This window comes from Grampus griseus (assembly GCF_964374135.1).
Source record: "Grampus griseus genome assembly, chromosome: 17".
Lineage (NCBI taxonomy): Eukaryota > Metazoa > Chordata > Mammalia > Artiodactyla > Delphinidae > Grampus > Grampus griseus.
Window position 1 is genome coordinate 48,123,543 of NC_139011.1, and position 72,089 is coordinate 48,195,631.

General features: G+C 39.6%; 1 protein-coding gene and 1 pseudogene across 2 annotated transcripts in view; both read left to right on the forward strand.

Annotated features, from left to right (window-relative positions):
- Positions 1-8,819: 8,819 nt before the first annotated feature.
- On the forward strand, positions 8,820-56,857 carry LOC309835245 (uncharacterized protein; the record flags this gene model as incomplete). Its single annotated transcript, XM_082674661.1, has 7 exons — positions 8,820-8,924; positions 12,115-12,407; positions 12,453-12,618; positions 19,152-19,242; positions 26,275-26,317; positions 41,507-41,796; positions 56,626-56,857. The coding sequence occupies 6 exons, from the start codon at positions 8,820-8,822 to the stop codon at positions 41,769-41,771; spliced, it is 963 nt and encodes a 320-aa protein (XP_082530787.1). The 3' UTR covers positions 41,772-41,796; positions 56,626-56,857.
- A 4,427-nt stretch (positions 56,858-61,284) lies between these two features.
- LOC309835246 (ferritin light chain-like) overlaps positions 61,285-72,089 on the forward strand; it is a 12,505-nt pseudogene continuing 1,700 nt past the window's right edge. The window contains exon 1 of the transcript in view: positions 61,285-61,313. The product of the transcript in view is annotated as a ferritin light chain-like (transcript). The remainder of the gene's footprint in view (positions 61,314-72,089) is intronic.

The following is a 72,089-nucleotide window of genomic DNA, read 5'->3' on the forward strand; positions in this document are numbered from 1 at the left end:
GGGGTCTCTTTTATGAGGGCACTAATTTTGTTCATGAGGGCTCTACCCTCATGACCTTATCACCTCCCAAATGCCACACCTCCTGATACCATCACTTTGGGGGTTAGGATTTCAACATATGAATTTTGGGGGAGGCAAATGTTAAATCTATAGCAGAGGTACTTTCCCCATAGGATGGGGGAGAGGGAAAGTATGTAAGCACCTGTCATAGGGCCTGGTGTGGAGCAGGTGCCCCATACAGATGTTATTACAAAATATTGAGTATAGTTCCCTGTGCCATAGAGGAGATCCTTCTATCTATTCTATGCCTTCTTTGAATGACCGTAGCACTTGTTGTCTGTATCATTTTTATGTCTGTTGTTGCTTTGTGACTGAAAATGAAAAATTTCTATTTGTCCATGTCCTGGCCCTTACATAAAAATGTGTTCATTTATCTATTTCATATTTATTGACTACATCTTAGACACCGTGTTAACTGCTGGTTCTAGATGTTAGTAAAATATAGACCTTACTGCTCAAAGGGTCACAGTATTTGTGGGAAAGCAAAAAATGAACAACCTATGTCTCTAAGAGCTTTGTACTTCCCAAAGAGAACACACCTCGTAGCTACAATAAATCCATGTATCATACGTAAATGTATAAATAGTTAATGGGATTATTTATACACCTGAGATAACTGCTTTTCGATTCTGAGGAAATGATGATTATATTTCACCAGGAGCTCAATACCACTCTGAGAATGAGGGCTTAACCCCCGACTTGACTCACTGCATCACTTTCCTATATAAAAATACACAAGTCTGTACATACGCTCTAGAAAAAGGCTTATCTGGCATGAATTTCAGATAGCAAGAAGAAAACTTCAAGAGGTTCAGAGAAGCATCCAGAAGCTCAGATGACTGTCTGGCACTAATACAACTTGCTTTACAGGAAAATAGAGCTGTAAATCTCACAAAATTCGATGATCTTTTAAGAATTTCAAAACCTCCTGCTATTAACTGGAAATCCTAGAAGAATAGCTTCTTTTAAAATGTACCGATAATATGCTTTACAGCTTAATATTCAGAAGCCTATGTTTTGGCTAAGTGAGCTTCAGGAAGGAAGGAAATTTGTGGTTTACCTCCACTTACTTTGGAACCGCTGGTTCCAAACATCTACTTCTATGCACAGTCATCTTATCATCTGTAAAATGGAGGCAACTCTAAGACAACAGAGTTACAGAGATGTTGCACAGCACCATGTGTCATTGTCTTCAGTTGTTTCAGAATACCAATAACATCTAAGCTACTACTGAAAGAGGGCTATATTATTTGGGGTCATCTAGTGCAGCTCTGTCAAAGTAAAGTAAAGGGACCTAGAATGACTATAATTTTCCCAAGAGGACACAATTATTTTATGGTAAACCTGGGACAAGAACCCTGATCTCTTGGATCCCATTCCATTGTTCTTTCATTGGGTTCTGAACAACCCAGAGAAATAAAGAGAAATAAAACTCCTGTGTGCTGTGTCACTGGTACAGGACATGGCAAGATTGGAATTGGAGCACTACATATTAAGAGGTATCTGAGAAATTCTTCAAACTAATTGAGATATATACCAGGTACATAGAAAACAGTATGTTTTATGAAGATGATTCTGTGCAATGAACAGAACTGGTAACACACACTGGAAGGTGAATTCTCATTTTCTGGCACCTTGGAAACGCCACCTCAACATACACGTTAAAATAAACATTTGAACTGGGTCATATTTAATTCTGCATGCTCTTGTAAGTCAGCAAAATATTCCATATATCATTTAAGTTGTCACTCACTTTTTAACTTGACTTTCAATTTCTAAAAGTCTTTCCAAACATAAAACAGAGGTGGGAAAATGGTATATGGGAAGCTGCAGAGATGAAATAAGCTTATTTCATTAGGCATAAAGATGAATATCCAAACAACTTCATGGCTGAAAGTGTCCAAATCTACTGTCTTCGTTTTGTAGTCAAGGCTTCCGGAAAAATATGCTAATGGATTCCTTATTACCCAAATGCCCCATATCAGTTTCAGTAGGTATCATTATATATTATGGAAATTTTTCTCAGTGACAGTGAAAGACATCCTGGCTGAACATCCCCCTGCCCATGACACAGAGATGATGATCTCAAGCTATCTTGAAGGCATTGGAGCCCACACTATCCGTTACTAATATTAATGGAGGATAAAACTTCATATTCTGTTTGCTCTATATTTGTTCAATCACTTCTTCCCTTCATTAAACTGGATGGCCCATAATTGAGTCTGTAGTGTCTATCATTGGAAACTGAACAAAGTTTTGTTGGTTTTATTAATGTCATACGTTTCTAGGGAGGGTCTATTCAATAACTAAGTCTAGTTTCACAGTTACAAATAAATTATGATGTAACTTTGAATAAATTAAGCTCATCATAAAGGAAGGATACTGAGAGTTGCTACTACCCCTTCCTCGAGGGGCTCTCGTAAAGCGCTGAGTAAAGTAACAGAGGTGTATATGTATGCATATATTTTCAATGATATTTGTACAGACTTAAAAAGAACTCTACAGAATGCATTATAAAAACCTTAATGCTGTGTGTCCCTAGTTCCCAGCTCTCTCATTAGAACTACTTAAATGAACACAATCTTATCTTTTAGGATAGCTATCAGAGTACTCCAAATACTACTTCTTGCAGTACCCTGTCCCAACCATTTGCCATCCTCTTCCCATTAGTCCTCAAGTCAGAAGCCCCGAAGATCTGTTCATTAATTTATGAACACATTTCTTCATCAAGCCAAGAAAATTGATTGATCCCTTACCAAATTTCAGGCACCATTCTTCAGTATGATTTATAGTCATGTTCAGGAAACACAGCAGTGATTAACACAGATGAATATAGTCTCTCTTGAGCTGAGGGGGGAGACAAAAGTAAATAAGCAAATATAAAATCATAAGTATAGGGCTTCCCTGGTGGCGCAGTGGTTGAAAGTCCCCCTGCCGATGCAGGGGACACGGGTTCGTGCCCCGGTCCGGGAAGATGCCACATGCCGCGGAGCGGCTGGGCCCGTGAGCCATGGCCGCTGAGCCTGTGCGTCCGGAGCCTGTGCTCCGCATTGGGAGAGGCCAAAACAGGGAGAGGCCCGCGTACCGCCAAAAAAAAAAAAGCTATGAAAACAAAACCTATGGATGGAGACCTCCATGAAAGATGGAAGAGTATAATAATGGCCAGAGTACATTACTGTGGCAGAAGCAGCAGCCCTTAAGGAGGACAACTTTATAAATTACAAATTGGATTTAAATAGACAGGGAATTGGAAGTGGAGACATTATTTTCTGCAGAAGATGATGGACAGGGGAGAACAAAGAAAATAAAACTGAGATTGTTAGCAAAATACAATGCTAAGCATATAAGTTAGGACTGAGTCCTTAACTTTCATTTTTAGTAATGAGTGGGTGAGTATAGATTACTGACTACACAGAATCAAACCTGGGAACACATTTTATATTTATGATCTTTGTGCCTAAAACTAGATTCTCCTGCAATTTAATATGACACTAGGACAATGACTGGCCAAGTTTTAGATTAATCACTCTTACACAAAGATTTTTCATTCATATAATCTCAAACAAATACTGCGTCACCAATTAAGTTCCAGATCCTATGCACTCTGGCTGAAGATATAAATATCTTGCAAGCCCAGCGTCACTTTCCTCTTTCTCTGGTAACAAATCACATTTTCTATTATGACAATGGCCCCAGTTATCGGCCCAGGAATAAACACTTGACTCAGGAAGAGCCAATTAAAGCCCTCCTTTAGAGTTGATCGAGAGCTTTAAGGTTAGAGTATTTCAATCTTACGAAATTTTTATAAAACAAAATTATTTCAAAATCTACTAATTATTCTTTAAGTTCTAGAAACTGCATTCTGTGACTAAGAGGACAATTTATTTGCCGTCGGTTCTGCTCTGCCCACTTAATGTTTCTGTTATTGTGAGATAAAGGCAGTGGGGAATGGCAAACCAATTCTGATTCATTCAACACATGAGTGCTTCTTAGGTACAAAACACCATTCTGAACATTGTCCGAGGTAAAAAGATAAATAATACCTAGCCCTTTATAATACCTAGCCCCTTACCCTCAAGTATCTTCCAGCTTAGCAAGGGAAATAAAACATGCACACAGATGACTGCAACAAAAAGAAGATAATGATTGCTGCCAGATGTTTGGGGAGAATGAGTAGAGCAAAGAGAGAACACAGAATAAGGCAACATTCAACAGTCAGCCAAGAACTATTTGTTGAGCAATTGCAAGCTGTGACCTGGAAATGGAAGAGGAGAACATAGATCTTCACATGGGCAGGTGAAAAATCAAGTGTTCTTACTTGTAACACAGCTCTTCAAATATATTTTTTGGCACCAAGTGCCTACTAAATAGCCTTAAATTAAAAACTAAATAAGGATACAGTCTCTATCAAATATAGCCTCAGGTACTGATGCCTAAATACTAGGATCACAGTATTTGTGTTCCCAAGGATGCCTTTCTATTGCTTTGCTTCTTTCCCCCTTTCCAAATTAGCTAATGCTGCCTTACCAGGATATCTATTTCACTTGTTCCAGCCTTTTTGATCCAATGTATTGAATAGCAGAATAGGTGAGTTACAAGAGGATATTTTGATTTCAAACAACAGAAATAAAATACTATATAATTGAAAAGAAAGAGGCAATCTTTCAGGCACATGTGGATCCAGGAGTTCACATGTTTTAACCAGGTCCCTTTCTCTCTTCCCCACCCCTTCTTCTCTCTGCCTTTTCTCCTCTCTGGTATTTCTCATTATGGGATTCAAATATTTCCCTGTTTATGTGGGAGCTTCTGGCACAGCTGCGGGCTTATACCCTCGCAGCTCCAGGGCTGGCTAGAAGGGGCGGGCGCATCACAGCATAAGGTTGCACAAGGTGTGCACTTATATAGCAGGGCATCACATCTATGAGTGATGGATGATCACATTGTATACAGGGGTAGCTTCTCATAGTTTTTACATCACTTTTCTTGAAGATGGCAGTAAAATGGTATGTTTTTACAGAATCAAATAGTGTAACATTGTCCAAAAGATATACATAAAGCATTTAGAGGAAGGAGGCTCCTTTTTCTTTTAACTCCGGCATGGATTGTCTATTGGACAGTGGTAACCCTATGTCATCAACCTCGTTACCCCAGCAGAAGTCCAGGGATTAGCCCTGCATAACTCTTGTTAGCCTCTATTCCCTTCCTTGAACACTGTAGCCAGAAGGTTTTTTTCCGCCTCAAACCTTAAGTATTGAAACCTGGAGGAGGGGCATGTCTGAAAAGAAAATGATGGACTGGACTCTCCCTAGAAGGAAGATAAATGGGTGGTCAACAAGAAAAAAAATAAAATCCTCTGTACCAGGAAATGTTTGAAGTGTTGTTTGGGTATCAAAAAGCGGGTGCCCTACACATAAAGCAACAAAGGATATTGGTCTAAAAAGAACACCATGGCCAAAGGTGCATCACCTATTTCAACAGAGGATTTGAAAGTTAGAAGTTAACGTGTAAAACATTCAATTCAATTTCATCATTTTACAGATGGGCAAAGTAAAACTCAGGCACAGGAACAGAAGTGCCAAGGTCAGACAGGTGGTTGGTGGAAGAGACAACCAACTTCCCAACTTCTGACTTTTTAGGGGTGTGTGTGTGTGTGTTGTTTTGTTTATGTGCAAGGACATTTTTCTTTAGTACACTAACATTACAACAGAAAGTATAGTCTTGTTTTTGTTTTCTCTGCGCCCTCAATTCTGTATAAGGCAGTTTCGCTGCACTCCAACAGAAAGGCTCAGCAAGAGTAGAGACCACCATAAGCAGTACACGTGGGCACCAAGGGCAGATACATTGCCCTTCCTTGTGTAGGAACTAGGGCCACTTGTTGCTTTAATGGGCCAAGTTTGGGCTGGACCTGCAGGAGGGGACACCTTTGAAAAACAGCTTCCTAACTGCACTACAACCTGCTCTGGCATCCTGATTCCACTCCCCAAACCCCCCAAAATCTTCAGCCAGAAAAAAAAAAAAGAAGAATGGATCACTGGATCACTGGATCGATGGGGAGATTTCTGTCTGCTCCTCCTACTGCCACCTCTTTCTTGCTATTTCCTGCCCGAGGAAACCTGACATCAGCCCAAAAGCATCTCTGGAAATGGGTAGGAGGGAGCCTTACACCTGTCAGCGCCAGAGAAGAAAGTGCGCTCTGCAGAGTTCTCAGTTGTTCCATCTCTTGCGATGAAAGGAAGAAAAGGAGCGAATCCGCCACAGATTTACTGAAGACCAGGGTTACTTCATCCGGCTCCGGCCACAGTAACCCCTGAAGACCAAAGATGCATTTCCATTCCCAGCATTTCTTGTTGGCGTCTTTCCCTACAGGCTAGCCCAGTGCCTGGCCCCGAAGAAGTCTCTGCGTAAAGGTTCTTTAGGTCATAAATCAGCCTCCTGTGTGTATGTGTGTTTTTCTTAGGAAAAACTGGCACAGACGAATTAGCAGTACAGACTGGGGTCTCCCTACTACCCTTCATGCTTGGCGGCATCACCTTCGACTACCTCGCATTCTCCCGGCGCTGACAGTCCCGGCTCCGGACCTCAGGGTTGGAAGCAGTCAGCCCCAGCTAGAACAGCCCTGTCCGGGGCTGATGCCACCCTGTGCCTAGAATGTGCGTGTGGGTGCAGGCGGGCGAGCGAGCAGCTTCTACAGTGAGACCGAAGCAGGAGCTCAGCCTTCGCCTGCGACCTGCAATCCCCAGATTCCCTGGGGACCTCGAAACTCCCAATCGGAGGTACACCGCCCCCCCCACAGCCGCCCACCCATTCCCTCCCCCCTTACCTCAGCACGCAGCCCCTCCCTGCGTGATGATGCAAAACCCTGGGGAGGGTGGGCGCTGGGAAGGGTGGGGAGAGCCTGAGAGCGAGCGAGGGTGGGAGGGAGTGGGCGGAGGAGGAGACGGAGCCGAACGCGCATTTAAAGCGATAGCCATCCTCGCTCTCTCCCCAGTGCTGGGCTGTTGGAGAGCTCGAGCTGCAAGCCACCGAGCGCGAGCTCGAGCGCGGCGCGCTGGCCGGGGAACCCAAGAGCGCACGGCGCCCCAAGCTGGCAGGCGCCGCGGGACCCCCCACCCTCGCCGGCTGCCCTTCCCTGGGCGCCCCTACCCTCCTCGCCCGCAGGAGACCCTGGGCTTCCCCGGAGGAGCTCACCCCAAGGGGCCAGGACTCCGGCGAGCCCGCCACCGTCCCCTCGAGTGCCGCCGCCACCACCGCAGCCGCGGCAGCAGCATGGTCCAGCTGGGGAAGCTGCTCCGCGCCCTGACTTTGATGAAGTTTCCCTGCTGCGTGCTGGAGGTGCTTCTGTGCGCGCTGGCGGCGGCGGCGCGCGGCCAGGAGATGTACGCCCCGCACTCCATTCGGATCGAGGGGGACGTCACCCTCGGGGGGCTGTTCCCGGTGCACGCGAAGGGTCCCAGCGGAGTGCCCTGCGGCGACATCAAGAGGGAGAACGGGATCCACAGGCTGGAAGCGATGCTCTACGCCCTGGACCAGATCAACAGCGATCCCAACCTGCTGCCCAACGTGACGCTGGGAGCGCGGATCCTGGACACTTGTTCCAGGGACACTTATGCGCTCGAACAGTCGCTCACTTTCGTCCAGGCGCTCATCCAGAAGGACACCTCCGAAGTGCGCTGCACCAACGGCGAGCCTCCGGTTTTCGTCAAGCCCGAGAAAGTAGTTGGAGTGATTGGGGCTTCGGGGAGTTCGGTCTCCATCATGGTAGCCAACATCCTGAGGCTTTTCCAGGTAGGGGGGCGCTCCCTCCGGGGCAGAGCGCGCCGTAGCTCCCCGCGCTCTTTATCCTGAAGGCTGGCTTGGACTCCAGGGGTGCGGGGTCTGGTCAGCCTTCGCTCATTTCCACCCTGGAGATCCTGCCGAATCCCTCCCACCTCACCCGAAGAGGTACTTTCCCTGCTTGATTCATTTCCCTTCCATCTCTCCCCTGTCCGCGCTCCACTCCATCCGGCTTGACATTCTGGATTTATGGCCCCATTGACAAGAAACAGTCTCCGAAAAACAAGGCGATGATTTAAATGGGTTTGCATTCGAGTGAAATATGGTTCCAAAACAGGCTTGTAAAAGTGCCGGGCTCCTGTGAGAGCCACTTAGGCGCAAGGAATATGAAAGATGAGAAGACGCCTAGAAACTAGGCATTTCTCAACTCCCCAGCTTCCCTGCCCCAAGCCGCCCGACAAGCTGCAGCTGCCTTGGAAAATTTCGAGAAGAGCTTAGGGAGGCAGTTCTTAAACCGAAGGCTAGGTCTTCACCTACATTTGGACGTGAATTGCCCATTTCGCTCGGGTTGGATTTCCCGACCTGTCACCTATCTCTGCGAGGGCATGGGGCGGAAGGCGTGGGGACTGTCCTCAAGCGGGGAGAAGCCACCCACAGACGTGCCCCCGGGTGATTTGCTCTGGGCAGTTGTTTGCACCGTCTAAACTGCCTTTGCGATCCGGCCACTGGCAGGAGCCGGGCGATCAGCTTTCTACTCCTGCCAGCTCAGAGCCCGGAGGTGAGCTCATGCTAACTGCGAGACACAGTCGCTTTTTCTGCACTCACCCTGTGCCCATCCTTTCCCACGACCTCCCTAACGCAGCCCCCAACCCCAGTCCTGGGTTTTGAGGACGATTCTCAGAGCCAGACAAGAAGGCGCCTGGAGGGTGCGCTGAGCAAGGCCGGGCGGTCCTCTAGCTCCGGGTGCAGGCGGGCAACGGCGGAAGATGCGAGGACGGCGGATCGGGCCCGCTGAGCGGTGGGCGGTGCTGCAGTGCTCTCTCACCGCCTGCTCCCGCAGCCTCGGCCCCACGGCTCCTGTGCCGCCCTGGGTATAGATGGACGGCTTCTGGATGAAGAAATTGAGTTTCAGGGTCTGCGTGACTATGGGTTCTCTTGTTTCTCTGTCTTTCTTCCTGTGTGTCTCTCTCCTTGTGTCTCTTTCTCCGTGCTTTTTTTTTTTGTCTCTCTGTTTTTATGTTCTCCCTGTCAATTTCTGCCTCTCTTTTCCTTCTCTACCCCTATCTCCAAGTTTTTTGTTCATCTCTGTCTTGAAGTGATCCTTTCCTAATGCACAGCTCTCTCCCTGCCTGGTAGGACCCAAGCTCAGTTAGTCCCTTCTCCAGATGTTCTGGCTGACCCTTATGCTCCCCGTAGCTAAAAAGTCGGCTCCCTCTCAAGTGCCTTTCCTGAAGCATGTTGGGTTTCTGGAGGGGACTCCTTGTGAGATTCAAGCTGTCACTACATCAGCACCCAGGGGTATGAAGTTTGTGTTTGTGCCAGAAGGAGGGGTGCCTGTCTAAAGCTGCAGCCTGGTATGGCCCCTCTGAGCCTCTGAGCATCCCTAGCACCTGTTGAGTATGCCACCTCTAGATGTTTGCAAGGCCAAAAGTGCTTCTGGGCAGCCTTCACTTTGAGGTAATGCTTTCAGGAAGAGCCTGGGTTGTCATAAGCAAAACCCAGAAGCACTTCCTTTACCTCTGAGCTTAAACTAGAGAACCTGAGGAGGCAGCGCTGCAGGGAGGATGAGGCCAGAGGTCACCTGAGAACCACAGGGGCAACTCACAGTATTTTTACTGGAGCTCTGGGGGTTGAAGGCACATTTGCTGTTTGACATTTTAAAAATTATTTTGGTGCCTTCACTTGGAGCTTGGGAGCTTGCAGACGGGCCTGCCTGTCAAAAAAAGAGTGAAATCTTAAAGTCAAGAGAGAGCTTGCAGACTAGGTGAAGGATTGTGTTTGCTGAAAAAGATTCCAGGGGGAGCTGATTCCTTCTCTGGTGTGTGGATCTGAGGCACTTGCAAGAAAAGAGAACGCTTGCCTTATGCTTAGTTCCCCCGTTCCCTGGGCTGGGAAGGAAAGGAACTGAATGCCAGCATTAGCAGTGCGCGTTGGGACCAAAACCATTCAGAGAAAACACTGTCATTTTCCTCTAATTTGCAAATTGCAGCTATTCATTTGGATTGAACAGCTGAGGGAAAAGAGCCCCCAGTTTTCACCTGCATTTATTGAGAAGAGGCTGGTAGTAGGAGGGATGCACCAACTTGTAGCTTGTGCTGCAAGCTGGATATAAGCTTGGTGTGAGTATCCTGGTTAACCACTGCCCATGTTCAAATATACAGAGATAGATTCCAACAATCTCTTCCAGTAGCCTTATTTTTGCGTGTGATCTTAGAAGCTCCTGGCATGTAAGTCCAGTCCCCAGTTTCCCAGCCTCTGTAAACCTGCAAAATGAATAGAGAGAATAGTGGAACACAGACCCCTTGTTCAAAGACACAGTCACTCTAGGGAAAGAGGAAAAGAACGGGTAGGTGAATCTTCTCTGGGATTGCAGGGTTCAGCTCAATGAAGACTGTCCTGTATAAAAGAAACTCCTCTAAATGGTTGAATTCTTAGCTCTCCAGAGATTTGAGTTTTCCTTTCCCCAGTCCCTGTGGGTTGCTGTGGGGAATGTGCCAAACCTATCATTTGAGATAAAAATTTATGGTGAGGTAAGCTTCTAGGCTGGGGGAAGGAAGACTTAGTGACTGAAATGGGGGATGCTAAGCACTGGGGGGCAGGAAGGGACAAGGAGCTAGTAATGGATGTAACAAATGCTGCAGCTGCCAGCAAAGCCTGGATGGAACTTCCTTCCTGAAAATGAGGACCCGGGCAAGAATGACCACTCAGATGTAAACAGTGTCTCTGACTGGGAATTCTCATCTGCCTGCCGGTGGGCCAGAGCTGAGCAAGTCCTTTCTCTCCTCTGTATGCACACTGAATTGGTTAGTAAGTGACATGTCAGAGGAGAGGAATCATATTCAGTGGATCTTTCAAATCCAGGAGTTTGAGGCTAATGAAATTAGTGTGTGGCCAGGGCTCTGCCAACTAGAATTAAGTCACTGCAGCCACCCTGCAATGCATTTTCAGCCTGAAGGGAGCATCAGGGAGGAATTTCGGGAGATTTGTTTCTGAGCCTGTACAAAATAATACTCTCCTAATGCTAAGAAAGATTAAATGTAAATTAATATTGACTACGAGTAACATATTTAAAAAATAATCGCCGAGTGGGGGATGGCTTAAAGTGGAGAGATTATATAATATGGTGTGCAAAGAATAAATCTCCTCTGACCATTGTTTCATGCGCTATAAGTAAGATCTATTACAATGGAAAGTAATGGGAACGTTTTTATTCAAGGCTTCTCTGCTATTGACTTGAGAGCAAACACTCTGAGAGTATAAATTACTCTTGCTATGTGCTGACTCTGAATGAACAATATTTCATGTGCAGTGACATGGTCTAAGCTATAGACTTGGAATTGAATGGCATCTGTTTCAATTGTTTTGTTCTCTCAAGAGCAACTAGATAGAAAAAAGTGGTCAATTTGACCCTTGTGGGAGCGTGTTGCAAATCTAAACCTGTGTCCCTCATACCATAAATGAAATACATTTGTAAATTTGTAAGTGTTTTCCTTCTGTTCATTGATGCTTGAGTATAATCTCAAACTTCGGCAGCAACATTTTATACATAAGTACTTGGTTTTCTTCCTTTCTTCTTTCTCTTTCTCCTCTCTCTCTCTCTCTCTCTCTTTCTCCATCTTATGTAATTGGATAGAACTGGGCACCTAGGATGATGTGGTGTTACTATAGTGGGATTTTTTTTTTAAAAAAACAACTCTAACTTACCCTTTTAAAAATTTCATAAATACAGGTGTCAGTGCCATTTGGAATAGTCTCTATAACAATTTCTGTCTCCACATTTACTGTGTTTCAGCAAATTTACCTAACAGATGGTGAGTGGGCAATTTTTAAAGGGGCATTTTTTAAAAGAGCGGAGAGGGAAGGAATAGAGACAGGCACATACTATATTTGAAGTTACCTCCACGTGTATTTTATGTATGTATACCCATACAATTAAGAAGTCTTTAGATGTTTTATCTTCAAGAATAATTCAGATAATGGATTACTTGAATATCATAAACATTTAGGGTTTAACAGATTTGTTACATATAGACGTTGTATCATGGATTTAAAAGACCGTAGCCAGCGGGCAGCGGCGGGCGGAGCGACCGAGGGGCGGTGCGGGCTGGTCGGCGGGTGCGGGGGTCCGTGCTTCCTCGCGATAGAGGCCTGGGGTTCGCCAGAGACGCCGGGTTGCTCCGCGTTGCCAGGTTACCGAGCGCGTGCCCCGCGCCCGCTCTTCCGCCCGGGCCGCCCTCGGCGCCGCCTGAGCCGCGGTGCGGGCTGCGCGGGGCGCCGGTTCCGCGGAAGCCTGGGTCGGGCGCTGCGTGCGGGACTCTCGTCGCTCGTGGACGGGGCGCGAGCGCGCGGGGGACGTAGGGCGCCGACCTGGGGCTCCCCGGCGCTCCGGCTCCGCTCAGGGCGCCCGCTCAGGGGCCTCCGGCGCGAGGCCCCCTTCGTGGTCAAGATGGCGGCGCCCAGGCAGGCCGCGCCGAGGTGAGCTGGAGCCGGGCCCGGAGAGGGGCGAGTGTGCCACGCCCAGGACTTGGACCCCGGGCTGGTCTCCCGTCTCCCGGGGAGCGGCGGGTGAGTGGGCGCGGCCGCGCGTAGGTCCCTCTCGTGGGGTGGTCAGCTCTCCGTGCGTCCGCAGACTTCTGTCGTCTGATAGTCAGATCTGGGGTGGCCCAGGTTGGAGGCGAGGGTGCTTGATTGGGGAAACCTGAGGGGTTTAAGGACTCTATTGGGATCGTTTCAGACCCCAGCAAAAAGCTGAGCAAGTTTCCTCCTGACTCTCTTCCCGGCTAAGTTTTCTCTCTTCTCTGAAGACGCCAGCTTTTTTGAATCACCTTGTTCCCCGGGGGGATACAGTTGGTGTTTCTGACCGTGGAACGTAGGACCCGGCGCGGGGAAGCCTGAGCTGGTTCTAGTTACTTTGTTTGCAAAGCACTTGTCTTGTCTTTGGAATCTTTGTGTATGTAACCAACGTTGGGAAGAGCCAGTGTTTTCTTCTCCAAAACACTGCGAGGGGTAACTTTATACGTAAGAAACAAGTGGGCGTTCACATCCATCTCTTTTCCAACCACTGAGTTTTGGTTGTGTTTCCTTTCTTTAAGTTTGTCTCGTTCTGAAGTGATAACAAAGAAAAAAAAAACAAAAAAAAGGCCATAGCCAATTACACAAAGTATACTCTAGTCTCAGTCCTGCCATTAATTAACTTAAGTCATTTAATTTTTCAAGGCCTCATTTTTCTCATGTGATGTTTTTTCTTTGAAAAATAGAGTTTCTAGAAGTCTCTAATCTCTGTGTCATAGTTCAGCTTGGAGAAAACCTGTTCTTATCCAAACTCCATGACATTATATTTCCAGCTCCAACTTTGGACTTTGAGTGAGTTGGGGGCAACTTTTTAAGGATATTTTCACACAGCTTTTTTAGTTAATATCAGTCTAGCTGACTTGTCATACTCAGACTTTCTCCCTTATTCTTTTACCAGTGTGTTCCTTAGTCATATATATAAAGACTGTTGTGGGGAAAATGACCTCCTGGGTCAGCTTACTGCATGGTCATCGACACAGGGCAGGGAGTAAGATTCTGTGGATTTTACAGAAGCAGATACAGGTTTCATTAACCATGTCCTCTCCCCTTTCATCTTACAAAAACAGCAGGCTTTTCTTGGAGAACTGCCAGATAATGCCATCCTGCCTCCTGACGGCCCCGGGGATGAGTCGCCCAGGGACTGAACTCCAGTAAAGCAGGTGATTGGCTCATGGGTAGGCATCTGACTTCGGCTAAGTCTATCAGACTGCTCCCCAGGACTTTTGTCTCAGAGCAAAATGGAAGAATTGTCTTTTCTCTCTGGAATTTCTAAGCTGGGGAGATATGACTCTGGGACTCCCAGTGACCATCCAGCACAAGGAGAGAACTTTCTGTAAAATAAAGTCTTGCAGAGGTAAGCAGGGCTTAGCGATGGAGAGAGAGCTGGAACCCTGCTGATACTCTGGAACTTCCAGATCCAACTGTATCTTGCTGCATCCCTGAATTTCTAGGACTTGTTTGTTGAGGTTGTTGTTGTTGTTTGGTTTTTGTTTTTAAATTTCCTTTGACTATTTTGAATTTGTTTTCAGCCATGTGCATTTGAAAGCATTATAGCTAAAAGAGCTAATTTCCTACATTAATGTCAGGTTTGCTTCCTTAAGTGAAAAATCATATCCGCTATTTTCTTTAAATAAAATCCTTCTAGCTCAGGTTTGAGATATTCAACACTCTGCCTCCTACCCCCCTCTTTTCCAACATTTACTATATCACCTTGAAGCATTTGTGACCACATCTTTCCCATCTAGATGCAGTTGAGAGAGAGAGCAAAGACTTCTGATATAAACTGCAACCTATACGCCTCCTACCTGGAAGCTTTAGAACATACTTGATTCTTGTCATTAAAGCAAATCTTTTGTTGTTGTCTCCAGGGCACAGAAGCATTTTCATGGCATAATGGAGTACAAAGTACATTAAGCCTAACTCTACTTCTCACCCTCTTTTACTTTAAATAGGCAGAAAAGAACAATCTCAAACACATTTTCCCAACAAATAAAATACATATACGATTATGTTTAGAAGACATTTATGCAACATATAGTTAGACTGATTAATTAATGGACCTTTCGCCAACTGGCACAGTAAATATATATGTTCAATGTGCTCAATTAAAAAGACAATAACATATTTTTACAGGTTAATTATCTGAGAAGAGTATTGTGCCAGCACACTTGATACTACAGTATTTCATGCTTGACAGGTAATCTTCTTTCAGTTATATTTACTGCTAAATGTTTCTTGGATCAAGCTATTAAATTATAAGGTCAAAAGTAAAATGATATGAAATTACAATGATAAAGGGACAGATATCCCACTTTATGAGAATAGAAGTTCTAATTTCTTCTCAGTACTACTAGTAGTGACCACAGTACTAATTTGAGCCCTTACTATGAGCCACTGTGCCCATATACATTTAGTTCTTATAGTAGTTCTGCAAAGGGCATATAATAATCCACACTGTAAAGCTGAAGAAAGTGATTCTCATAGCTGAAAGTCACATAGCTGGTGAGTGGCAAAGTCTAGATTCAAACTTAGAGTCGTCTGACAATGCCCAGGTTGTTGACCACTATGTACACTGCTCAGTTGTTGCACCAATAAAGAAGTGCTTGAAATAATTATAGATTTGCCTACCCTGAAACTGCAGTGATTTAAAGACATCAAAGTTGCCAGTTGCTTAACCACATCTACTTACAGTAAGAAATTACATTTTATTTCATTTCTAAAACAAGATTAGTTCTGCAGGCCCATCGAAACTTGAGCACACAAATCCTACCTCCAAATGAAAGATGCTTGTTTTCCATTATTCAACAGATGGCCCTGTACAGAGACAATAAATATATAGTAGAATTTTCATTCAAATAAATGAGAAGAGAGGTTTCTTCTTGTCCTGATTCAGTGCCCATCATTATGGATTATGATGGCTCTTCCCAAACTTTACTTCATTCACTCCACTCTTTCTACAAAACTCCAGTAATGGAATCCATCATTCAGATATATGTGCAAAGCGAAAGGACTGTATTAATACAGTTGCTGAAAGTCAAGTTGATAGAGCACAGGAAATACATCCTAATAAATGCAACATTAATGTTTGTGTGGGCCTTGGAGTGAGGGGTAGAAGGATTTTCAGTTTAATGGAATATTTTGCCTCTTGTTATGAAAGTGTGGCTTAATAGTCTTGTAATTGGTCATTTACAGAATCCTCCATCTCTGGGTTTCACGCTTTCTTTACTCTGCAGCTGTTGATTCCTTCTCTTGTTCTGGATGGAAGATAGCAACGAAGCCACTTCAAAGGGCTCAGCCTGCCTTTTTGTGTTATTGTTTAGATGAAGATATTTCCATTTATTAAAGCACACTATTTAAACGTTTTTATCATGTTTCAAACTCGACTGTGTCCTGAAGGTATGAGCACAGGCAGACATAATGGGGGATGTTTTCCAGGAGAGAACATACCCTTATCAAAGGAATTATCAGAATTTTCATGTATGGATTGAGAATCAAATTCTGGAGTTAGACCTGAATTTAAATTCATACTCACAACTTATTACCAGTCTCATCTTGATCAAACGGTTACCACACTTCTCATCAATTTCCTTATCTTTGAAAGCGGAATAAGAGAAGTATGCCTGGTGGAGTTACACATAAAGCTTATCTGATAGAATATTCATAAGGATTTTGCACAAAATATACATGGAAATATTTTAGCACCGAGTTTAGCATGCGATTCATCTTCAATACATTTAAGAGCTATTATTTTATTATTATTATGCTATCATTAAATATCACTGTTACTTAAATGTCATTATTGCTAAAAGTGCTGTAAAACTACCGCAGTAACCCATGATGAATTCCCCTCTTCTGTATCCTTTGTTTAAATGGAAAATATATATATAAATGTAGACAGAGAACACTTTAGTGATCCTATTCAGTGGAGTGAGAATTTCCATGGCACTGATTAAAACAAATCCTGAATTGCATGGACTTAAGATAGCAGAGAGGGGCTTCCCTGGTGGCGCAGTGGTTGAGAGTTCGTGACCCGATCCGGGAAGATCCCACATGCCGCGGAGCGGCTGGGCCTGTGAGCCATGGCTGCTGAGCCTGCGCGTCCGGAGCCTGTGCTCCGCAACGGGAGAGGCTGCAACAGTGAGAAGCCCGCGTACCGCAAAGAAGAAAAAAAAAGAAAAAGATAGCAGAGAGGCTAAGAGATTTGAAGTTCGACATCCCCAAGTGTGAATTCTACTGTGACCCTCTTCTAGCTCTAGAACCTTGAGGAAGTTACTTAAACTTTCTGAGCTTTACTACTAGTTTCCTCATCTGTATCTTTTTCAGGACTATTTATCAAGCATCTTCCTGTTTTCTATGCTTGGACGTATCAATGAATAAATAGACAAGAGCCTTTGCCTTGCGTGCTCCTTCTTGCATGCTTTCTCCCTCCTTACACTCTCGTGTGGAAACGGATGTTATAAATAAATTCTATGCTTTGTCACAGGTTGATGGGCGCTACGGGATAAGGAAAAGGATGTGAAGCTCACTGAAGAGGCTTGGGTTGGGAGTGCTGGAGGAGTGTACAGGTAGGTTCTGATTTTAAATAGGGTAGTCAGGGTGGATTTTATAAGTTGACATTTGAGCAAAGACTTGAAGTGAGGGAGTTGTCAGAATGTATGAGGGGGAGACCACTCCCTGGGAGCAAGAATAACCAGTCCCAAAACTCTAAGGCAGAAATATGCCGGGCAGCTTGGAGGAATATCAAGGAGGCCACCCTGGCTGACTTAGTCAGTGGGGAGGAAGGGACAGCAGGAGGGCTGGAGGTCGGATATGTGATGGGATGGATTGGGTAAGTCCTGGGAGGCCATCGCATGCATTGTGTCTTTTACTCTAAATGTAGGCAGCCAGGGGCAGGATTTTAGCCGAGGTGTGGCATGAACTGTCTCTTGTTTGAAAAGCATAACTCTTATCTGTGGTCTTGAGGATGTGGGGAGAGAGTGGAGTCAGGGAGAATCTCGGGAGGCGACTACAGGATCCTCGAGGTCTATGTTGGTGGCCTGCACCAGGCTGCTAGTGGCTGGTAATTCTCAGAAGTGGCACATTGGGAAGGTTGTGACAGCATTTCGTGGTAGATTGAATGCAAGAATGGAAAGGAAGAGGGGGTCAAGGGTGAATTCGAGATTTAGGGCCTGGGGAACTGGAAAGGTGTGGTTACTGTCACCTAAGATGGAAAAAGTTTGGGGTAGAGCATGTTTGGGGGATTAAAGACCAGTTTTGGAGGTATAAGATTTGAGATGTTTTCGTGACGTCCAAGTAGAGATGCTGAGTACACAGTTGGATACACAAGTCTGCAGTTCTGAAGAAAGGTCTAAACTAGAGATACACTTTAATACAATGGAGATATTAAGAATAATTACATGGAAGCGCTATTTTAAAGGTAAAATGAAGTAATGCAATTAGCACTCTGTCTTCTCAAAACATTTAATAACTGTTAGCTAAAATAATTACCTGAAATTAAAAAATACCTATAGTTTGTTTTGTTGTTTGCAGTAAAAGTGAATAAAATGCCACAATTATTTTAATATTATTTGTGACACAGTAGTTTTAGTTAAGACACCATGACTACAAACATTTACACTAAACCTTTCAGTCTCCTGCTTTTCACTCTGATACGGTACTTGGAACCATATTTTGTAAGGTTTAAGTTAGTTGTCATAGGGTACCTCTTTAATTAGAAGTAATTCTGAACTGTCTAGTTCCATGCCGTTTTATATACATATATGTATAATTATTATTTTATGATTTATCAAACTCAGTTGAAAATTTGCATCACTGATATACATTAGAATTTAAGCATTTACCCAGGTACTCAAGGAAAAAAATGTACTTGTCTTGTAATTTCCATAGGGGTACTTACTTTCACATCTTCCCTTCACTTTGCACTTGCAGACATGGCAGGGGAAATATTATCTTACTGGTCTTTGAGTTCCCCTTAGCTATCTGCAAGTCCTTAAACAGCCTTTGTGGCTTAACCAAAATTCTCTTCCATCTTCATTCCGCTAACAGATATTGGTCTAAGCATGTACTTATACTAAGAAATGCATGACCACGTTGTCTCTACACATCTATAATTTTATGTTAACACTATCATTATGTAAGCTATACTTGAATTGTAATTATAACAGATTTTATGTCAACACACATCCATTTCTAGCGTTCATCTGGTGTTCAAGGGGAGAGCAGCATGTCGTAAATTTTATCAAAATATAACATCTGAAGACTAGAACAGAGGGTAATTGTGTAATTCTGTATTCACTCTAATTAAGTTCAGTGGAGTTGGCATAATAGAATTAAGATGAAAAAAAAAGACATCGAGGTACCATGGCTCCCTCTCCTAACACACCCTTTTCGTATCCGAGAGCAGAGACTCAGCACCTTTCTGTACAGAAATGGAGACAGGAAGAGGCCAGAGGATGAATGACAGGCACGAATGAGGTGGAACTTTGAAGAGCAACATGGAAATGAAATACTTCTTTTGTATTTGGTAGGTGGGGAAAATGTACCAGCGTGTATGCCTACTGGGACCACGTTTTGCAGAACAGTTAAGCCCAGTGTCAACTGTGCTGTCCCACCTTCCTCGTAAGTAGGAACATACTGTTACTTGAATCTTTGCTTCCTGTTTCTTGATAGCTGGTTGAGAAGATTATCACAGGAACTGCATCTTGTTAGCAAATACAGTGTTTTGAAATGATTGACACTCACTGAAGGGTGGCAACTCCAAGCTTGCTCTCTCTTGATCTTGGACTATTTAAGTCTGGAGTGCAGGAGTGGGTTATGGGGAAAGACCATTGGAATTCTTATGTCTTCAGCATAATGGTTATAGCATAATGGTTAGGAGTGTAGGTGCTGGTTCAAATCTCTGCTTTCCACTTGCTAACCATATGAGCTTGGGCAATTTACCTGATTACCTGAACCTCAATACTCCTGCCTATAAAATGATGTTAATAATATTTCATCCCCATAGACTTGTTTTCAATGTTAAAATGAAGTCACTTACACCAAGCACTTAATACAATGCCAAGAGCATAGTAAAGTCTATTATTATTACTATTACTACTACTACTACTACTATTATTATTATTACTGTCACAATGCCAGGTGCTATTTTTCCTATGCCTTATTCCATTATCTTCTGCCCTGTCCCCCCATTTCTGTCTTGTTTCTGTACAAGGGTAGGTTTGTCACAGAGCATTTTCTTTCCCTAGTGTCTGACTCTTAGTCATCAAGGTGACTGGTCCACGACCCGGCATTCATTGCTGCTCGTTGAAGCAACCCATTTTGAGAAGGGGAGTTGGATATTGATGCCAAGTTGGGTCAAGGAGAGAGAATTTTCTCTCTTCTGCACTCAGAGAGCTAAGTGAAATATTCAGGCCTCAGAAGGAGAATCAGGCAAAGGGCAACATGCTTAATTTCATACCTTAGTGATTAAGAACAAGTCAGACAGGCTGGATTTGAACTCATTTCCGTCATGTACTGACAAGGGGATCTTAGGTGCTTTTGTAACCCGTCTGAGGCTCAGTCAACATCTGAAAGAGACGAATAACATTATCAGGACCTAGCGTATAGCCTCGTTGTAATAAGTGAGTAAATCCTTTTAAAACGTTCAGCACGTTGTTTGGCATATAAACACTTAATAAAATTTAGCTTCTTTGACTACTACCGCTGCTAATATTATTAAGTAGCTGAGCAGATCCGAGGCCTATTTTTTTCTTAGATTGCACATAATCATTTGGACAGCCAGCTCACATTGATCAACCGTTGCTTATATATAAACCCCCATGAACCCAAAGGTGCTTTAACTGTCTCCCAGTCAGAGCCTGTTCTGGGGGCAGAAGCAACACCGGCACTACCCCCGTCATCTTTGCCTTTATTGTCACTATACTCGCCTGCCGTACTGAGCACTTTCTGTTTGCCAGGCACCAAATTTAGCCCTGCGTATGCACTATATCATGTAGTTCTCACACTCAGGTGGGAGACATTATCATCGTCCCCAATTTTCAGATAAAGATGCCGAGGTGTTGGAAAGGTAAGAAACTTGACCCACAGCAAGAGATGGAGCCGGAGTATTCAAACCCTTCTCTCTGACCTCAAGAACCCTTAAATATTAGCATACTGCTACATCCTGGTAAGAAAATCTGCTTCCAGCCACTCTGGTGAGAGTAGAAATGATTCTCAGTCCCCACATTCCTCTATTGCCCATGCCACCCTAGCCTCAGGACTAGGTGGGAAAGGAAGTGATCTCTTCAAAGAGCAGCCAAAGGGAACCTACTCCCTTCTGCCTTTTCGTAATCAACTAACCAATGTTTTATTTCCTTCTTAAGAGTCTCCACATGTTCCTTTTGGTACTTAGCTTGGCCTTTTAGAATTCTGACATTCTGTACATGACTCATCCACTGTATTTCATGTTAATTTATTGAGGTCAAGTATAGGGTCTTACTCATCCTGAAGTCCAGTTATCCCCTGTCACATCTAACTCTGTTGTTTTCTTCTTGTAGGACATCTGCAGATATTTATTTGAATTTTGTTGAATTGTTCTCATCAATAGTACATTAAAAGTTATACAGAAAGTGCTTTCTTATAAGGAAAACCATCTAAATAGATTTCTAGCTCTTTACTTTTTATAGCACTATTGTAGAGATTATAGATCTCCAGGTAATATTTTTTAGATTGAGTTCTTCATATCATCTTATTTTTACATATAATGATAAATCTGAATTTTCTCTATCAAAGCTCTGAGACTTCACTGGCTTGTAACTTAGCTTGTTGATTATGTGTTGTTGACTTTTCCATTTACAATGATATTTGATCCTGGTAAGGATGGGGCTGGGTGGGAAGGTACATCTTAGGGCCATAAATTGGTTTTGTAGAGAACTAACATAAAGATCTAAAGTCTCATCATATTTCTGCAGAACTCATGAATCATTTTATTATAATTCCATTCATTCAGGGAGTATAAAACTATTTTCAAATTGTTATTCCTAATTTGTTCATCTTCTCTTCCTTAGTCTTAGTGAGAAGAGAGCAGGGTGAATGGAAGAAAGTCATTATGACCACTGGGGCCACTAGGGTAGGCATCAGTCCCAGAGTTTTGTTTTCATCTCTCTGCTATTAATATTGGCTAATGTCTTGAGTGCTTACTTGGTGCAAATTACTTAGCCGACCATGGCAAATGGATTGTGTCATTTCATCCCCTGATAGTCATACAATTAATGTATGTATTATTATGATATCCCATAATGCATATATGGAACAGAGCCTCAGAAGTAGTTATTTGCTCACCAAAATATGGTAGATGTGGAATTTGGACTCAGGTCTGATAGACTCCTAAATCACTCCTAGTGATTTTTACCACGAAATTAAAGTTGTATACCTCTGGAGAGTAGATAGTTTCTAAAATTTCCTCAGCTCTAACGTTTTATAATTAAATTTTTGTCTGATGGCAAGCTTAACAGTTAAGATGGGTAGGAAGGAATGCCAGCCTGTTGAATGGAATTTCCCTGAAATGAGCCAGTTCACTCATTCATTCACTCAGCATGTATTGAATGTTTGCTCTGTGCAAAGGCATTTTAGGCATCACAGTGGAGTGAGCGCCCCTTCCATAGACTCTCCTGCAGCACTCAGAGAAGTCTTGGACTGGTTTGCCTGTTATGGAATGGGGCTTGGTGATAGAAGCCTGGTTTGTCCTCCACTGATAAAACTAAGACATACTCATATGAGTTTATAGGCATCTTGAAGCCGTGGGATAGTAACACACATGAATCTTACCATTTTTGCCTGGGATTAATGATATAAAGGCTTTGGATTTGGGTATGGAAAATGGATGCAATTATGGGTGTGTTGGTTCTACATATATACGGACATCACGTGTCATCAGCCTGCAGCTACCTGCCATTCCTCACTACTCCTTCTTTTCACAAACAAGTACCTTCTTATCTCTCCTGTGGATAAGCTCTTGACAGTGGCACTAGGGCCTCCCTCAATAAGTACATCATTGGCTAAACCAATGGTTTCTCAGATATGCTCATTGAACAACCCTTAAGGTGGATTGACATTCCACTGCCTAGAATAGAATATGGTGTTCTTTAGAAATCGGGGGGAAAAAATAGGCCACCAGGTGTACTTTCTTTAATTTAAATTGTTTATATATATGAACAATTGTTATGTATACTTGTTCATATATATGAATGATTTAAAATTGAAGCGATAGATATATACACACATATATATATATATGTATATTTAAATTTTGGCTTCTGTTAGCAAGTAGTAAATTAAATTATTAGCAGATCCATACTGCAGGGAAATAACCAATCATATTTCATTCAATAGCTTGCTTTTTTGTAGATTTATGGTTGTGATTTTATATCTACAGGTATGTTTGCTGAAGAAAATATTTCTGCCACTTTACACAAAATTAAATTCATTTAATACCAATGCGGCATGTCTCAAATGTCTTAATACAGTTTTAATCTTGAATCGCATCAGAAGTATGAAATTAGAAACATACCCCAAAATCATTTGAAGATATAATTACTTTCATTTCCCTTATACTTTTGAGACTTTTGAAAAACAAGTATTTAGTTGTACTTATCTGTTTCTGTCTCTCTAAGGATAGCAAACACTGAAACACAATTCTTTTTAAAAGTCAGTATTAAAACTATATTGTCCAAGATGATCAAAACTAAGGAAGTGGCAAAGAAATTCAAAAATTTAAACTTTCAAAGGGTGCTTTTTTTGTGAATGTGTAGTACTTGTTCTTCTGAAGGAATTAATCTTTTTAAAAATTTAATTAACTTATTTTTTATTGAAGTATACTTGGTTTACAGCGTTGTGTTAATCACTGCTGTACAGCAAAGTGACTCTGTTATACATATGTATATACATTCTTTTTCATATTCTTTTCCATTATGGTTTATCACAGGATATTGAATATAGTTCCCTGTGCTATATAGTAGGACCTTGTTGTTTAGCCAATCTATATATACCAGTTTGCATCTGCTAATCCCAAACTCCCAGTTCATCCCTCTCCCACCTGCTTCCCCCTTGGCAGCCACCAGTCTATTGTCTATGTCTCTGATTCTGTTTCTGTTTCATAGATAGGTTCATTTGTGTCATATTTTAGATTCCACATATAAGTGGTATCATGGTATTTGTCTTTCTCTTTCTGACTTACTTCACTTAGTATGATAATCTCTAGTTGCATCCATGTTGCTGCTGCAAATGGCATTATTTCATTCTTTTTTTTATGGCTGAGTAGTATTTCATTGTATATATGTACCACATCGTCTTTATGCATTCATCTGTTGATGGACATTTAGGTTGTTTCCATGTCTTGCCTATTGTGAATATTGCTGCTGTGAAGATCAGGGTGAATGTGTCTTTTTGAATTATAGTTTGGTCTGGATATACGCCCAGGAGTGGGATTGCTGGATCATATGGTAGGTCTATTTTTAGTTTTCTGAGGAACCTCCATACTGTTTTCCACAGTGGCTGCACCAACTTACATTCCCACCAACAGTGTTGTAGGAGGGTTCCCTTTTCTCCACATCCTCTCCAGCATATGTTATTTGTAGACTTTTTAATGATGGCCATTCTGACTGGTGTGAGGTGGTACCTCATGGTAGTTTTGATTTGCATTTCTTTAATAATTGGCAGTGTTGAGCATCTTTTCATGTGCCTATTTGCCATCTGTATTTCTTCTTTGGAGAAATGTCTCTTTAAGTCTTCTGCCTATTTTTTTGATTGGGTTGTTTGCTTTTATTGTCATCAGGTTGTATGAGCTGTTTGTATATTTTGGAAATTAAGCCCTTGCTGGTCGCATCATTTGCAAATATTTTCTCCCATTCTGTAGGTTGTCTTTTCATTTTGTTTATGGTTTCCTTTGCCGTGCAAAAGCTTGTAAGTTTGATTCGGTCCCCTATGTTTATTTTCATTTTTATTTCTATTGCCTTGGGAGACTGACCTAAGAAAACATTGGTATGATTTATGTCAGAGAATATTTTGCCTGTGTTCTCTTCTAGAAGTTTTATGGTGTCATGTCTTATGTTTAAGTCTTTAAGAGATTTTGAGTTTATTTTCGTGTATGGTGAAAGGATGTGTTCTAACTTCACTGGTTTATATAAGGCTGTCCAACTTTACCAACACCACTTGCGGAAGAGACTGTCTCTTTCCCATTATATATTCTTGCCTCCTTTGTCAAAGATTAATTGTCAAAGATTAACTGAGGTGTGTGGGTTTATTTCTGGGCTCTGTATTCTGTTCCATTGATCCATATGTCTGTTTTTGTGCCAATACCACGCTGTTTTGATTACTGTGACTTTGGAGTACTGTCTGAGTCTGGGGTGGCTATGCTGCCAACGTTGTTCTTTTTCTTCAGGATTGCTTTGGCAGTTCTGGGTCTTTTATGGTTCTGTATGAATTTTAGGATTATTTGTTCTAATTGCGTGAAAAATGTCATGGGTAATTTGATAGGGATCGCATTAAATCTGTAGATTGCTTTGGGTAGTATGAGCATTTTAACAATATTAATTACTCCAACCCAAGAACATGAGATGTCTTTCCATTTCTTTGAATCATCTTCACTTTCCTTTATTAATGTCTTACAGTTCTCAGCATATAAGTCTTTTGCCTTCTTGGTGAGGTTTATTCCTAAGTATTTTATTTTTGGGGTTGTGATTTTAAAAGGCATTGTTTTTTTACATTCCCTTTCCGATATTTCATTGTTGGTATAAAGAAATGCAACCAATTTCTGTATGTTAATCTTGTATTCTGCTACCTTGCTGAATTCGTTTATCAGTTGTAGTAGTTTTCATGTAGAGTCTTTAGGGTTTTCTCTATATAGTATCGTATCATCTGCATCTAATGACAATTTTACCTCTTCCTGAAGGAATTAATCTTGAAGTTCTACTAAGACTTTTGGGATACCTGTTTTAATGAGCCACTACTTCCTGCCTGAGATTGCACTATGCACCAGAGATTCTAGAATTAGCATAATAAAACTAATAATGCAAACAACAGCAACAAATCTTCACAAACCTCCCTGGCAAGGAAGTAAAGTCCACTGGAAACACAGACAAGTGAAACACACATTCAAAATGGCAGTGATTCTCAAACATTTATGTGCTGAAAAATCATGACAAGCATGATAACCAGGGCAATTACTAGACCCCTTCTCCAGCTGGTCAGGTGTAAGGTCCTGTAACTCTATTTTTGGTGAATGCCTCCAGGAGAGTCTGAGACAGATGTTCTCAGTTGTCGTCAACCTTTAGTGTGCATCAGATTTGCCTGAGAATATTGTTAAAACACAGATTGCTGGGCTCCAGTGCCAGAGTTCTAACCAGTTCCCAGATGTGGCTGATATTGCTGGCCCAGGGACCACATTTTGAGAACCACCTTTCAAAACTCTGCAGTATGCGGTTGTGTGTGTTGTGAATGAGACGGGCCCAGAGAACCAAAGGAGGGCAAAGGGACTCTGCCCTAAATTAGCCAAAGGTAACAATAGCAGCTAGAATTGATTGACCCAAGAAAAAATTATAAGAACTTTACCTGCATTTGCTCATTTAATCCTTTCAGTAAGGTACATAGGTGCTACTTAGTGTTCCTCTTTTACAGGGGTGTCCAGAGAAGGTAACTACTTTGCCCACGTCCTGAACTGGTAAGTAACAGATTAAGAATTCAAGTCTAGGAAGTCTGATTGCAGAGCCCACACCTCTACCCTTTCTGCATGTAGAGAGGAGTAAAGGGTTGTCAGTGAAGCCTTCCTGGGGGCCCTGGCCTCTGAGTGTAGATAGAAGGATGAGTGGACCTAAAGATCATTATTTGTGTGTGGTGGGGGTAGGGGAGGAAGTATGAGGGCTTCCAGAAGAGCCCGCCCTCCCCATACATCTGCTCTAAGCAAGTCTGATGATCAGGAGTCCGGAACATGAGTATGACTATGGGATACTGAGAAGGGTTCTAGAACCCTGGGGTTAGAGTTCTGGATCAGTTAGTAGGTAACAGAAAGTGAATGAGTGATTTACCTTACTTTCCACGGGTAGCAGGAAGTTTGGAGATAGTCCCTCTAGCGTTAGTCCAGCTGCTGAAGGGCATCACCAGGGGACTGGGTTGCTTCGCTCTTCCAGCTTCCACATCTCTAGCACGTCCACATAGCTTCATAGTGACCCCAGAATCTCCAATAGTGTTCCAACAATTTGGGCAGGAAGAAAGAAAAGGAAAAAAAAAAAAGAAATTAAGTAAGAAAAAAAAGGCAGTGTCTAACTCAGCAAATTTTTTACCACAGATGGTCAGCAGACTTGCACTTAGATCTCATCAGCTCGGATTTTAAACTGGCCACCTTAGCCTTAAGGATAATGGGGTCTCCTAAACCAGGGCTCTGATAGTAAGGAATAAGGAGAGAGTGGTACTGATTAGCAGTGCCTGCTGTCCCAAACAAATATTACCCCCAAACTATTTTTTTTAATCCTATATTTTACTTTAAAGAATGGAGGGGAAACATTATGTATCTGTAAATAGCCTTTTAGAAAGGGTACAATTATATAGTTATACAACCCCCTGGAGGGCTCCTTTCTTCTAAAATCTCTTTAAAAACTGTTCAAGGTTAAGGACATTTTTAACTTAATTTAGTAACTTGCAGTCGATTATCTTGGAATGACATCCTCTCTCTGCAGATGTTCTGTCAGGCTTTAGAAAATTCTAGAAGTGGACAGAGAAGTGTTATGGTACATGTATTTGCAATATGCACGTCTTTGAAATGAAATCCATTTAGGGAACAAAAGGCATTTCATGTCTTTGCTATACATTTTCACATATTTGCCTTTCCAGAATTCCTTTGAACAAATCTGTTAGATGTAACCCATCCGTTTCTCCCATCTGAATTCTTTATTACTAAACATTCTTCAGTATGCTCTCACTCCCCTCTGTCAAAGGCGTTTCTCTGGGTCCTCACCCTTCTCATCTCATATGTGAATGCGTATCTTAAACTGAAGCAACAGTCTGCTATGACTTCTCCATAACTTGAAGAACCCGTCTTTGTGGGAAAAAAAGTAGACTTACTAACTTAAAAGGTAAAATGTGCGCAATGTTTCTGAGAATTAAAAACTAAGATAAAAACATAAGCAATGGAAAAAACTTAACAGTGGATCCTTTTCAAAGACTTTATTTTACAGAGAAGGCAACTGAGGTTTAAAGAAAAAATGTGTTAGTTAAACACTAAGTAATATACCTTAAACCTCAGTGGAGCAACACATGGACAGTTCATTTCTCACTCACTCAGGAGTGTAGTATGGACTTTGGTGGTCTGAGGGTCAGTTTTCTGCTCAGTTATTCAGGGACCCACCACCTTCATCAAGGGGCTCTACGTTTGTCCTAAAAAGGAAAGGAGAGAGGAAGCTGCAAGCTACAATTATCAACTCGTTATCCTTCAGACATAAACTCTTCAGGTCACCTCTGGTCACATTCTTTGGGATAGAAGCATACCCAGATGCAAGTGGAGATGGAGAATGTTGTTCCTATCTTGGTCCTAGTGATGCCTCTACAGGCTGGAGGAGCTAATTAAAGTGTAGTCAACAGCTCGTTGTTTCTGCCACAATGAGTGCTTAGCCTAAGGCTGTGGATTAATTATGTGTGTGTGTCACATATACGTATAATAGACACAAACATATGTATGTGTGTGTATATATACATTTTTTAGCATGAGTTGACACATGGGGCTTCTGCCATATCAAGAGTACAAACTGCCTCTTGTTGCTTTTTCTTAATTGAAGTTGACTACTACTATCTATTTCCCTTCATTTTGCTACCTCCCCCCCGCCTTTCAGTATTATATGAAAATTCTGAAAGAAATAATTTCAAAGTTTCCAGTGCTTTTAAAGGTAATAGAATATTCAGACCTTAACAATTTTCCTGTGTGAAACTTTTGCCAGACTAAAATGTTAACTTATGAAAAGTAAATTTAGATTGATACAAAAGAGAAAATAAGCTGATTTTTTTTTTTTTACACAAATACCCTGAGCCAGGGTGGAAAATAAATGGAAAACTGGAGGAATTTAGATCCTTTTGTTGTAAATTTAAATATTTTTAATTGTAAAAATAATACAGGCTCATTGCAGAAACTCCAAAATTGAAAGGATTTAAAGAAAAAAGGAAAAATAACTCAAAAATCCCATTTCTGATAAATCATCTCTGTAACATTTTTGAGGGTATCTTTTGAAACTATTTTGTGACGGGGTGCATATAAATACAATGCAAGTATAAAATACCTTTAATTATTATATCAAACTACAAAAGAGTTCTATAACATTTTTATTTAGTAATATAAGTATGATTACTCATCACCTAATAAAAATCTGCAGCATCATTTTTAATGGTTGAACAGCATTCTATTATTTATTTAACCAGTCCCTACTGTTCAACATTTAGATTATTCCTGTTTTGCTCTGCTAAACAATGAGACAAGCATCCTTGTTCATATGTCTTTGAGCATTTGTTTATTTCCTTAGAATGGACTTCTAGAACTTGAATGGCTGGTTGTCAGTTCTGGTACATACTGACATATTGTCTTCCAGAAAGGTTACCGTGCTTTTTATTTCTACCAAGAATTTAACATCCAATGTGGTTTCTTACACACACTCATCAGTACCAGTATTATCAATATCAATACCAGTATTATCAAGTTTTTTAAAACTTTGTCATTCTAGTCAGTAAAATATGACACCTGAATTATTTTATTTGTATTTCTTTGCTTAATAATAGCAAGGTTGAACATATTTTCATATCTTTATTGGCTGTTAATACTTTTTAGTTTGTGACTTTATGACATCCATTTTTCATCGATGTATAACAACCTTTTATATATCAATGTGTTTATTTTGTTTGTTGTAAATGCAATTTTTTTCTCTTCATTTATTAATTTTTATTTTGTGTGTGTTGAACTTCTTTAATATTGTCAAGTCTATTCAAAAACCCTTTAATGAACACAACAAATGTGGAAAATCAGTCATTCTCCTGCATTTTGTAATCAATTTATTTCCTTTTGGGCAGTATGGAAATGTAGGTTCTTATTTCATCTTATGGTTGGAAAGAATCTATTCCCTCGGAAAGGGATTATAGTCTCCATGATGCAGTAATGGGAGATTTTATAGGGTAGGCAGGGTCTACAGAAGAAAAAACCCTAAATCACACTCCATTGGTGGTTGCCTTATTTATAAAAATGGCATTTGAGGTTGTGTGACTGCCATCAGGTAAGCAAAATTAATTTTTAGCATGAAGTACTCCTATCAGCAAGAACAGCCTAGGATAGGCTAGCAGTAAGAAGTGAGGGGTTATGGGATTGGGGCATAGCCTCTGTTTCCTCCAGTACAGCTGGAAATTTAAACTCCGGGGTTCCTGCTTGATCCAATCAGCCCAGCTAGTATGTGTTGCCAGGTAGGGTGAATAGACTCAGAAGTACAAGAGCTCATCCTTGGTCCCCTCTGGAAATGAGCAGAGAATACTGTGTCAAGCAGAGGTGATCAGTCCATGGTTTGGAGACTTGGATCTCCCCACATAGTCCTTAAAGTCAGGGTGAGACAAAATGCCAATACAGATTATATTGATGACAGTATCAATGAGGTGACATTGAGTCCTTTGACCCAACGTGTGTCTGCAGTGTGCCATCCATTAGTAAATGGGCAAAGCCATTTGACAGATCTGTCTGATACAATGAATGAATCTGACACTCACAGTTTGAAAAACTGAAACTGTATCCATTTGTCAAGAACAGTGGCTACTTGTTCTGCTTTATTCCCCCTGGTAGAACTAGGTAACGTTGCAGGCAGTAGGACGTTCCGGCATTTCACCCTGGAGTAGCCCCAAAACTGAAGAAGGTGTCTTATCAGTAGTTAGCTCCTTATCACCAAGAATATTAAAGTAGATTTGTATGATTAGCAAATTAAAGAGACTGTAGTGCCTACCACTGCTGTATTCACTAAGGCACCCAAGTTATTCTAAAGAAATCCTAATAATACATTAGGACCGTTTTGAATATTTTTATTTGATTAGCCATAATCTTCTAGTTATAACATCCATCACCATTTTGACCACTGAAAGTTGGCCGCCTTTTCTTACAGCCTAGCCCTGTGGTCTTGGGCTAATCACTAACCTGCTTAGATACAATTTTCTTCTCTATGAAATAGAAACAATATTATATGCTTTGAAGGTCTGCAGGAAGATGAGCTGTAATGTTTATCAAGTGCCTAGTAAGTAGCCTGGCCCATAATAAATACTTGGCTAATTGTAGATGTTAGTTTCATTTTTAGTTTTATTTCCAAACATTGCTCTTTACTTTTGGAACTCTAAAATTTGTTTTCAGTGTGGAGGACTTGTTGTTTGGATTCCTCCAACACTCTCTGTATATTCTGTACTTCTATCCCTACATCATTTATATTAATGGAATAAATGATCTTTGGTCTGGTGATTCCAAGGTGACGAGGAGCTAAGTGGAGGTTCAGTATACACGTGGAAGTATGGATTTTCATGCCCAGTGCAAATGTGGGAAAGGCATTATTCCCACATTATAAATGGGGTAAAGACCTCCAACTTGAGGAGACTCTGGGTTGAGAGATGAGAGATCCTACATGGTACCACAGGGGCTTTTATGTTCTGTAGCAAGACTTTGCACCTTATACCCTTGTAGTTAGAAGTAAAGCATACCACATAACTAATATCTAGTAAGCATTTGAGTTAGAATAGCTACCATTTATTTCACGTTTCCTTTGTGTTAAGCATTTTACAGTTACAGGATATGGATGGATACTATATTGTAATGGTTAAGAGTGTAGTTTTTTGAGCTAGATAATCCTGGATTGGAATCTCATCTTTATTACCTCTTTTTTTCCTGTTTTATTGAGGTATAATTGACAAAATTGTAAGATAGTCAAAGAGTATATCATGATGATTTGATATACATATGCGTTGCAAAAGGATCCTTCCCATCACGTTAATTAATACATCTAACAGCTCATGACACCTTTTTCCTTTTTTTCTTTTTTTGGTGAGAACACTTAAGTTCTATTCTCTCAGAAAATGTTAGTTATACAATACAGTATTATTGACTGTAGTAACTATGTTATACAGTAGATCCTCAGACCTTATTCATCCTGCAGCTGAAAGTTTGTACCCTTTTACCAGTCTTCCCCTCTTTTCCCCACCCACACCCCAGCCCCTGGCAACCAGTTTTCTACTCTGTTTCTATGAGTGTGGCTTTTTTTCTTTTTAGATTCCATATATAAATGATATCATTCGTATTTATCTGGTCTGGCTTATTTCATCAGCATAATGCACTCCTGTTTCATCTATATTGTCACAAATGAAAGGATCTCCTTCATTTTTTTAAGGCTGAATAGTATTCCATTACCTCTTAAATGAGTGACTTTTGGTACATTGTTTACACTTTCTAAGCCTCAGGGTTTCTTTTCTTCTGTAAAAAAATATATATATATACTAACAGGTTATTTTCTGATATGTGGAATGTTTGTTGAATCAACAAATATTTAGTTGAGATCATAAATGTGACACTTAGCACTGTATTAACATTTATTAATACTCTCCCTGTTAATTTCTACAGTAAATTGTATAATAAGTAATAATAATAGTACTACTAGTTTTAGAAAGTGCATAGGATGTGCCAGGCATCATATACTGTACTACCCTCCTTCATTTGTACCACAAGTTACATGTGGATATCATCTTCCACGTTGTTTCCTTTAGAGAAAATTGAAGCTCAGCAAGATTGAGTAGCTTGCTCCAGATGTGAACTCAGGTCTGAATCACTCCACATAGAGGTTCTTAATGACTCCATGTCTTTAATTCCACATCTGCATTTGTTTGTTGTTGGTGTTTTTAACTTTTCAAGCATCTGATCTGAAATTCCTTTCTCTTTGGGGAATTTTCCACTTTGTGGGTCTTGGTGAGAAACAGAGCCTTCCTCTCGTTATACAAGCTGAACATGTCAGATACACTGTTTACTCACATGCTCAGTCTCCCTTACAGATGGAAAACAGTCGGGCGACCTCGGGTTGACCAACTGCACCCCTCTCTTGGATTTTGAATTACAAATAAATGATGTAAAGAAGCAAGGCCAGCAGTGCTGGGTCAACCTCCTGTTTCCTGTTCCTGCTTGGTAGGAAGGCCAGCTAGGACTTATAACATCACTTTGGCCTGATCCTATAATTGCAATAGCATAGCCTTGGCTTTCGGTTGTTTCGTCTGCTTCTAGTTACTGAGGCCTAACCATAAACTTCCAAAAGTTTCCTTTCTGCTCAAATTAGCCGTATCTGGTTCCTGATGATTACAAATACGACCTTTCCTGATATACAATGGTGACCTACTTATCCAGGCAGACGTAACATCGTCCTGGCAGGGACAGAGGGCAGGCAAGTTCCTTGAACAGCTGAACAAGAAGAAAAAGACCTAAGAAGGAAGAATTGAAGCCAGTTCTGCTTGTGTTATAATTCTACCCGCAGCTGCCTCTGTTTCACAGACCACATGCTAAGGACCATGTCCCTTCCCCTGTAAAAGACGAGCAAAGTAGACCCAGGCCTTCCAACCCAGAGACCAGCTGAGCTGTACCGTGGGCAATCTAGAATGTGAAAGACTTCACTCAATGTCTTTGTCACTTGACACATTGTTCCTCTCTTTGGGAAGTAGCTTCTTTGTGTGACAAGAATGTGCTAAACCAACAGTTAAGTGGACAGAGGTGAAAGATGCCAAAATTAGCTACAGAAAAAAAGGCGTAAAGACTTGTATTTTCTGTTATTTGAGGGTGTTAAGACCCCACATAGAATATGAGTCCTTTAAAGGAAAGTTGTGAATGGCCCAGGGAATGTTGAATTTCCACGTGGCAATATGTTCGTGATCGGTCATGATGATGATGATGGTAGCATCAGTAGCATTTATCAATGTTTCCTGGGTGAGAGGCACTTTATCCTACTGACCTTTTATCCCCATGACGACCCTGTGAAGTAGGAAATACTGTTTCAGAATCTTCAGGGTTTTTCTTTTTTTTTTTTATCAGGAATTTACCCTAGATCACAGTTGGGTGGTAGAACGACCAGAACTGGACACTTTCCTGAATTCCCAGAGTGTGATCTTAGCTGTTGTATTGCCTGATGCAGAGCCATGTAAATGTTGCCAAAGCAATGAAACGTGTACCTATTTCTAAGAGATTCTAACTCAGAAGCTCTGGGGTTAAGTGCAGAGCAGTTGAGTGTGATTGTCTTTACAGACAGTAGATAACTTAAGAGAAGTTGTTTAAAAGTATATTTGCATATTGCACTACACTGTCATATCTGTGATTGGTTAGCTATTGAGTAACTAACACAAATCCCAATCCCAACTCTAATCTCATTCATCTCTTGTATGATATTTGACCTGAGGCAGGTTTTTTTTTGTTCTTCCCCACAAACACACATCGAACATCCAAAACATGCTTACCATTTGTGAGCATATTCTCTTAGTTATTTAGGAGTTGAGTAAGAGTGAGAGAGAAGGGCTTCCCTGGTGGCGCAGTGGTTGAGTGTTCTGCCTGCCGATGCAGGGCACGCGGGTTCGTGCCCTGGTCCGGGAAGATCCCACATGCTGCGGAGCGGCTGGGCCCGTGAGCCATGGCCGCTGAGCCTGCGCGTCCGGAGCCTGTGCTCCGCAACGGAAGAGGCCACAACGGTGAGAGGCCCGCGTACCAAAAAAAAAAAAAAAGAGTGAGAGAGAAAAAGACACATAAATATGAAATACGGTCATCATTTTTTTAATATCCTTTATGTTGTTAATCTCTCTTAGCATTTACTGCCATTCACTCATTTGTATTATTTGGGGTATAGCAGTTTATTCACACAGCATTTTTACATATGGCTTATCATTTGTATTCTATTTTAATAACACTAATAATTATAGACTATTGACAAACTCATCAGACCCTACATATTCATTTCAAAATCATGAAAATAAGGGGGAAAATGAGGTGTAAAGGGGAAAATCCATGTGTACGTTTTCATACACATTGGTGGAATGAGGAGCTACCTGAATATATCACTCCTTTAGCTTTTCCTTCAAATGGTGCACTTTTTCCTCCATGCATAGGAGTCACTTCCATTAGGTAAACAGTAGTCTTGAGGGCAAACCTCAGAAGTAGAAATGGGAGAACTTTTCAGTTATGGTAAAATCAAACATATTTTTCTTCAGTAGTGAAAAAAAAAATTCTTCATGAGAAGTTCAACCACCGTGAGTTCCATGGTGAAAAACTTTCCACTTATAGATGCAACTTCCCCCAGAATTCTGAGAAATGTCGGTAGTAGAGAGGGGTGTTGCATACACCTGTTTCATTTCCCTCTGACTTTTCCTTCTCCTTTCTCTATTGACATTAAAATCTATAGTGAAAGCACATAGTAAGCAGTCTAGGACAATTGATATGACATTTGATCTAAATCACCAAAGTCTATTTTAGATGGGGATGCTATGAGAGTCACAGGAGGGGAAAAAATCTAGAATTATTCTTATGTGATCAAATGTACTAAAATAACAAAAGCAAATCTTATTTCTAGCTAATAAAATAGCATTCCTTATATGATGTCATATTATGGCAGAAAAGAAATATATGCGTCTATTTTCTTCTATATTAAAACTGCTAAGGAGTGGGGACCAATGAACTAAATCAATTGTTTTGAGTTCAAGTTGTAGTTTTTAGTAGCCATCCTTCTTAGCAAGTTTTCCGAAGCAAATGTAGTTCGTTTACTATCACCACTAAATGTGCCATTGTGTAGATTTGTGGAAAAAAGTATTGTCAAATATATATACTTCAAAATGATTTGTGTAAATTTATCTATTCATATTATTATTCTCCCCAAGTAAATCAAAATCTACTATATACTGTGTTTTTCTTCTATAGCTTAAAAGGGGAATGTATGTTGAAACTTATTCAAATATTTATTAGGTGTCTACTAAGTGCCAGGCACTCTACTAGGCAGTAGAGATGTTGTATTAGAGGTGGAAAATGTCCTTGACCTCCAGAACTGATACTCTTGTAAGAGAAATACTGGGTCAAACTAAGTCAACAGTTTCTTTGCTACAGAGCTTTTTACGAGTCTTGTGAATTATGAGTCTCTGATAAGGAGATATAGTGGACAACAGATCCCAAATTTATTTGAAATCTTTTCCTTCATGGACTGTCTCATAGGATTTATGATCCACTGAACACACCTTGAGAGACACTAGTATTCTGCAGTGGTTAGTTAATTGTTTTCTATTAAACAACTATATACTGAATCCATGATATTATTATCTGGATTTTTTGGAGGATACAATGATGTACATGGCCACTGTGATGATAAGGGGGTCCAGTTTAGTTAAGAAGAGAAACCACAGGAGCTGTAACTTAATGTAACAAAGAAATACACACACATATACATATATTTTTATGTAAATTATTATTTATATAGTATACAGTGTCTTCTGAAGAAGATAGAGTTGTTTGTAACTTGGGATCTCACAGGAGGTTTCACAGAGAAGGTAGACCCTGAGCTGGGCAGAATTTCAGTAAGTTAAATTTGGTTCTGACTGTACGATAAAATCAGGTATTTGCACTGGTCAATCTGACCTTGATGGAACAGCATTCCATTTGCAGGGAATAGTGTGATCAAACATGCAGTGGTGGAGATTGCCAGCTTGTAATATTCCAGTACCTGGAAAGTGTTGGAACATCTGCTTTCTCCATGGTCTAGAAAAGTGAATCTCGAGTGAAATGCAAGTATAATGGAGGCCAGTGCTCTTTGCTTTGTACACTGCTTTGATTCTACAGCATGCAACAATGTAGTGATCTGTTTCAGATTGTCATTATTCCAGAGGGTTCTTAGTAACAGGAGTGGAAAAGGAAGACCTCTCTTCCTGTGTTTCTGCCCTATGCTCTTTTTTGTTGTTGTTGTTGCTGTACGCGGGCCTCTCACTGCTGTGGCCTCCCCCGCTGCCGAGCACAGGCTCCGGACACGCAGGCCCAGCGGCCATGACTCAGGGGCCCAGCCGCTCCGCGGCATGTGGGATCTTCCCGGGCCGGGGCACGAACCCGTGTCCCCTGCATCGGCAGGCGGACTCTCAACCACTGCGCCACCAGGGAAGCCCTGCCCTATGCTCTTAAGCCAGAAAAGGTACCAACATCACTGACCTGACCTTGTCTCACGTATCTATCAGGATCTACTAGCATCATTCTAGTGAAAGGTAACTAGACGTCCAAAGGACTGAAAAGATACACTATAACCTTTGTATACTTTATCTACCTGGTGAAACAAAAATGTCACCTGAGTGGTCCCCTTCCCTAGAAATACCAGTATGTTTTTCCAGTGCATGGCAGAACTTTGCAGGTAAAACTGGGATAAAGGTGAAGAACAGTCTTAAAATTCTAGTCCTTGAACAGCACCTAACACACAACAGGTTTTCAATAATCTTAGCAACAGTATTCACAAATAATGACCATCAGCGTAACTGCTCTTTTGTGCCAAAATACATTACCATATTACTTTTTTTCCTTCAGCTTTACAACTTGGGTTCTATTATTGTTTCCGTTTTACAGATTAGGAAAGTGAGGCTCAGAGATGCTAAGTCACTTGGGCAAGGTCACAGAACTTGTAGGAGATAAACCTGCACTCTTACTGTTGGATCCTACAAACCAGACCATAATTTAAGTCCTTCAAAATATACCTCAGAACATTTGAGTAAATTAATGAATAAATCCTCCTAGTCAGACTGACCAGATCATTATATTAGGTTCAGCTGTAAGTGGAGGAAAGTCATAATCATAGTTGGACAGTTAATACAGTAATTTACTTGCTTTGAATTTTCTAAATGATGTTTAGCTGGTAGTTTCATGATGATAACCATCGAATAAAAACAGGCATATTTTGGTGTTTGGAATAAGATCTTATATTGAGTAAAATACATATTGATTCCTAGACCTATATGATGTGAGTAACAGATGACATTGAGATGCCATCTAGAAGTACTCCTGTGCAGTTCATCATGTCAACCCAGCTAATAATTTTAGAATGTTCAGAGTGAATAATATATGCAGCCATAAAGCATATTTATAATCAATGCAAATAATGTTTTTCCTATGCTAAACCCAGAGTTAAGTTATAACACGCATCGTAAGATTAATGGGCCATTTTTTCTTCATCACTTTGCTAAATTATTTAGTCTGGAAACCATTCAGAAGGTTGCGAATTGGAGCTGAGCAGTAGTAGTGAGACTGTGCCTCTGATGATGAAACTATTTCCACCCTGACCCCTACTGCTCCCTCCTTGGGAAAGAAGGCAACATTTCTCCTAGAAAAAGTCGCAGGTTTATAAGCTGGCTTGTATAATACGTTTGGAGGAATATTGTGTCTTTTAAGCAGAGCCTATCTCAGCATATAAAATAATTTTTACCTACCATTTAATGAAATTAACACTCACTTTGAGGCTAGGTCTTTTGCCATTTGACTCCTGGATCACGTCTATGGATATATTTTTTTCTTGAGACGAAGTGTGAACCCAATATAGTATCCATCATTCAGTCTATCTAGCTGATGTACATCCTCTGAAGCACAAGCTCCCTGAGGCCAGGCACTTTATCTGCTCTATCAGTGTAGCCCTGATGCCTAGTGTCTAGCTTTTGGAGATTCTTAATAAACATTTGTACTGAATAAGGTATGTATATGGTGAGCAAAAGTTGGCTTCCCATTTTACAGTCAAGAGTATCCCACTCATGTTCTGTGAACACTGGATAGCAGAATCTTACTATGTTATTTTTCTGTTCCCTTTGCAAGTTTCCTGAAAGGGCATTCCTGTCCTTAGAATGTCCATCTCCTCCCATCTTCCTGGAGAATAACTCTTCTTTCTTAAATACTTAGTTCCATTATTGACTCTTTAAGATTGAATTTATTACCTCCTTACAAACAGAAAAATGCAGTGCTGTTTTTTTTTTTTTGGACATTTATCACCAGAAAATTATTCTAACACCTGAAATTCTGGACCTAAAATGCCTGGACTAGTGGTTCTCAAAGTCTGGTATCCAGACCAGCACATCAGCTGCACGTAGGAATTTTTAGAAATGAAAGTCTTGGGCCCTGCTCCAGACCTACAGACTCGGACACTCTGGGGGTGGGGCCCACTACCTGTTTCAGCAAGCTCTCTTGGTGATGCTGATGCATACTCAAGTTTGAGAGCCACTGCTTAGACCTAGAACTTAAGGTTTAGGCTTTGGACAGATCTGAGTCCTAAACACTACTGAGAGACTGGGGTGACCATGAGCAAGTTACTTCTGGGAACCTCTTAGCATCTGTGTGCCTTGCTTAGCTAATAGTGATTTTAATTAATTAGAATAATGCACACAGTGTACTCAAGAGAGTAACCAAAGCATACTTTATGTTCCATAAATTCTAGCTGTTTATGATTATCATCAATCAGAGCTTACTGACATATCCTGAAGACATTCTTCTAATAAGTGTAATAATATGGTTTGTAAAATTAACAGCTTAGAAGAGCATATTACAAAGTTCATCAGACACGGTCTCAGCAGGAAATCAGGGGTACATCAATAAGGATAAATTGAGCCCAATGTAGAGAATCAAGAGATAGTGTAGTGCCCTGGGTTCAGTAAAAGTGTGGCTACTTTATAGGAGATGAAAGAGAAAGGAAGCCTTGCTGGAGAGAGAGTCCTTCCCAAAGATGCTGTGACGCCCCACAGAGAAGCACTATACGTTAGTTGGGGGATGCAGCCAACTCCCAGCAATTTGGCAAGAATTAATACCCTAACTTCACTCCCCTCCTTCGTTCCCTACAATCTTCTATTGGTACTCTTCATTGGTGAGCCAAACGGAAGCCAGAGCAAGGACACTTACTAAGATAGGCCATGCAAGCCATCCATATAGAGTTGGGTGGAGAAAGGATGTGGAAGGGCAAATAGGACATATTTCCTGTAGGTGGTGAGCGAGCTGTAAAATCACTCGCCCTTCTAACATCATTGCCATTGCAGGAGCACGGAGGAGCAAGTGGTTAGTTCTGACTTGGCAGATCCAGGAGACTGCAGGACAGAACTGGTATATGAGTTGGGCTTTAAAGGTAGATTTGAATTTTATGGAGAGTATGGAGTAAGAAATGGTGAAGAACCAAGGGAAAGGGAGATTCATTGCAAATGGAGAAAAGAAAAGTGGCATAAAGATAAGAAAAGTCAAGACTTACGGAAGAGATAGCAAATACTCTGCGTGTGACTGGAGCAGAGAATGGGCAAACTAAGGCTGGAAGTTAAGATGAAGTCATCCTTGAGTAACATTAAAGTTTCCTCCTTTAACCTCAATTTCCACCTTCTACTCCCTTCACTAACATTGGAAAATTAAAAGTGAATTTGACTGGGTTGGTGACAATGGCAGTATGAAGCAAAGAGAGGAGAATAAGAGTAAAAAAATTAGTAGCACCTTGGTGAAGCTGGGTAAATGATGGGTGGTGGTGTCACGTCAAAGCATGGGCAAGTGATTGTGACAAATATAGGCTTATTTCTTGACTATATGACTTCAGTTAAGGTACTTAAGCCCTGTAGGCTGCAGTCTCCCAACCTGTAAAATGGGGATAAAACCTCGCTTCCTCCAAGGTTTCTGTGAGGATCTAGTGAGAAATGGAAGTAAGAGTTGAGTCCAGTAATCAGTTTTTAATACATATAAACTAATGTGAGGATAAGGGTAAGAATACTTGCTATCATTTATTGAATACTTATTATGTGTCCAATATTGTGCTAGTCTATTTACATATCTTTTCTCACTTAGCTTTCTTTTCTCTTATCTGCCTTTCTATAGGCAAGAGATAACTGATGGCTCAGTTATGAGGAAACGCAGTTGTGAGGAAAATGTCAGAGGGAAAATGTACCAGAAAGTTAATTCCTAATGGATCTGTCAGCCTTAAACAGAGCATGTCTGTGCTAAACTGTGTAAAATATCTGTGCTAAAACTACTCAATTGGACAAGTTTTGATAAAGTATTAACTTAATGAATAGGCATAAACAGCTTGGAGCTTTTTGGAGGGTATGTGGTAATATTAGTATTGGTGTGATGACTTTTGAAAGTTCTATGGCGTATAGAAGTCAAAAAGAAGACCCGGAAAGGGGGAAAACTCTCTCTGAAAGTTATTGGGGAAGTCTGGCTAGTAAGACTCCAAAAGGGAGAATCAGTAAGAGGCCAGGTTATTCATAGGCCTTCTAAGAATGTGTCCATGAGAAATATTTACAATGATTGGATGCCGGAATAAAGGAGAACACTGGCTCCATAAATGGTAACTTATTTTACACAAACAGGCTAATGATAAAAATAATGAAAATCTGATGGATTTTTGAGAGTTTCATTGACCAAACTGAGACAAAAGTGCATAACAGCTAGATGCTCATAGTTTTAATCAGTTCCCTTTGGAGTCAAGCAAAGATAGCACCTGAAATGGTAAGGGACGTTTATGCAAGGTCACAAAGATTTTTGGTGGTGCATTTGGGATATAAACCCATTTCCGTAAGAATTCTTTCAGAAGTCAAATGTTTTCTTGTCAAAAATAGCATGAACTTACTTCCAAGAAAAGTTCCTAAGAAAAAATAATTTGAGTAATGAAGAACACTGATGTAAGAGTTAATTTAAGAACCCAGAAATAGAGGTAAAGAGTAAAGCAATTATGGGTTAAGAGTCTGCATAGGCAGAAGGAGCGGAGCGGCTGCTGCTCAATGGTAGAAAAGCCGCCGGTGTTCTGACCAATTCGTCCCCCTAGCAGTTGCGGGGGAGTTTCGTGCCGGCGCGGCTGGAGTCTCTGTTTCTCAGGGTTCGGTGGCTGGAAGATGCTCCAGAGAGACGAGGCTGCGGCGGAGGAGGTGGCGGCGGCCGAATCGGCAATGGCGCTAGGGTGGAGAGAAGGCGGCGGCGGCGGCGTTCGGGGCCCAACGGTGTAAACAGCCCCGGAGGCGGCGGAGGCGGTGGCCAAGACCCCGAGGGGGAAGCGGCGGCTGAGCCAGGGTCGCGCCTCCGTTGGAAGCCTGGGCTGAGTGCAGCAGAGGGGTTCTGCGGCGGGCGCGAGCGGACGTCCTAGACCTCGCCTCCCTCCCTCGCCCCAGGTAAGGCCGCTGGGCGCCCCGCCCCAGGGGGAACGGCTCGCGAAGCCCCGGACCGTTTTCGGGGTGCCACCGAGCTGCGGCCGGGACCTCTCCCCGCTTAATCCTCGCTTCTTTCCCTCGGCCGCGGAGCCCAGAGGAGCGGGACGCCGGGCCTGGCTCCTGGCTACGCCCCTAACCCAGCCGCCGCCTCCGCGCTCGGCCGAGGCTGGGAGAGGCTCGGGGCAGGAAATTTTAGTTTGCTCCAAAGCCTGGAAGTAAACTGCTTGTCCCTGTTCTCTGCGAGCATCTCTTTCACCTGAAAGCACTGGGGCTACTCCAGGCCGTAACTCGTCCCTTCCTGGTGCATGCCTGTTTGAAAACACTACCTTTCCCATTTGTTTCCCCATTAGCTTCTGCCTTCCTCTGCGCTCCATTTCACTTCCTCGTTAAATCTTCTTTCTCGCTCTTCTGTCTACGCCTCTCACCACCTCCTTCCTCCTTAGCGACTTTATTTAAATCGTTTCTCTTTTTCTTCTCAGGAGACTCCGGTCTTCTCTTCCCTGTCTTCCCCAGCAGTCCTTTTCGGATGTCATTCTTTTTACTAGTGAAGTTCTTAAATGAAACTGCTATCGTCAGTATCCCAAATCTACCAGAGGCCCATTAAGAATAGACTCACCAGCTTTAAGTGGCAGATCAGTTTCTGATTTCACCGAGCCTAGCATCCTTTGTAAAAAATTGTATTATTAAATGTAGTGTGTGGAAATAGCCCTGAAGTTATTTTTAAAATGAAGGGCTCAATGAGTGTTGGAAATAATTATTTCATTTTTCAAGTTGCATGACCTCTAATGTCAGATTGAGCAGATCTAGAACATTTTTGCCCATATTGTTTGGCAGAATGCTTCTTAAGCGTTTTGATAGCGGCTCACATTCATCACTATTCAAGTTGGCTTAAAAACAGTTTGAAAACTTTAGAAAAAAGACATTATGAGAACAGCTAGGAAGCTGTTTTGATGAAGTCACTGTTAAATACCTTTTAAAATAGGCTTCACATGTTTAATGTATCAAAATAAAGTTGGCGGGAGTCTTGTAAAAAGGATTATTTAGGAATTTGAGTAGTCTTAAGAGTTATGTAGCTATTTTGGGAAAAACATTCTTTTTCTGTTAACAAACGTTTACAACTCCTGTGATGTGAGAATTACCGAGGTTTACTGTGGGATTAACACAGGAACTCATTTTATTTGAGCTACTACATGGATGTAGAAGTGGTAAATTGTTCAGGTTAGCGTAAATCAGTATGTAGAAGGAAAAAAAAAAAAGTCTGCATAAATTTCCCTGGAAGGGGGATATGGTCAGAGATGGCAATTTGAAAACAGTGAGTCACCAAAAGTAAAAGTAAATTACAAGCTGTTTTGGGGGTCTTCAAGAGAGATTTTATAGATTGAACAACAACAGCAGCAAGGATAAAATATAACGCTGTCATGTAGACTGCAGCCTGAAAAGGAAGCATTGCAGAAAAGCCACATCATCCTGAATTTATATTTCCGTGCATTTGAACAGATTGGAGAGCAGTGAAGTTGTTTTAAGAGCGAGTGATTTAAGTCAGCCAGCTTGTGCATAATACGAGATATTTTTGCATTTACATTAACTTATGTCCATAAATAACGAACTTTAACAATGAACAAAATCCATAATCCTGATAATGCTAAGAAAACTGGAAAGATACCTTTACCTTGAAAAGACAGGATAAAGAAGACAGCATAGAAATTTAGGGAGATTGCAGTTTTGGAAAACTTACATTAACATTTATTAGCTGCTACAGCTTTGAAATGTGATGATTTAAAGAAAGAAGTAGACTGTTGATTTCTAAAAGGTAATGTGTTGGCTGAAAGAGAAGAGAATCTTGTTGAGACCTAAAGTGTTCTTTTAAGGATACATTTCAATGTCATTTCAAAAAATAAACACATTTCCCATAACAAAACAGTGAGGTTAATGGAATAATGCAGGTGAAAGCTTTTTGGCCCGAAGGAGTTCCATCCTTTGGAACAAAGTTTTATTGTTGAACACACCATGACCCAGGCCTGTGAGTGCCAGCACAGTGGCTGTTTTTACAAGATCTGGTACAATATTTACAGTAGTTCTGGCCTTAGCACTAGGCAAGGATCATTCTTTTTGTATCTTCCTGATTGCTTCCTCTACAGAAATGGGATAATCCCTCCTCTTCTAAACTGGAAAGTAGTTTCTTCCCTCAATAAAACTAGTTTCTTCTCCAGGTTGAGCTTTTCCAACTCTTAGAGGTCTAAAATGAATGATATGAAACATACTATATTTGCATCTATTTTTATTTAAGAGTTATCTAAGGAGATTTATCTAATTAAATAGGAATTTCCTAAGAGATGCCAAAATAAACAATCAACAAGTTTTCTTTAAAGATCATATATATTATATAACAAGATCCACCTAAGAGTTAAAATATAAGTAGGTATACAATTTAACTATTTGAAGATAATTTTTCTTCTTACCACTGAAGCAATAAGCAGGTAGTAGTACAATTTGGGGAAAACAATATTTCTGGCTTTTGTTTGTTTTAATTTGTGATATTCATGAGATCTTTTGTGAAGCCTTTGGGTATATAGTAAAATTCATGGGTTTTTAACTTTGTATTGACTCGTATTTTTGTAGATTTTAAATTTTTCTTCTGGCTTTAATTTATACTATCTCCTTTTACTTTTTCATTTAGAAATAATGTATTTTTCTCAGGATTGCAATCTCAGTGCAGTCCTCTACTTTTCTATTTGTTGGACGTTCTCTTAGACGTCTACATTTTTGTCTAGTTAGTACATTTCTAGTTTTTTATACAATTGATAAGAACTCTTTAATCTTATGAATTCTTTATATTTACTCTTTGGAGACAAGACTTACAGGGATTTCCTTGGGCTTAAACTAGAAAGAAAAATGAATTTGCATATGAAATGTTGAAGGCTTTGTTACAAAGTGGATTAACATTATATGTGTGTTTGAAATAAACTACTTCAACCAGAGCACCTAGCTGTTAACTTCCAGATTAATATCTATCATAAAATATGTGCATGCTTCCAACACATGGCTTGCCTCCTATTACTGCATGTCCAGGAGAAATGGTTTTGTCTTGTAGCAAAAGCCATTAGCTCTTTGCACATTTTTTTTTTTTTTAATGACAGCTATCCAAAAATCAAGCTGAACCCTTGTATGTGAGGACAATTTTTAGACAGGTCTAATATCCAGTTGTACCTTTCAGTCACTTAGAGAGAAGGCTTAGACCGCTGAAGCCCAAAGTCACAGGGTTTTAAGGATTATGGTGGTATATACCTCCAGTTTATAGGAAAAAAATGCGTTGTAGAAAATCCAAGTTAAATTAGGACTAAAATCCAAGTTAAATCTAGAGCTAAAGTTTTACTGCCCCAAATACTTGTAAACTCTAGGTTACTGCTCTGTTGTCCATTTCATCAGTTGCAGAATATTCAAGTTAGTCTTTCAGTGCTAACAAGAACATAAAAATGCATTATGTCTAAAAGCAGAACATGATTGCCAAGCCAGATCTGCGCATTACCTGAGAGTTTGGGGGGCCACCCAAGCGGCATCTACTTGTTTGCTACTGACCTTCAGTTAGACTTGCTCAAGAATTGTTACAATGTAATAACATACACCCTTATGTACTCTTGAGTTTATTGAAAACACACAGCAAATGTGCACACACACACACATACACACCAGCACAGCAGCACGCACCTACTCTAGAGCCTAGAATTTTAAGAGTCAGAACTTTTTATTTGCTTCTGGATTAAGATGGACCCTGTATTTCCTCAGCATGCTAATTAGAAACTCTATAAACAATTCAAAACCAGCTTCTTAAAATTCTGTTTTACAAAAATTGATGTTAAATATTGTCCTCAGAGAGTTCTACTCTGACTTTTCAAATTGTTTTTTTCTCCCTTCATGGGATAAACAGAGTTTCTTTTTGTTTGTTTTTTATCTCTCATTGTAAAAAATTCTATCTTAAAAGCTGATTTATTATTTCTTCCTTAGCATGGATGACATGGGAACAAAGATGATATTTCATCAGTCTTGTTTTTATTTAAGTTGAAAGGTTATATATTTCTACTATCTATTGCAATACTGCTAAATATTTTTATAGTGCTTGTAAATCTAATGACATTATTTTTTTAGTTTGTATTTAAGGCATTTACTCAAAAGGGACCATATGCCTCAGTTCATGTCACTCTATCATCAGTGTGTATGGTCACTCTATTTTCTAATACTTTTAAGATTGGTTTTGGCCCCGACGTTCCTCTGCCAGATTTATTTCCTTTATTTTCCCCTATATAGCACCATTTGGGCCATTTAATAAATAATTTCCCAACTCACCTTTCATAGTTATTTTAAACATGTGTATCTATTTGAAATACCGAATTGTTTTGTATTTTCTAATTTTTGCAAAAGTAGTATCGACTAAAAATCACATCCTATTCTTTTATTTTTTCTACACAAAATTATTGTTTTAAAATTTGTCTGTGTTGCTCCATAGAAATTATTGCTTCTGGCCACTGTCTAATATTCCACCATATGTTAATACCATATTTTGCTTATCCATTACCCTGGTGATACATACTTAGGCTATTTTCAACACTTTATGTCCACCATAGGCATTAATACACTCTTTCCATATGTCCCTTTGAGTAACAGTGCAGAGTAACAGTGCAGCTGTGGAATGGCTGAGGTAGAAGTCATATATATGCCTTATTTCACAGATTCCTCCCCAGAATAGCTGTACCATTTTCCCCTCACCAGCAATACTTGGAATTTCTCTCTTGCCATATCCTTTGTCACCACACGCTGTTAATCTGCATTTTTAAAAATTAATTAATTAATTTTTGGCTGCATTGGGTCTTCGTTGCTACACTCAGGCTCTCTCTAGTTGCAGCGAGCGGGGTCTACTCTTCGTTGTGGTGCGCAGGCTTCTCATTGCAGTGGCTTCTCTTGTTGCGGAGCACAGGCTCTAGGCGCGCGGGCTCAGTAGCTGTGGCTCCCAGGCTCTAGAGCGCAGGCTCAGTAGTTGTGGTGCGCAGGCATAGTTGCTCCACAGCATAATTTGCATTTTAACTTCTGGAAATTTGGCATGTGTGGATTCATATGAAGTAAGGTGTTTTAATTCTGCATTGCTCTGATTCTAGAAAAGTTAGGTCTTCATATACTTTCTTGCTATTCATGTTTTCCATTCTGTGAATTGCCTATCATGACTTCGCTCATTTTTCTATTGAGTATTGTGTGTCTTTAGAGATGTAGAAGTTTTTGTATTCAGATGTTGAGTCCTTTATTGGGTTTTAGATAATGTATATGTCTTCTACCCATCAACTGTTTTTCAGTCTGACTTTGGTATCCTTTATTGTACATAAAATTCTAATTTTTTATTAAAGTATAATTGATTTACAATATTATGTTAATTTCAGGTGTACAACATGGTGATTCAATATTTTTATAGATTATGGTCCATTGAAAGTTACTATAAAATATTGGCTATATTCCCCATGCCCTACAATATATCCTTGTATCTCATTTATTTTATACATAGTTGTCTGCACTTCCTAATTCCCAGTCTGTATCTTGCCCCTCTCGCTTCCCTCTCCCCACTGGTAACCACTAAATTGTTTTCTATATCTGTGAATCTCTTTCTGTTTTGTTGTATTCATTCGTCTTATTTTTTAGATTCTACTTATAAGTGATATCATTACAGTATTTGTCTTTGTCTGACTTATTTCACTAAGCATAATACCCTCCAGGTCCATCTATATTGTTGTAAATGGCACAATTTAATCATTTTTTATGGCTGAGCAGTGTTCCATTGTGTACATATGGCACGTATTCTTTGTTCATTCATCTGTTGATGGACACTTAGGTTGCTTCCATATCTTGGCTATTGTAAACAATGCTGTTATAAACACTGGATGTGGGTGCATGCATCTTTTCAAATCAGTGTTTCTGTTTTCTTCAGATATATACCCAGGAGTGGAATTACTGGATTATATGGTTGTTCTGTTTTTGTTTTTATTAACATCTTTATTGGAGTATAGTTGCTTTACAATGGTGTGTTAGTATCTGCTTTATAACAAAGTGAGTCAGCTATACACATACATATGTCCCCATATCTTCTTCCTCTTGTGTCTCCCTTCCACCCTCCCTATCCCACCCCTCTAGTGGCTACATCAGTTAACATTCCCACCAACAGTGTACCAGGGTTCCCTTTTCTCCACATCCTCGCCAAGGCTTGTTAGTTTTGTTCTTTTTTATGATAGCCATTCTGACATGTGTGAGGTGATCTCTCATTGTTGTTTTGATTTGCATTTCCCTGATGGCTAGTGATGTTGAGCATCTTTTCATGTGCCTGTTGGCCATCTGTATGTTTTCTTTGGAAAAATGTCTATTCAGCTCTTCTGCCTATTCTTTTAAATCAGATTTTTTATATTAATAAATTTATAATTTTAATATAGTTAAATTCATCACTTTTGCTTCATACAATGTATGCTTCTTTATTTTTCAAAGATCTATTTCATCTCTTACCCTGAAATCACAAATATATTACCTTCCAATTTCTTTTATTCTCTCTAGATTTTATTTTTCACATTTAAATATTAAAACTATTGTATTTTAGTTTTGTACATTAGGTGGAATTATATAACATAATGGTTAATAGAATGATTTCTGTGGGGTTTAAGTTCCAGCTCCACCATGTACTTCTTAGGCTAGTCATTTTATCTCTCATACTTCAGTTTTTCCACCTGTAAAATGAGGATAATAGTTTATGCCTTGTGGATTTTTTTGTGAAGATTAGGTGAGCTATATAGGACTGGGTACAACATAAGTGATATCACTAGGTTAAGATCCAGTCTCATCTCTCTTTTTAAAATGAGACTGTTTCCCCAAAAGCTGTAATTCAACTTCCTCCATTGGACTATGATTCCATCTCTTTCATGTGCCAACTTTCTATCTGTATATAGCTCTATTTCTAGGCCACCTGTTTGAGTTGTTTTCTTATTTGCTATTTCTTCCAAGGGCATCACACAGTTCTTATCTATCATGACTTCCCAATATATCTTAATGTGTAGGGCACATTCTCCATTTTGAGCTTATTTTTCAAAACTACCTTAGCTGTATGGAGAACTTTATTCTTCCAGATACATTTTATTTTATTTTATTTTAATTTTTTTATAGGAGATAGAGCAATCTGCTCTTTTTTTTTCTTTTTTTTGGCTGCATTGGGTCTTCATTGCTGCGTGTGAGCTTTGTCTAGTTGCAGCGAGCCGTGGGGCAGGAGGCTACTCTTTGTTGTGGTGCACAGGCTTGTCATTGCAGTGTCTTCCCTTGTTGCAGAGCACAGGCTCCAGGCTCGTGGGCTTCAGTAGTTGTGGCTCGTGGGCTCTAGAGTGCAGGCTCAGCAGTTGTGGTGCACCAGCTTAGTTGCTCCGTGGCATGTGGGATCTTCCTGGACCAGGGATTGAACCCATGTTCCCTCCATTGGCAGGCGGATTCTCAACCACTGCGCCACCATTGAAGTCCCCCAGATACATTTTAGAATCACTTTTTTATGCTGTCCCTCAAAAAAAAAAAAAAGAGCTTGGCCTTTTATTACAGTTGCATTTAATTTTATAGATTAATATAAGGACATTTATATTATTATAGTAAGTCATCTCATCCATACCTGTGATATAAATTTCTTTTACTCATGTGTCCTCTAATAAAGTTTTCATTATGAAGATTTTCTGCATAATTTATTAGGTGAAACCCCATACTCTCTATAGGTTTTGTTACTATGGTAAATTCATCTTGTATTGTATCTAGATATTGATGCTATGGAGGAACACAATTGATTTTGGTGTATTAATTTTTTTCCAGCCCCTATGTTGAGCTCTTTTCTTAGATTTAATAGTTTATTGATTTTCCTGTGTTTCCAATGAAATACATAATCAAAACGATCTATAAATATGACATTTTTATCTATATTCTTCTAAACCTTCTCTCTTTCTATTTCTCTCAATACACAGCTCCAAAAAGGTCGGTTCCAATAGACCAGTAATGTTAGAAATCTTCATCTCAATTCTCTCCTTAAAGGAAATGCTAATTTTTTAAAAAAATTAGTAGTATAATAATTTTTGTTAGTGTATACATGTGCCATGTATTTTTGGTATATAGCCTTTATCAAGGAAAGATAGTTATTATTTGGATCTAGTTTTATAAAATTTACCCTACCCAATAGATTTTGAACCTCATGGGATGCTTTTTATCTCTTCTATCTAAAAAGAATGATGATATGATTTTCTCCTTTTATTTAACTAATACAGTGAATCACATGAATTGATTGGCTGATACTGAACCAACCTTGCATTCTCAAGGATAAACCCCCTTGACCAAATTGTATTATAGTATAGATTAGCTTTTGCTGTATTACAAACCACCTCAAAACTGAGTGGCTTAGGGAGATCAGCTTGGTGCTTTGGGACCACCTAGAGGAGTGGGATAGGGAGGGTGGGAGGGAGGGAGACACAAGAGGGAAGAGATATGGGAACATATGTATAACTGATTCACTTTGTTATAAAGCAGAAACTAACAAACCATTGTAAAGAAATTATACTCCAATAAAGATATAAAAAACAAAAAAACAAAAAAAAAACTTAGTGGCTTAAAATAGCAATTACTTGGCCATTTAGGACTGGATTCATCTGGGTAGTGTTTTACTTTTGGTTTTATCTGGGCTCCTTCATGCAGTTTTAGTCAACTGATGGATCAGCTGAGTGAGAGCTGGTCTGAGACAGCCTCACTCACAGGTTCGGTGGTTGGCTTGGACAGTGGGAGCACCTGGTCCACTTGTCTTCAGAACCTAGTGGGCTAGTCCTCGGCAACTGAGCCATCAAGCTCTTTTGCTATTGTCTCATCATGTGGGTTGAGTATGCCAAAGCCCAGTCCTGCTGAAGTGGTGACTCAGGAATGAGGGTGTCAGAAGGGGATTGTACCATAATTTTTGAAAAATCCTATCACAATGTTTTTAATATACCTTAAAACTCTGTGGAATAATAGTGTATTTAGGTTTTTGACTTATATTTTTAATAAGGAAACTTTGATTGTAATGTTTTTTTATATTGCCCCTGTTTGGTATAATATTCTTCTTGCACCTCTAGCCCCATTATTCTAGCTTGGGGTACTTAAAATGTATTGAAGGGGATAGAAATGAGTATTGCATCTTAAATAAAAGTCTTGGACAAGTGGTTCCCACTTATCACTGAGGTTGTTCAACAGGCTGCACTCTCACGGTGGACTATTGAACCCTTATGTACACCAAGCATTACATCTCACTTATACAATATTTATATCACAGCGCCTATGAATAGCACAATACCCATTGCTAATTGAGATTGTGTTTTAAGATATGAGACAAAATGTAAGACTTTTATTATAGTCATAAACATCTAGCAAACCAACCAGAAAATAAAAGCTAATTTTCAGTTGGTTGGCCGAGAACAAAAAAGCGAAGAATACCTAGTGCAAAACCATATCTCTGCTAACTACTGTTGGATTTAGAGCACACACATGCTAAAAAATATCTTCTTATCAAAGATTTGAGGTTGGACCTGAAAAAATTATATCAGAAGTGAAAATAATCATGTGGTCTGACCAGCGTGGATCACACAAAGTAAGTGTATACTATATATAAAGTAGATAGACTACGAGGTCCTACTGTATAGCACAGGCAACTATATTCAATACCTTGTAATAACCTATAATGGAAAAGGATCTGAAGAAGAAATACGTATATCGGAATCACTTGGCTGTACACCTGAAACACAACATTGTCAATCAACTATACTTGAAGTAAAACAAAAGAAAACAAAAAACTAAGTGTAAAGGGAAGTATAGTTTTATAAATTCACCTCTGATATCCAATGGACCAACTGAAAGACAACAGAACCTACAACTATCTAGGAGACAGGACATGGCCAGCAAACCAGGCCGTTACCCGTGTTAACGGTCATAGCTGCCAAAAAACATACAGACTAGCCTGCATTCATGAATACACAGGAATTCTTCATTTATCTGGCATTGTTAGGCAATGAGGTATTGTATGTTAGGAGAAGTTTTTTTAAAATGACAAATTTAAGAGGAGTTATTTTAACCTTCACTCGGTAATTTTTTTTCTAAAATTAAGAAATGTATCTACTGGTGTATCTAATGTTTCCTTGATAACTCGGGGTCATCAGTTCAATCAACGTTTGCATGAATAATGCAAATGGAAACAAGACAGGCATGCTTACTGAAACTGAAAATGACATAGCAATGGCTGGAATAACTGATGAGAGAGCAAGAAAAAAGCAAAACTGAAAACAAACCGTGATCAGGAAACAATCAGTCAAGTTCTGACTTTCTGTACTTAGTTTCAAAAAGAGATACCACAAATCCCAGCGAGAGACTCCAGCATCATTAGCTGTCTTTCTCCTTTGTTTCCACCTTCCTTTGCTTTTCCTTCTACCCTAGATTGTTCCAGGAAGTGTTTATAGCTCCTTGCAAGACACATTCTAATACTTGCTTTCTCTCACACAAACTTCACAATATGTCCATGTGATAAATAGTGTGGAGGTAAAAGACAATTCATCACAGGCACATCTCCTATGAAAATAAAATTAGAAACTAGCTTCTAAACATGCAGAGAGAAGGGCGTGGTGTCAGGCACTAATTTCCTTGCGAATTCCTCTCCATGTCTAATAGACGTTCTTCTTTACCAAGATCCCTTTTTATTGGTGTCCTATTCCAGACTGCTCCACTCCGCCCATCCTCATCCTGTAAAATACATTCACACTCTTTTGTGACCCTACTTATTTGCCCATTAAATAATCAATCATAGAACTGTCGGAATTAAATACAGAGCGAAATTAAAATACTGGAGTCACTTGGAGGGTTTAAGCAGCTCCACCAGAAAATACTGGGCATGGATTTAAAAGAGGCTGCGTGGGACTTGCTCTTGTCCAAATTCTTTCTCAAGAAGTATCTGAAATAAGCCTAAATTCAGAGTTAATCAGACTGGCCTGCTTTCTCAGGTGGACTGGAATTCTGCTCTTTTCTCTCAACTCCCTGATGTCAGTGGTACTTTCCGGAGAGGAGGTGGACTTCTCTGCCTACTGCAGAAGCTCAGTTCCCCCCGGGTCCCCTCCCTGTCTGAATCCCACACTTGAGGCCAGATGCCAGCCTTCCCAGAACATTTGTGGCCTCCTTTCAGTTTCTGACCTGCTCAGATTGAGTCCCTGTAGACTCTTCCTGGAAACCTGATCTTCAACCCCTTTCGCTGACCTCGATGTTTACCTTCCTACTTTAGGCCTCAGGTGCTTTAGCTATAAAATGATATAGTTGCCCTTAATTCTAAAGTCTTCTTTCTAAAGCGCTACAATGTGCTGGCTCCTTGAAAATGTTTCTCTTTGCTGATTTTAATTTTGTAGAGAATTAAAATCCCAGCCACTCTAAAAGACAGTAAGTTACATTGGATAAGGAAAGTGTGCTTTTGTAGTTAGATTAACAGGGATGGAAGACGACTTAGTATGTTTTAAGATACTCATGATCCGTTCTCGTGAGAGTCGGGGAAGAAGGGGAAGAGAGTTAATAAAATACCAAACAGTTGTGACAAATTAAGTTCACCAAGATGTAGGTGATTAGTTACTACTTGAATAAGCCACACAAATCCAATTCAAGTTGTCCTTTATTTTTCTAAGAAGGATCCCAGTGAACTGAGTCCCATGTTCAGTGACTCCACGTTCAATGGCTTAGTCTTTAAAAACTGTTATGTTGCTGGAAGCAGAAATATTGCCCATCAGTCCTAATTGATGTTTAGCTATCACGCACATTTGAAATAAATTTATTACTTTGCCTGATCTCAGTGTAATACATTCCAAAGGGGCAAAGAGCACACGAAAAGCTATGGAGTCTCCATCTTCTACACTAAAGTGTGCAATAGATTACATATTATTTGGCCGTGAAATTCACAAGCCATAGAAACCACACCATTAGCAATGTATACAGTGGTAAACAGCAGGTAATGAGAATGATATAAAACAAAACAGACTGTGTAGGTTGGCACTGCTGCCAATAAAGCAATTATTAAATGCATTCATATGCATCTACGCTAGGTAAGCTCTTTAGGGCAATTGCTATGAGTTATACATACCTGTCAGGATATTATATATAGCCCAGTTTCTATGCCCTTTATTCAAAGACGCTGAGAAAGGGTTACTCTGGGTAAATTCAGACCTTTTCTCAATATAGAATTTGGTCAACATGCATTCTGAACAGCAAGATTTCACAGTATTTTCATACACTAATTGCCACCTCAGCAAATGCAGGATTAAGTATAATGGATTATAAGAAGTTAGAAAGGAAAGATGGAAGAAAAGAAGGAAGGTAGAAAAAAGGTGGATATGGAGTACTTCAACATTTATGTAGAGTGGACCTAAAACTAACCTGAGGTTTCCCTGAATTATTAGCATACGCTATAGAAACTTAAATGAAAAAATAAAAAAACCCAGCAAGGGAAACTCAAAGATTCTTTGCTTTTTCACTTTACTGCATATACTCGTCCATCTTAAACAATCTATATGCTTATATCCAACAAGAGAGCATTGTTTTGCAAGGCTATTTGGGTTCTATCAGCATGTAAAGGTCAGACAACTCAACTTTAGCAGAGTCAGCTTTCAGGTGAATAATTGTTTCTTTCAGGTTGCGAGCATTTGAATTCTCCAGAAATGTTTCCCAAAACATGAAAATTAAAAGAGTCCTAGGACAGCGTCCTTTAGAAGTTTTATAGTATCAAGGTTTTTGGAGGAGGAGTATCCTTGTCCATTATCAACACAATGATTCCAAGCAGATCAATTTATGCTGAGAATATTATATAACAGAACCCACTTCACATCCATTATACTGACAATGATCTTCCTTACTTCAACCTTGTGCTTCTTATAAAGTTGAAAATACTGAGCCAAGAACAGACAGTGACAATGCCAGAGACTCAGATGTACCTATAGGTGCCTTCAGACAACATCAGCCACCCAGGCTAAAGTCCTGGTTTAAAACATCCCAACATGAATGAATCTCAAAAACTATATGCTGAGCAAGTGAAGCCAGATCAAAAGGGCACCCACTGTATTATTCAACTTACATGAAATTGTAAACTGGGCAAAAGTCGTCTCTAAAGATAAAAAACAGATCCGTGGTTGCCTTGGGGTGGGAGATGGGGATACTTTTGCAAAAGCCTGGGAGGAAACTTTCTAGGGTTTTAGAATTGTTATCTATCTTTATGGGGGTGGTAGTTATACAAATGTATACATTAATTAAAAGTCACTGAGCCGTTGACTAAAAATGTCTGCATTTTATTGTATGTAAATGATACCTTAATAAGGTTGATTACAAAATGAACCAAAACCAAAACAAAGCAGAAGAAAAACCTCTCAAGACCTTAAAGAAAATACACTGTTTTCTTCCAGGGTACCAGATTGGAAATGAGGCATTGGTCTGTTCTACCCTCAGATTATCCCTAGATAGATTATCTAGTCTATTTTAAAGCACTAGAGTCCCCTTATCAGGAAAACTCACCCCATGTTTAATTTCTTTGATTTCTTCTGTGCCTCTTCTCCCAACACAGTGAAGCCATTCACGGAAGAAAAACCAGCTTTTTCCAACTTTGCATCACCATATATTCTTTGCAAAGCTATTATTTATAGAATAAAATTTGGCGACACTTTGTAAAAATCTAGCTTTTTGAGCCTTACAAATCTTAACAGTTACCCTATTTATTGCCTCCAGTGGAATTTGTAAAAAAAATTATTTTGAAAATGAATAGCTGAGAATTGACTTCTTTGCTTGTTGTGATTTTCTCTTCCTCTAAGATAGAAGTGAGTAGGAATGAGAAACACATACATAAAGAAAAAAAATTATCTTGCTGCCTTTGCATGGTTATAATTTATAGGAGGCCCTTTTCAACAATAATCTATTATCAGAATCAATAAAATACAATCTCCATGAAGGCCAGGCCAGGATATTTGTCTCTTTTTCAGCAGATTGCAATACAAACCACATTCATGGATATGCTTCTTGATGATCTTTGTAAAACTGTAACAGTTGACCATTTCCTCATGCCTCTTCACCTTAACTTAAACCTGGTTTTTCACTGATGACCTCACATTTCCTTCTCTATCACTTGGTTGTGGGCCTCTTTTCCAACTCCAACTCCAACTCGCATTTCACTCTGGAACCAAAGGAAGACTCACACCTTCCTGCTTTTTAGTGATACCTCAAGGTCATTTCCATATTGTGATCACCCTGAAGAATAGCCAGACAATTGTTATTTCAAAGCCATCTGACAGTTTGTAGCTCTAAAAATCAACTAAGGACCGCATTTGTCAAAAATATCCTAGTTTAAGATTTTGGTAATACAGCAACAGTAATCCCTAAGTCACTTATGACAATCAGTGTGGGAAGCACCCTCCTTCAGGAAGATCCTTTGCCATACAATACTCTTTCCCTGTCAGGTAATAAGGAAGCACGGCCGTGGAAAGTAACCTTTTGTGGAAAGAAATACTTGGCTTCGAGAAGGCTTGAAGTTCATACATTTTTCTTGAATTAGATTCCCCATTAATTACTTTATCCACAAAGAGGTAATTATCAGAGTTATGTAAGCAATTAAGGAGATGCTACTCCACATTCTTTCAGCTTGTTGACCTTTCTCACTTTATTTCATGTGGCTATCTGAAACATCAGTGATTTACATGTCTTTCTTTTTTTTTTTAACAGATTTCTGTGTGTGTGTGTGTCCCCATGATGAAAACATCATTAAAGTAAAATATCATGAATAGACTCTTAAGAAGCAGAGTCTACTGAAAGTCCTGGAAAATATGAAAGCACTAATATTCATGGACAGCTCTACACTCTGAAAGTTACTCCAAATGTTGTTGATCTCTCTTTTGTCTAGGAGTTTTTCAAATTTTCTACCATGATCATTTGTTAGTTTTATAATTACGTAATAAAGGCATTACATCATACAATCTTTTGTTATCCATTGCAGTTTTAAAACTATTCCTTTCCTTGTCCTCAGCAGATATGTCATAGATTATTAGTACACAAGCAAAGACTTTCAACGTAACAGTACTTTATAGTGAGAAGAACTATACTGAGCTATCTCTATCCTAAGACAATACACTAGGAAAGCACTAGGAATTCTTAAGCACTAGGAATACAGAGACGATCAAGGGGCAAGTTTCTTGCCTTCGAGTATACATGATCATTATAGCAAATGCTTAAATAGCACTTAGTATATAACTCACCACAGCAGTCTTATTATCCTCCTTTTTAATAGGTGAGCAGAGGAAGCCACAGGGAAGTCATAGGGTAAAGCCAGAATTTGAACCTAGGTAGACTAGTACACTCTCCACGGCTTTAACTACTACATTAAAAAAAATATATATATATATATATATATAAACTCCAAGTATTCCAAAGTTACAAAACACTTATCTACCAAAACTGAAAAAGGAGCACACAAACTTGCATAGAAAATAAACATGTAAAAGTTCATAAATAAACCACAATATAACCTGCTCCACATAATATACTGACTGCAGTGTCCTGGGCCTCTCCCATCCTTAGGTAGCTGGAAATTACAACAAAATAATACTTTTCACCTTCACAGCCACACCATCTCTCATACCAACCAACCAATTACTTCCTTAGATAGAATAGGAAATTAACCTGAATATCATAAAAATATATATATATATATAGCATTACTGATGTAGAATCTTCGTTTAAAGACAATAATTTCAATAGCAGAGGGAACGTTACCATTGCAGGCTTCAGATAACATGTATATTTCTCAGATTTCATGCTAAATCATATAATGCCATATTGTGTCTGAAGCTATTTTTTCAATAGTCCATTTTCTTAAATGGACTAGCAATGCCGTAAATACTGAGGAACATTCTGGCTCCCAAATCCTAAAGCCATTCTGATTATGCCTGGGTGATCATGGGGACGTCATCGGAACTACCAGAGGACTGGCTGAAATACCAGTGTTCTGGCCAGCTTACAAATCAGAAATTATACAGAATCCAATTTTATTTTTTTGTTAAGTAATTCCTATGAGGCTTTTGGGATGTCAATGTAAAGGCCTTTCACGTGTAATCTTTATCCATTAGATAGGGAACAATGCCAATCCCCGTCATAAATACTTTCACAACCTGACACTGAAAATCCACTGTAGGGCATAGGACCTGCAAATAGGATATGAATCACACACATCCACTCATTCAGACAATCCACAAATATTCATTTTTAAGTCTACTATATGCCAATAATGTACTGGCCTCTCAGATGCTAAACCATGCTAAATGCTGAAACAGACATACTCAGTTCGGGCCCTCCTGGAACTTATTACCTACAGAAGTGCCTTCATTGTAAATGGTCAGGTCTCAGCCAATGCTATTATCATCAGCAGGTGACCAAAGGATAGAGCTTGCTTTCTAAACAAGCTCCACACTCTTTGCTTTCAACATTTTTGTTTTCCTTCAAGGCACATAATCCAGTGGTCAGTTTCTCCCAGTTAGTGAGGTTTGGGGAAAAGGTACCCAGTGAACAATTCCTTGTGGCCTCACTCTTTCCTCACACTCTCCTCTGTGCTTTTGAGCTAAAGAGACCTGGATTAAAGTCACTTGCTCTAACCTTATTATTTTAAAATACGGCTGCTCCTGCTTTGAGGATTTCCACTGGACCAACAGCAGCAAAGCAGCACTGAATCAGAAGCAGGTAAATTTCAAAATGACAGCTCTAAACATATCCACTCTTCTTTTGTTCTCCTCCTATCCCTTTGCTCTGAACACCTCTGCCCTGAGGCTTTGCCTTTACCCTTCTCTGATTACTGCTCCAAAAGGGTTTCCAAGAGCGGGGAGTATTTATGGTTTCATTTGCTCCCAAGTCCTTGGTGGAAAAGGATGCTTGCTTCCTGATTCTTACTAATTCCACACTCACATCATCAACACAAAAATCATCATTAAAAAAAAAATTTCCTCAGCTTCATATTTCTTCTGGGCCAACACTGAAAGAATATTTTCAAAGAAACAATATCCTCTCTCCTTTGCCCTTCTGAGTTTCACGTTCTTACCTCCAGTCTCATTTTCAACCCTTATTACAGGATGCATCACAAACACAGAAGAAAGTTCTTTGTGCTTTCCTGTACCAGCTAATTATTCTAATTTGTTCTGTCTCTACGGAACAGAATGCGAAATCAACACAAAGGCTGATTATGCGACCTCTTCCAAGGGAATGGCCTGAGAGTTGTCTATTTACTAATGAAGCTCAGTGTGTATTAAGGGTTGACTGAAGCAATCATCAGGAATTTTCATCCCTTAAATTAGTCTTTTCTACCAGATGCACATCTTTCATTTCGGATAATATAACTTTTAAGTTCAGGATACAACTGGACAAAAGAAAAGAAAAAAAGGTAACCAACACAACATTTGCAGTAATAACACAGTAACAGCTATCGTCCTTCCCTGAGGAATTCAGCCTACTTTATGGACACAATTTAGTACACACTCATAAAAAAGCTAACAAAGCCCCAAACCACTTCACAATAGCGTAGAGAGGTAAAGGTCAGAAATTATTACTGCCAGACCCAGCAGACAATGGCACCTACCGGAAAGAGCACAGGATAGGAAAACCTGGAAGCCTGTGTTCCAGTTTCGGTTATTCCTGTAAGCATTAGTACGATCTGAGTGAACTCAGCCTGCCCTGCTTTTTCCGTTTATAAAAACCTACATCATCCTCTCAGTAGAATGAAATGCCACATCTGAAAAGTTGCAGATCTCTTTAGGAAAGAAAAAAGCTCATGCTTTCCAACCAAAATGGAATAATTCAGTCAATGGAGACTTAATAAAAATCTGCCATAAAGCAATTGTTTACTTGAAATCTATCTTTTGTGGTATATTTATTGGGGTAAGGAGTGTCAGCAAATCATAATTAGAGTTACCGATTATTCCAGAAATCAAGGTCATTGAGTTCAGATTCCAACTTTGACCCTGACCCAGGCTTACAGAGATGTAAGATGTCCCAATACCTCATATCCAGCATACATGGGAGAAACAAGGTATGCAGACAGATCCTCTTATAAATATCCCATATGTAGTGGTTTTAATACAGGGTCTCAGATTCATTGCCATTCTTCGCATCCAGATGTGGGCATTTTCCCTTGAATTTAGGCAGGCTTTCCATGGCTTCAAACAATAGAGCAGGGGTCAGTAAATTATGGCTGGTGGGCCAAGTCTAGGCCTCTACCAGCTTTTATAAATGAAGCTTTATTGGAACACACCCATGTTCCTTAGTATATGTATTGTTTGTGTCTGTTTTCACATCACAGCAGCAGAGCTAAGTAGTTGCAAAAGAGACTGTATGGCTTGTAAAGCCTAAAATATTGACTGTCTGACACTTTATGGAAAAAGGTCTCCAACGCCTGCAATAGTATATAATGAAAGTGATGCTATGTAACATCTAAGACTAGGTCATAAAAGGTCATGCAGCTTTTGCATGATTCTCGTGGAATGCTTCAACTCTGGACACTCATTCTCTTGGAATACTCTATCTTGAATCCTAACTACCACGTTATGAGAAGTCCAAGCCACCTGGGCAGCCATCTATAGGCACTCCAGTCAAGAGTCCTTGTTGGGCCCAGTCTTCAAGGGCCAGACATGTGAATTAAAATTATCTAGATGATTCCAGCTCCAGCCATCCGAATCCTCATGAGCTGAGGTTTCAGATATCAGTCATGGAGTAGAGACAAGCCATCTCCTCTGTGTACTGTTTGAATTGCTGACCCACAAAATCTGGGCACATATTAAAATTTTTGTTTATTTCACCACTAAGTTTGGACTTCTTTATTATGTAGCAATAGATAACTATAGCACTGTGTCTGTACACAGGATATCTACATTTCACAGAGCACAGATTTTTAGATGTGAATGTTGACTGCTCAATTTCTAAGAAGAACGTATACGCACACATAGGTACAAAATGTTTATGCATATGTAAATATTAGACCTATATAAACTAATCTATATTATCCATAAAATGAGGGGGCCTTGATAATGGCTAACATTATTTTTCGGTATTTATTGTGTTCCAAGAACTGATAAATTCTTGCATTGTATGAATTTTCTCTTTCACCCTCATAGCAACTCCCTGAGAGAAGTAATGGTATCTCTATTTTATAGATGAGAAAACTGAGGCAAAAACAGATAACATGCTCAAGAGTACTCAACAAGTAAATTTTAGAGTCAAGATTTGAACCCAGGTTCTCAAGTTTTAGATCCCTTACTCATACTCACCAAGCTATATACTGAGGAAGGGGATGAAAGCTGACGCCATTACCTCATGCTCAAGAAGTTAGACAGAAACTTAGCAGGTATGGTTGAAAGAAGACAGGACTTGGAGTCGTAAGTCCAGAGCCTGAGTTATGAGATGAATTCTCCTCTCATCTAGATATAGGTTTGTTTTTAGAAAATGAAGAAGATCACTGCATATTTTGATTGTTAATTTCTGTACTTAATGATTACCAAAGAATGGAATTTTAGCAGGGAGCTATTTTGCAATGACATAAATTATTGATTCAAACTCAAACCTTTATTATAAATTATTGATTCAAAATCAAATCTTTATTAAGTCTCCCTTGCATCAGAAGTTTTTCCCACTCTTCATTTCTTTGAAACCCTTTCCTGTCTACTCTTGGCCAAAGCTTGAAGCCTAATTTAACACTTGGAAATAAAATAATGAAATAGTCATAACACAGCAATTCCAATGCCTACTGAAATGGAAGCTCTAAATAATTTTTCAGATAATTTAGGAAATTAAAAATATTTACATCATAGATGCAAAGACAGAAGTTACTTGTGTAATAAATGGTGAGACAAAAAGTTTCTGGTCAAGTAGATTTGTTTATATATGATCACTAATGTGAGTTCTACCCCTGTGCTAAAACCCAGTGACAGGTTGCATACAGCTTCTAAAGGGATAGTTCAGTGCATTGGGTCAAATTCATGCCATAAAATGTGGTATTAGTAGTAGTACTAGAAGACAGAGTGACTGTCTTCTTTGGGACATAGATGAAGACCCCAAGATAGACAATATCAAGGACAAATTATGTAGAATAAGATATTATCTCAGTCCTTGGAACATGTCATCCAGGATAGAACAAGAAGTAGATTTATTATCAAGTACATGAAGCCAGAGACAGTAAGCAATGAGTGGTAGTTGGTTAAAATAGACAGGTTTTAGAAGCAGAGGCACGGATGTAGAAAACAAACTTAGGGTTACCAGGGGACTGTGGCAGGGAGGCTAAATTGGGAGATTGGGACTGAAATATACACACTACTATACATGAAATAGATAACTAGTAAGAACCTGCTCTTCTTATTAGCCCAGGGAACTCCATTCAGTACTCTGTAATGGGCTATTTGGAAAAGACTCCAAAAAAAAAAAATAAAAGTGGGGCTTCCCTGGTGGCACAGTGGTTGAGAGTCCGCCTGCTGATGCAGGGGACACGGGTTCGTGCCCCGGTCCGCAAAGATCCCACATGCTGCGGAGCGGCTGGGCCCGTGAGCCATGGCTGCTGAGCCTGCGCGTCTGGAGCCTGTGCTCCACAACGGGAAAGGCCACAACAGTGAGAGGCCCGTGTACTGAAAAAAGAAAAAAAAAAAAGTGGATATATGTACATGTATAACTGATTCACTTTGCTGTACACCTGAAACTAACACAACACTGTAAATCAACTATGCTCCAATAAAAATTTAAAGAAAAAATAGGTTTTAAGAACCATAGTCAGGGAGCAGTGTGGATTGGAAAGACCTGGCAAGAAAAATTTCTGCATCCTCAGACAATGCTCCCCAAGCTGGCTATTGCAAGGGTGAGCATTTAAGAGATCTTTGACCTAAGGAGGACATGAGATTAACAGTCTATCCCAATGTGCATGAATTATTCTCCTCCGTGCTATCAGAAATCAGATGGCATCCTAGAGCAGGGGTCAGCAGATCTTTTTTGTAAAGGCTCAGATAGTAAATATTTTGGATTTTCTGTACCATACGTCTCCATTGCAACTGCCCATCTGCTGCTGTAGCACAGAAACAGCCATGCACAATACGTTAAGGAATGGATGAGGCTGTGTTCAAGCAAAACGTTATGTACAAAACCAGGAGTCAAGCGAGATCTGATCAGTGGGCCAGAGTGTGCGGACGCCAGTTCTGGGTCAGTGTTCACAGCTGAATGAGTCATGAGGCCTTAAGTTCCAGTTCTCATTGTACTACTTTCTACCTGGGTGAACTTGGGTTCGTCCTTTTATTTATATGGGCCACTGTATTAGTCAAGGTTCTCCAGAAAAACAGAACCAACAGCATGTGTATACAATGTGCCCATATATACTGACAGATATAGATCTAGATATCGATATTGATACCTAGATCTATATCCATATCTATATAAAGATAGAGAAAGAGAGAGAGATTTTAAACAACTGGTTCACACAATAATAGAGGCTTGGTAAATTCAAAATCTGCAGGTTAGGCTGTCTAGAGACTCTCGGAAGAGTTGCAGTTCAATTTCTGTAAGTCTTCTGGTAGAATTCCTTTTTGCAACAGGGAGGTCAGTCTTTATTAAGAGCTTCAACTGATTGGATGAGGCCCATGCATATTATGGAGGATAATCTGCTTTACTCAAAGTCCACCACAAATTTAATTATGAATTTCATCCAAAAACACCATCACAGGGACTACCCTGGTGGCACAGTGGTTAAGAATCTGCCTGCCAATGCAGGGGACACGGGTTTGAGCCCTGGTCTGGGAAGATCTCACATGCCGTGGAGCAACTAAGCCCATGCACCACAGCTACTGAGCCCGTGCACCTAGCGCCCATGCTCTGCAACAAGAGAAGCCACCGCAATGAGAAGCCCGCACACCACAACAAAGAGTAGCCCTCGCTTGCTGCAAATAGAGAAAGCCCACGTGCAGCAACGAAGACCCAATGCAGCCAAAAATTATAAATAAATAAAACATAAAAATTTTAAAAAACACAAAAACACCATCACAGAAATATCCAGAATAATATTTGACCAAATAACTGGGCATGGTGGCCCAGACAAATTGACATGGAAAATTCACCACCTAAGCCATAGTTTTGTCACCTGTTACTGAGAAATATGACTTATCTGAGCTATTTTGATACCTAGAAGATACCTTCTAGAGGTAACACCCTCAGTATTTTACATGGTAGGCAGTAGAGGGAATGAGCCCATTTGCCCAGTCATATGACACCTAAAGGATAAAATTCTGTCTTCTCTCTCCAACCCACAAGGATGAATGCTAAAAATACATCACTTATATCTGCTTTAGCTAACATAGGATAGGTCTGGAACAGACCTATGCTCCCAGTAAGTCTCATGAAATGCTGTTTCATTAAGGAGACACTTTACTTGCTAAGATTAGAAGCAAAAGAGGGTGGTGGACGAAAAACTGCCCAAGGATATAAGCTCATGCAAGGAAGCAGGCGAGAGAATGGGTATCCGAAGATGTGCGCTCTGAGCCAACACTAATTCCACAGCATCAGGTTATAATTCAGGGAGCCCAACCGCTGGGGTTTTTTTTCCCCTTCTTCTTTTCCCCCAAAGAGGGACAAGCATACTGACAAAGGAAGAGCATCAGTCACCACAGATAAATTGCTTTTTAGAGGTGATCTCGCAAATGATTTGGCTCAGTGTAGACTATGATTTGGCTCCCCAAACCATAAGTTAGAGCATTTCATTCCAGGTCCCTCTTCAAATATCCATGATAGGTAAAACTCTGGCATCAAGTAGGTCTTGAAATCTCCCCAGGTGATTATAATATGCAACCAGGGCTGAGAATCTGGAGATGTAGAGCAAACTTAAATTGAACTTTAGTTAAACAGTAAAACAAGCTCTGACTCTACTGGCTGGAGCTAGACAAGGGATATGGATTTAGTGGGATGAGAAGATAAAGGACACCAGGGAGTAAATCAAATGCTTTACACCTGTGCTTAGCTAATTGTTACTCAGATAATTCAGACAATCTTACAGCACCTGAACCCTGAAATTCCTCAGTTCCGTTTCAAAAAAAGGAACTCTTCAAGTAACTGAACTCTGAGAATCATGCCAATCATAAAGAAAAAGAAGAAATCTTATTTTTTGAATTAGTTGATTTCATATATACTGTTTCACTTTCATGATATTAACTAGTTATCTTTCTTTCCATTTTATGTTTGAGGAAAGTAAGGCTTTAAAGTCTCAGTAATTTTCTCAAGGTCACTTGTTAAGGGTGTGGTAGGCAGCATAATGGCTCCTAAAAATGCCCTCACCCTAATCCCTAGAACCCAATAATATGTTACCTTACATGGTAAAGAGGACTTTGCAGATATGACTGAAGTTATAGGCCTTGAGATAGAAAGATTATCCTGGATTACCTCATGGAACAAATCTAATTGCATGAGTCCTTAAAAGCAGAAAACCATTCCCAACTGTAGAAAGAGAAAGAGAGAGATGTCCTAATAGAAGCAGAATCAGAGAGATGCAACATTTTGGGGTTTGTAGGTGGAGAAAGGGGACTCTGAGTCAAGGACTACAAGTGACCACTGGAAGCGGATAAAGTCCAGGGAACAGAAACACCCCTAAGAGCCTCCAGAAAAGAATGTAGCTCTGCCAACACTTTTTTTTCTTTTTTAACCATCTTTATTGGAGTATAATTGCTTTACAATGGCGTGTTAGTTTCTGCTTCATAACAAAGTGAATCAGCTATACATATACATATGTCCCCATATCTCCTCCCTCTTGCATCTGCCTACCACCCTCCCTTTCCTATCCCACACATCTAGGTGGACACAAAGCACAGAGCTGATCTCCCTGTGCTTTGTGGCTGCTTCCCACTAGCTAGCTCTTTTACATTTGGTAGTGTATATACGTCCATGCCACTCTCTCACTTCATCCCAGATTACCCTTCCCCATCCCTGTGTCCTCAAGTCCACTCTCTATGGCTGCGTCTTTATTCCTGCCCTGCCCCTAGGTTCTTCATAACCATTTTTTCTTTTTTTTTTTAGATTCCATATATATGTGTTAGCATATGGTATTTGTTTTTCTCTTTCTGACTTACTTCACTCTGTATGACAGTCTCTAGGTCAATCCACCTCACTACAAATAACTCAATTTCATTTCTTTTTATGGCTGAGTAATATTCCATTGTATATATGTGCCACATCTGTATCCATTCATCTGTCGATCCTGCCAACACTTTTACTTTACTCAATTGAGACCAATGTCAGACTTGTAAGGTCATAAATTTACGTTGCTTTGAGTCACTAAATTTGGGATAATTTGTATGAAAGCAATAAAAAAAAATACAGAGGTCCTACAAGAGCCAGGCTATATATTTATACTTAAGTATTTCTGAAATGAATTTAACCTTGTGATTGACAGCAGCAGCAGCAGCAGCAGCTTCCAAGGGATCCCACCACACACCTGAGGCAAAAGGAGCCTAATACAAAGCAGTGACAGCAGCAGGTCACTGCCCCACACTTGGGGTAGAGGGGGACTTGATCTACTGTAGCAGCAGCATAGCCTGAATGGGAACCCACCCTCCTGTGGCACTAGTCCCATCAACATTAGTCTAATCTGCTAGCATCTGCTGTGCCAACAGGCCCAACATATACAAACCCTCCAACTCAGTAGCATTAAGTGAGCCAGGCTCAGTGTTTCCTGAAACTCATATCCAGTTGCACTGGAAATCCAAGATATCACCTACTGTTATGAAAACATAAACAATAACAGAAGACTGGGAACTTCAGAAAGAAAAGGGGAACAATGGAATGGGTGAAAACAAATGGGGTAAATATAAGAGACTATGATTAGCCTCATGAGTTTCTTAAATTCTATATGATGGTCAAAGCAAAAATGATGACACCATCTGATGGGGTTCTCAATGTAGAGAAAGGAAATACTACAGAAAATCATACTTTAAAACTGGGGAATATTAAGAGACCTAAATGGAAGTAAAATTTTGAAACTTCACTTGAAGTAATGAAACACTGATTCCAGTAGGCTATGATAAATTACATATGTATACTGTAATGCCAAAAGCAACCACTAAGAAAACTATACAAACAGTATACACAAATGATTATAAATGAATTAAATTAAAATGGACTTATTAAAAAATGTTTAAGTAACACACAAGAAGGAAAAATAAGGGAAACACAGGATTGAGAAACTAAGGTAAAAGACAAAACAAAAAATAACATGGTAGACCAAATCTTTGACATGGCAATAATTACATTAATGGTAAATGATCTAAATAACCAAGTCAAAGACAGAGATTGGAAGAGTAGATTAAAAAATCGCAAGCATGATCCAACTATATACTGTCTATAAGAAGCTTACTTTCAACATCATGATATAGGTAGTTCAAAGTAAAAGGATGAAAATGATATATCATGTGAACATTAATCAGAAAAAGCAGGAATGGCTATATTACTATCAGATAAAGTAGACTTCAGAGCAAAGGAAATTATTAGGGGCAAAGAGGGTCATTACATAAAGATAACAGGAATAATCCACCTAGATGACCTAGTGATACTAAATGTGTGCGCACCAAACAACAGAACTTCAAAATGCATGAAGCAAACACTGAAAAAGGTAAAAGGAGAAAGTTTTAAATCCACAATTATTATTTGAGACTTCAACACAGCAATTTATACAACTACCAGAGAGAAAAATCAGCAAGGATATGGAAGAACTGAAAACATCATCAATCAACAGGATATAACTGACATTTAAAGAACACACTCAGTAAGAGCAGAATACATATTCAAGTGTCCATGGAACATTCACTCATACACCATATACTGGGCGATAAAAAAACATTAGCAGATTTAAAAGAATTAAAATCATAGAGAGTATGTTCTCTAGCCATAATGGAATCAGACTAGAAATCAATAAGAGAAAGACAACAGGAAAATCTTCAATCACATGAAAACTAAACATCACACTTCCAAATAACTCATTGGTAAAAAAGACAGCATCAAGGAAAAAATTTTTAAATGCATAGAATAAAAGAAAATGGAGATATAACAGATCAAAGTTTGTGGAATGAAGTGAAAGCAATGCTGAAAGGGAAGTTTATAGCACTAAATTGGGAAAGAAAATATTTCAAAGCAATAATCTAATTTTCTATATTAAAATAGTAAAAAAGGAAGAGGAAAAAACACTAAACAAGCAGAAAGAAGGAAATAATAAAGATGAAACAGAAATCCATGAAACTGAAAACAGGAAAATAGGGGGGAAAATAAATGAAACAAAAGGCTGGTTCTTTGAAATAAGCAATCTAACCAGCAAAGATCTAGAAAGACTGATAAAGATTAAACAGAGAGATGGCACAAATCACAGATATCAGAAATGCAACCAGGGATACCATGACATATCCTGCAGGTTAATGAGGGACAAGTTACTATGAACAAGTCTACACTAGAAATTCAAAAATGTAGATGAAATGGGCCAATGTTTCTACACCCAAAACTACCAAAACTCAGCCAAGATGAAATAGATAATCTCAATTTTCCTGTAACCATTAGAAACACTGGTTTTTCATTTAAAAACTCCCAAAAGAAATATTCAGGCTTAGATGTTTCACTTTTACCCAAGACTTAAAGAATTAACACCAATTTTACATGATTTGATAAGAAATAGAAGTAGAGGGAACAGTTTCTAATTAATTTTATGAAGCCAGTATTACCTTGATACCAAAACCAGACAGGGATAGTATAGAAAGAAGAAACCTACAGACCAATATTTTTTATGAAATTGGCTGAAAAACCCTCAGCCAAATATTAGCAAATTAAATCCAGAAATATATGAAAAGAATAATATACCATGACCAAGTGGGATTTATTCCAGTTATGCAAAGTTGGTTAAATATTTGAAAATTAAACAGTGTAATCCACCATATCCAATAGATTAAGGGGGAAAAGTCATGTGATCCTATCCATTAATGCAGAGAAAGCATCTGACAAAATCCAATCCCATTCATGATTTTAAAAAAAAGAAGAAAAAAAACTCCAAGCAAACTAGGAATAGAAAAGGAGCATACTGAAACTCATAAAAATGATCTACAAACAACCTATACCGACATGATATTTAACTGTGAAAGACTGGATGCTTTCTCTGTAAGATCAGAAACAAGGCACCGATATCTGCTCTCACCACTTTTATTAAATATATCACTGGAGGTTCTAGTAAGAAAATAAAGCAAAAATAAATAAATACATAAATTTAAAAGTTAAATTTTTAAAAAGTTTACTTAAAAGATAAAAGGACTATTCCTACTACGTTGCATAGGAAGGAACATATCCTACTGAATGTTGAATAGTAATATATCCTATTATACTGAATAAGGAAAAGTAAAACTGTCTGTATCTGAAGATGAGATGATAATCTAAATGGAGAAAATACCAAGGAATCCACAAAAAGCTTGAGAAATAATATTAGTTTGTAAATGATTTAGAGTACAAGATCACCACAATTTTATCAAATTATATATTAATAACAAATGTGTAGAAGCTTAAATAAAAATATGTGATGCCATTTACAACTGACCTAAATAAATACTTAAATATAAGCCCAATAAGACATTTATAGGACCTCTAGACTGAAAATTACAAAATGCTGATGAAGAAAAATTTTTAAGTCCCAAACAAATAGGGAGACATACCTTGTTCATGGATTAGAAAACACAACATGATAAAGATGTCAATTCTCCCCAAGTTAAGAGGCTTAACACAATTACTCTTAAAATGCCCTCAAGGATTTTGTGGATATAGACAAGCTTATTCTAAGATTTATATGGTAAGAAGAGGCTGAAGAATAGCTAAAACAACTTGTAAAGGAAGGTGAAAATGGGAGGAATTAATCTACCCAATTTCAAGATTTTGCAGTCATGATGGAGGGTAGATACATAGATCAATGGAATGGAATAGAGAACCCAGAAATAGACTGACATAAATACATATAACTTGTTTTTGACAGCAGTGCAAAAGCTATCAAGGAAGAATAGACTTTTCAAAAAATGGTACTGAAACAGTTGGACATCCCTCGACAAAAACAAACAAACAAAAAATGAACCTTAACCTCCACACCTTACACAAAAATTAAATCAAAGTGGATCATAATCTTAAATGTAAAAGCAGGGCATTTTTAGAAAAAAAATAGGAGAAAATGTTTGGCATCTAGAACTAGGGGAATAATTCTTAGACTTGACACCAAAAGTATGATCAATAAAGGCACAAACTGATAAATTGGATCTCATCAAAATGAGTTAAAAATGCTTCATAGAAGATCCTTTTAAGTGGATGAAAACTCAAATTACACAGTAGGAAAACATATTTGAAAATCCCATATGAGACAAATGACTTGTATCTATAATATACAAAGAACTCTCCAAACAACTTAAAAAAATCCAACTAGAAAATAGGCAGAAGACAGGAACAGACATTTCATGGAAGAGAATATACACACGGCAAAGGAGCACATGAAAAGATGCTCAGCATCATTAGCCATTAGAGAAATGCCAATTAAGACCATAATGAGATGTCAGAGAGTAACTAAAATTAAAGTATAGTGACAACATCAAATGCTGGCGAGTACATAGAAAAATTATATCACATCACTGGTGGGAAAATAAAATGGTTTAGCCACTCTGATCAACAGCTTGACAGTCTCTTTTAATCCTAAAAGTAGATTCACCCTACAACGCAGTAATTGTACTCTTGAGCATTTATCCAAAAGAAACAAAAACTTAATTAAGTTCCCACAGAAACTTACACATAAATGTTCATAGCAGTTTTATTTATAATAGCCAAAAACTGGCAACTACCCAAATATCTTTCAGTGGATGAATGTTGAAACAAATTGTGATAAAATCTTATGATAGAATACTACCGAGCAACAAAAAGGAACAAATTATTAATATACGCAAAAATTGAAATGAACTTCAGGGGAATGATGCCGAGGGAAAAATTTTGAAAAGCCCATCTCCGAAGATTAAGTAATTCATGATTATGTTTACATATTATTCTTAAAATAACAAAACCGTGGAGATGGAGAACAGATTAGAAGTTGCCAAGGGTTAGAGATGGGGGTAGAAGGTACAGCGGGGGAACTCTGTGAGGTTTTTGTGGTTCCAGTACAAATAATACAGCAATCTTGGTTGTAATCCCTAAAGATTTCTAAAAGCAATTCCTAATAAGAGGTGTCCAGATATTTAGCAATGGCAGATTAGAGGTATAGCTCCCCAACATAACAACTTCAAAAGAGAACATACTAATTCAATGCATATGTTAATTTCAAAAAGGCCAGTCACAATACTTAAATGGTATATATCTTAACGATATTATTCTAAGTATCCAGCTATACCAGATGGACTAGCAAGATTTTCTGTACATTCAACCTTATTTAAGACAGTAAATCTTATAATAAGACAGTTAAAAAAAGAAAAAGAAAAAAAAAACAAACCTCAACTACATTTGGATATTCTCATAGGAAGATGAGGTGAAAATATGCAGCAGCGGTTCAAAAGCTTAAGCAGTGGCACCTAAATTTGGTTGTGCATTAGAATCATCTGAAGCACTTTTTAAAAACCCTCACACTGACGGTTGGTCATCGTAGACCAATAAAATCATTTTAAATCTCCTCAGACGATGCCAATGTCTAGCCAGAACTGAGAACCAGCGGACTAAGCAGAAGGGGATGTTTCTACAAAGATCTCTTAACAGTAAGTCCTTTCACCCAATCAGATTTACCTCCCCGCAAAGGGCTAAAGAACGCTAGTGTTGTCCATACTTGCTTACCTTTAATTAGCACTTGTGACTTGCCCAAAACCTAGATCATGTTTCCCCTAAATTTCATGTTATTCCCTATGTTTTTCAAACCCAGGGCTAAGGGGTTTGCCAGGATGAGATTTTAAGTGCTCACACAGGGGAAGTCCCTGGCAAACCAGGACAGCGGTCCCTCTACATTGAAATGTAAAGCATCCTAAATAACCCTGCCACTGCTCCCAGATCCTAGTCTGTGCCAACCAGTGGAGAAAAGGCATTCTCCATTACTACCACGGCAAATGCTGCTGTACTTGCCTTGGCTGGTCCCTATCTTTTCCAGGCACCACTCCCCTTCA